Genomic DNA, 67720 nt, shown 5'->3' with positions numbered 1-67720 from the left:
AAGAACTTTTCAAAGTTTTATTTATTTGAGAGAGTGAGTGCTCAGGGGAAAGGGGCAGAGGGAGAGGGAGAGAAAAACCCAGGCAAACTCCACACTGAGCGCAGAGCCCGATGCGGGGCTCAGTCTCACGAACCTGAGATCACGACCCGAGCCAAAACCAAGAGTCCAACACTGATCCAACTGTGCCAGGTGCCCCAAGAACTTTTCCTTTGCATTCATAACTTAGATAACTGTTTGGTGCAAGAGGCCTAGCTTTTGACCTGTCTCAGCTTTTCACGTCTCAGCTTTTTACATGCATTCCTCACTAAGCTGAATCATTTCTAGCTTTTGGTTTAAAGTGAGGGAAGTATGACTCTTCCTTTCACTTGAACACTTAAAGGCCATTGGCCTAATTTCAATATTGTGTCTGAAGGAATAGGGAATCAGAGGAAAGGGAGAGAGACGGGGGTATAGCCAATTGGTGGCGCAATCAGAACACACATATTTATTAAGTTGGCCATCTTATATGGGCACAGTTTGTGGCACCCCAAGACAATTATAATAGCAACACCAAAGATCACTAATCACAGGTCATCATAACAAATATAACAATGAAAAAGCTTGAAATATTGAGAGAATTACCAAAATGTGATAGAGACAAAAAGTGAGCGAATGCTGTTTGAAAAACAGTGCTGACAGACTTGTTCGATGCAGGGTTGCCACGAATCTTCAATTTGTAAAAAACAAAATCTGTGAATTGCAATAAAGCTAAGTGCAATAAAATGAAGTATAACTGTAAATGAGTTCAGCAAGGTTATAGGCTACAAAATCAATATACAAAAAGCATTATATTTATATACATTGGCAATAAATAACCTGAAAATAAAATTAGGAATCATAAAAAATAGGATATTTAGGAATAAACCTAACAGAAGTATGAGACTTATATTTTGAAAACTACAAAACACTGCTGAAAAAATTAAAGAGGATCTAAATAAATGGAAACATACATCATGTTCTAGATTTAGAAAACTTAATATTGTGAAGATGGCCATATTTCCCAAATTAACCTACAAATTCAACAAAATCCTTATCAAAATCCTAGCTGCCTTTTCTGTAGAAATTGACAAGCTGATTCTAAAATTCATATGGAAATGCAAGAGACTCAGAATAGCCAAAATAATCATGGAAGAGAACACAGTTGGTAGTCCTACACTTCCTGATTTCAAAACTTATTACAAACTAAAATAATCAAGATAGTGTGTTGCTGACATAAAAATAGGCATAGAGATCAATGAAATAGAATTGAGAGTTCATAAACAAACCCTAACATTTATGATTAATTTAATTTTTACAAAGGGACCAAGATAGGGGTGCCTGGGTGGCTCAGGTAGTTAAGCAGCCAGCTCTTGATTTCAGCTCAGGTCATGATCTCAGGGTCCTGGGATTCAGCCCTGTGCTTGTGGGGGTAGGGGGCCTCTGTGCTCAGCCAGGAATCCGCTTGAGGATTCTCTCCCTCTACCCCTCCCCCCACTCTCACTCTCTCTCAAATAAAAAAATAAATCTTAAAAAACAAAAAACAAAGGGACCGAAATAATTCAAAGTGGACAATGAGGGGCGCCTGGGTGGCTCAGTTGGTTAAGCGTCTGCTTTCAGGGGCGCCTGGGTGGCTCAGTCGTTAAGCGTCTGTCCTGGGATTGAGCCCCGCTTCGGGCTCCCTGCTCAGCAGGAAGCCTGCTTCTCCCTCTCCCACTCCCCCTGCTTGTGTTCCCTCTCTCGCTGTGTCTCTCTCTGTCAGATAAATAAATAAAAATCTTTAAAAAAAAAAAAAAGCGTCTGCCTTCAGCTCAGGTCATGATCTCAGGGTCTTGGGATGGAGCCTCCCCCCCACCCCTCCCCGGCCGTATCGCAGGGAGCCTGCTTCTCCCTCTCCCTCTGCTGCTTACCCTGCTTATGCACTCTCCCTCTCAAATAAATAAATAAAATCTTTAAAAAAAAAAAAAAAACCAAAGTGGACAAACAATAATTTTTCCAGCAAATGGTGGTGGAACAACTAGATTTCAATATGCAAAAGAATGACTTTGGATCCCCAACTCACACCATACACAAAAATTAACTCAGGGGTGCCTGGGAGGTTCAGTCAGTTAAGCCGTTAAGCATCTGCCTTCGGCTCAAGTCATGATCCCAGAGTCCTGGACTCAACAAGCCCCTGGTCCAGCTCCCTGCTCAGCAGGGAATCTGCTTCTCCCTCTTCCACTGACCCTCCCCACTGCTCCTGCTCTTGCTCACGCTCTCTCTCTTTCTCTCGAATGAATAAAAAAAACCCCAAACTTTAAAAATATTAACTCAGGGGCGCCTGGGTGGCTCAGTGGGTTAAGCATCTGCCTTTGGCTCAGGTCTTGATCCCAGGGTCCAGGGATTGAGCCCGGAGTTAGTTCCCTGCTCAGCGGGGAGTCTGTTTCTCCCTCTCCTTCCTGCTCGTGCTCTCTCTCGCTATCTCTGTGACTCTCTCTCAAATAAATAAAATCTTAAAAATAAAATTTTTTTTTAATTAACTCAAAGTATATCACAGACTAAAAGTAAAAACTAAAACTCTTAGAAAAACACATAGGGGGGCACCTGGGTGGTTCTGCCTTCAGCTCTGGTCATGATCCCAGGGTCCTGGGATCTAGCCCCATGTCCTTGGGCTCCCTGCTCAGCAGGGAGTCTGCTTCTCCCTCTCCCTTTGCCCCTCCCCCTGCTTGTGTTCTCTTGCTCACCTTCTCTCTCTCTCTCTCAAATAAAATCTTTAAAAAAAAAACTGCTTGTTTCTTTCCTTTTGCCTCCTTTCTGTTACAAATCCTCATCTCTTCTCAGGCAGATGCAGGCCTCAAACCAACTATGTTGATGTCATGTATTCAGAAAGATAGAGAAAAAAAGCACATTACTGGCTCTTAAAAATATTATCTACAATTAAACTAATATATGACACAAAGTTTGAGGCAGTGATTCTCAATTTTGGGGTTACAGATTCAGGGAACCAACCAGGGTTGACAAATACACAAAGATTGTCTGCAGATGGAATAAACAGTATCATATATATGTATATGATCATATGTCATAGGATATACACAGAATATATATATGTATGTATAACTATTTTCAGAGGTGTTTTTAATTTCCAAATATATGGAGTTTTCTTAATTATCTTCATGTTATTGATTTCTAACTTAATTACACTATGGTTAGAAACATGCTTTGTGTTGTTGTGAGTTCAAGCCCCACGTTAGGCTTAGAGTTCACATAAAAAAAAAAAAAAAAGGTTTTTCTATGGGGTGCCTGGCTGGCTGGGTTGGAAGAGCATGTGACTCTTAATCTTGGGGTTCTGAGTTTGAGCCCCACATTGGGTGTAAAGATTACTTAAATAAATAAAACTTAAAAAAAAAAAAACAAAAAGGAAAAAGAAAACTTGCTTTGTGTCAAATTTTAATGTACACATGAATCCTCCGGGGATCTTGTCAAAATGCAGATTTTGACCCAGGAGATTTGGAGGGAGGCCTGAATTTTTACAGTTGTTTTTTTTTTTTTAAGTAGGCTCCATGCCCAGTGTGGGCCTCAGACTCAGGACCTTGAGATCAAGAGTCACACGGTCTACCAACTGAGCCAGCCAGGTGCTGCTGAGTTTATACATTCCTTTTTTTTTCAGCTTATACATTCCTAACAGGCTTTCATGTGATACTGATGTTGCTCAAAGGACCAGAATTTTCATGGAAAGGGTCTGTATAACACCAATTCCTTGATATCTGTTGAGATTTGCTTTATGTGTGGTTAATGCTCACAAACATTCCACAGGCATCTGGAAATAATGTGTATTATTGGGGCGCCTGGGTGGCTCAGTCAGTTGAATGTCTGCCTTCAGCTCGGGTCATGATCCCAGGATCCTGGGATCGAGCCCTGCATTGGGGTCCCAGCTCAGTGGGGAGCCTGCTTCTCCCTCTCCCTCTGCCTGCCTCTCCCCCTGCTTGTGCTCTCTCCCTCTGTCAAAATAAATAAATATTTATTTAAAAATAATAATGTGTATTAGTTACTTATTGAAGGGTGATCTGTATATATCTATTAAATCAATATGGTTAATTGTGATATTCAAGTCTTCTGTATCCTTATTCATTTATCTTTTTGATCTACCAAATACTGAGAGCTTTATTTAAAATCTCTTACTACGATGGTGGATTTGTCAATTATTTCTTGTTGTTTTGTCAGTTTTTACTTCATATGCTTTGAAGCTTCATTTTTAGGTGCACAGAATTTGAAACATTTTATCTTCCTGGCAAATTAAAGCTTTATCATTACAAGGTGACCATTTTAATTTCTAGTAATATTTACTAACAGATTTGTTTTGAATAGTATTTGCCTGGTGTATCTTTTTTCATCTTTTTACTTTCAGCATTTCTGAGTCCTTATGTTTAGGTGTGTTGATTGTAAACAGCATATTGTTGAATTTTAGTTTTTGATCCAGTTTTTACATGAATAATAATAAGATCTTAGAATGTCTGAACTCTAATCATCACCTTCCTGACTTATATGTACAATTTAGCACTTTCTTTTTTTAACCCCCTCAATTTAGACATTAATATTATTTTATATCATCAATATTTGTTTAGATTTACTTACACATTTACAATTTTTTTTACTAGATCTTCCACTCTGCATCTCAGACCTTTGTTCTGGAATTTTCTCCTTCTGCTTGAGGTATATCTTTTAACAGTGCTATTCAATATGCTGTTCCAAATGGTGGAAATAATCAATATCTGCATTGTCCAATATACAAGCTGCCGGCCACATATGATTATTGATCACTTGAAATGTGGCAAATGTGACTCATTACTGAATTTTTTATAATTTTAATTTAAATAGCCATATGTAGCTAGTGGCTATTGCCCTGGACAGTAGAACTTAAGAAGTTCCATTAAAGGGGCGCCTGGGTGGCTCAGTCGTTAAGCGTCTGCCTTCGGCTCAGGTCATGATCCCGGGGTCCTGGAATCGAGCCCCGCATCGGGCTCCCTGCTCCGCGGGAAGCCTGCTTCTCCTTCTCCCACTCCCCCTGCTTGTGTTCCCTCTCTCACTGTGTCTCTCTCTCTAATAAATAAATAAAATCTTAAAAAAAAAAAAAAGAAGTTCCATTAAAAATGGTTTTTTGTTGATTAATGGTATGTTTTTGTTGATCTGAAAATGTATGTATTTCACCCTTGTTCCTGAAAGATAATTTCTCTGGGAAGGGAATTCTAGGTTGACAATATTTTCTCTTAACACTTTAAAGATGTTATGCTAGGGGGCGCCTGCATGGCTCAGTCGTTGAGCATCTACCTTCGGCTGGGGTCACGATCCCAGGGTCCTGGGATTGAGCCCCGCATCAGGCTCCCTGCCCCACATGCATCGGGCTCCCTGCCCTGCATGCGTCAGGCTCCCTGCTGGATGGGAGGCCTGCTTCTCCCTCTCCCACTGTCCCTGCTTGTGTTCCCTCTCTTGCTGTGTCTCTCTCTGTCAAATAAATAAATAAAATCTTTAAAAAAAAAAAAAAAGATGTTATGCTGGGGCACCTGGGTGGCTTAGTCAGTTAAATGTCTGCCTTCGGCTCAGGTCATGATCCTGGGGTCCTGGGATCGAGCCCTGCATAGGGCTCCCTGCTCCACGGGGAACCTGCTTCTCCTTCTCCCTTTGCCTGCCGCTCCCCCTGCTTGTGCTCGCTCTCTCTCTCTCTGTGTCAAATAAATAAATAAAATCTTCTAAAAAGTAGAATAAAATAAACTAAAGATGTTATGCTATTTTCTGGCTTCCATTTGTGCTCTAGTGAAGTCAATCTAATTTTTGTTCCCCTTTAGATAATATATATTTTCTCTCTGACTGCCTTTAATTTTTTTTTGTCTTTGGTGTTTTGCAGTTCTGCCACCAGTAAGTGCCACAGTGTTGCTAACATCCTCTGGCCCACCAGACTCAGGATCTCCTTCTTGTCCAGGTATTAGGGAACCTCTGGTTATTTCTCCAGGTAGGCTCTTAATTTTTCTTTTTTAAAGGTTTCATTTATTTATTTGACAGAAAGAGACACAATGGGAGAGGGAACACAAGCAGGGGGAGTGGGAGAAGGAGGAGCAGGCTTCCCGCTGAGCAGGGAGCCCGATGCGGGGCTCGATCCCAGGACCCTGGGATCATGACCTGAGCCGAAGGCAGAAGCTTAACGACTGAGCCACCCAGGTGCCCCTCCAGGTAGGCTCTTTAGGAGGGAGTTACCACAGCAGAACCACAGGCACCTAGTGACCTGCCTCTGTGGTAACCCAACATTTCAGTTTTCCAAGGACTGAGAGTTTCCTTGAGTCCAGGATGCAGGAATTTCAGTGCTAAAATTGGGATAGTCCTGGACAACAGGGACAGTTGGTCACCCTACCTGCTTCCTCTCCTTCACACCACAGCCCTCCACCTCCAGGAGCACACATGTCCCTTGGGGGGGCTGAATAAAGAGCATGTCAGGTATAGTGTCACACTGTTCCTACAATCCCTGCTCCACCAGGATTCAAGACTCTGATAATCAAGCTGATCTATTAACCATACTTTTTTTCTCTTGGCAATGCTGTCTCAGGAACCCTATTGGCTCTCTCCCCATCCACAAAGCTCAAGCCATCTTCAAGAAAACTGGTCTCAGGGGCGCCTGGGTGGCTCAGTAGGTTAGGCAGCTGCCTTCTGCTTGGGTCATGATCCCAGTGTCCGAGGATCGGGTCCCGCATGGGGCTCCCTGCTCAGCGGGGAACCCGCTTCTCCCTGCTTGTGCTCTCTCTCTCTCAAATAAATAAAATCTTAAAAAAAAAAGGTACCTGAATAAGTCTAAGGTAATTGCAGAATAGGTTCGTGCACAACACAGCAATGACCTCTAGGGGGTGGTGGTGCCCAACTCCGGCATCTTATCGAGGCCCAGCCCAAGTATTTTATGTCAATGACTTTATTTTCCCTTTTTTCCCCTCCCTTCTTCTCTACCCTTAAGTTTTTTTAAAGATTTATTTGTTTATTTGTTTGTTTTAGAGAGAGAGAGCCCGCGTGCACACGCAAGCAGGGGTGGGGGAGGGGCGGAGGGAGGGAGAGAGGGGGAGAGAGAGAGAGAGAAGCAGACTCCCGGCTGAGTGTGGAGCCCAACACAGGGCTCAATCTCACACCTAGAGACCACAACTTGAGCAGAAATCAAGAGCCAGATGCTTACCATTAAGCCACCCAGGCACTTCTTCCCTTAAATTTTTGAGTGAAGTTTCTTTTGAATAATCCCAGTCTGTTTTGTCTGAACTATAGAAGGTTTAGAGGATATTTTTTCCTCAACTCTCAGCCTGGAAGACAAAGAGGATTGTTATACCTATAGAAACTAGTTTTATCACTGAAAGTGATAGTGAAGATTCCAGGGAGGGAAAAAAAAAAAAAAAGAATGGGAGAGAACTCAGACCTTTAGTTATTCTGTCATTTCCTAACAAGCTAGGACATGAACGTAAAAACCTCAGCTATAACATATTTAGAACCCTCAACTTTCAGAACAACGACTCCAGATCCAAAAGTAACTAGAAAAATAAACAACACTTGTGGCAGTGAACACTCGGCTCTAATTACTAAGCCACAAGTAAGCCCAGCTGAGAAGAACAAAAGGCTCTAAGATTTACTGTCAAAGTATTCTAATCCACCAGCTTGAAGCATGCAATCACCAGAGTCCTGACTCTTTTTTTTTTTTTAAGATTTTATTTATTTATTTGACAGAGAGAGACAGGGAGAGAGGGAACACAAGCAGGGGGAGTGGGAGAGGGAGAAGCAGGCTTCCCACTGAGCAGGGAGCCTGATGCGGGACTTGATCCCAGGACCCTGGGATCATGACCTGAGCCGAAGGCAGACGCTTAACAACCAAGCCACCCAGGTGCCCCTAGAGTCCTGACTCTTTAGTAATGCCTAGAAATGGCCAGCTCTTGTGCATGTATCAGGGGTACCCTGCAGGGGACATATTCTACCATTATTTTGATATCTCTGTAGTAGAACCTACGGAGGGAAAAAAAAAGTGCCATTTAGAAGTTAAAAGAAAACAGGAGAAAAAAACCTCATGACATTGGATTTGGCAATGATTTCTTAGATATGACACCAAAAGTACAGGTAACAACAACAACAACAAAAAGATAAGTTGGACTTCACCAAAGTAAAAACTTCTGTGCATCAAAGGACATTATCAACAGAGTGAAAAGGCAACCCATGGAAATGGAGAAAATATTTGCAAATAATATATCTGATAAGAGATTGATATCCAGAATATATAAAGAACTCCTACAACTTAAAAAAAAATTAAAAATGGTCAAATAGACCATTTCTCCAAAGATACACAATAGACTTTAATAGACCAGAATGCTGGTTGCCAGAGCTGAGGGAATGCGGAGCTATTGTTTAATGAGTACAGAGCTTTAGTTCTGCAACTCAAGAAAAGAGTTCCATGGATGGGTGGTGGTGACAGTAGCACAACAATGAGAATGTCCTTAACACTACTGAACTGTGTACTTAAAAATGGTTAAGACCGGAAATTTTGTGTTGTATTTTACCACAATTAAAAAACAAAACAAAAAACCCTGCAAGCCTCAGCTTGGGGAGACTGAAATTACTTTTATTTATTTGCTCAAAGTTGTCTCATCAGACTCTCACTTACTGAGTAGCAACAACCCATCATTCATTCAGCAAATATTTATTGAGCATGTGCCATGTGCCAAGTATCCTTCTAGACACCTGGGATACAGTAGTGAATAAAACAGATGGAAAGCCCTGATTTTCACAGAACTTACATTCTAAACTGATTGATATTCAAGACCCATTTTGAAACTTTAACGCTGATATATTAATTTACAAAAAGAACCAGAACTGATAGAAACTCCAAATTGTTGACAACGTACTCTGTTGGTGAGGCTGTAGGGAAACGTACTCCCATATATTGCTGTTGTAAGGACAAAAAGACACATTTTCCATGGATAGCAATTACGTAATAATTAAACATCTAAGCCTCAGCAGGCTTCCCAGTGAGTTCAACAGCGTTATCATTTGCCATGGGAATTGTATCCAATTTGAACCAGTCACTCTCCTTTAAGAATGAATTCTAAGAAATGAATGCAATTTATAAAGATATCAATATCAAGGATGCTTGTTGCAGCATTACCTGTAATAGCAAACCTGCACACACACAAAAAAAGTCTGAACATTTATCAACACATACTCTTTCAAATAAATAAATAAAATCTTTGGAAAAGAAAACAAAAGAAAAATTTTTTAAAAACAATAACTCCCCATTTTCTTGTCCCAGTCAGCCCCTAGCAAACACAATTCTACTATCTGTTATGACTCTTCTAGGTACCTCATATAAATGGAATTATACAGTATTTGTCTTTTTGTGACTGGCTTATTTCATTTAGCATAATGTCCTCAAGGTTCATCCATGCTATAGCTTATGTCAGAATTTCCTTCCTTTTTAAGGCTGAATAACATTCCGTCTTTTTTTTTGTTTGTTTATTTGTTTGTTTGTTTTGAAGGGCTGAATAACATTGTCATATGTATATCTCACATTTTGCTTATCCACTTACTCGTCAATGGATACTTGGTTTGCTTTCCATTTTTTAGCTATGGTGAATAATGATGCTATGAACATGAGTGTATAAATATCTGAGTCCCCGTTTTCACTTTTTTGCGGTATATATCCAGAAGTAGAATTGCTGAATCATATGGTAATTCTATGTTTAATCTTTTGAAGAACCACTGTCCTGTTTTCCACAGTGGCTATTCTGTTTTACATTCTCACCAACAGTGCACAAGGATTCCAATTTCTCCACATCCTCACTAACGCTTGTTATTTTCTGTTTTGTTTTGTTTTTTTTATAGTGGCCATCCCTAAGTATGTGAGGTGACATCTCATTGTACTTCTGATTTGTGATTCCCTAATGTTTAGTGACGTTGAGCATCTTTTCATGTACTTTATTGGCCATTTGTACATCTTTTTTTGAGAAATGTTTACTCAAGAACTTGACTCATTTTTGTTTGGATTTTTGTTGTTGTTGAGTCGATTAATTTTGAAACAAACATTCTCTCTGAGACCCATCTGAATCCCATTAAAAACCTCATCTATCCAGTTGCCTGTCTACAAAATTAGAAGGACTGGATTTATCACTCACCACCTTCCTGGGTCACAAGAGTCATTTAAAAATGTCTAAAACTGGACCTATTTTCTATATGCTTCACCACCACCACTATCACCATCACCCCACCTCTGTGTGTACACGCACCCGCAAATCACTAGTCCAATTTAGTCATCCTTTTTTCTCTTTCTGCCTATGGATTTGTAGGACAGTAGAACAGCATTCTCTTCAATGTACATAAATTCAATTGAAAACTTTCACTGAGTTGCCTTCTCTTTCCTTCTCCAGGCTAAATTTTCCAAAATCCTTAGGAAATGGTTTTTGCCCAGCGCTCTCATTCACTAGTATGGAGAAGAAATGAAAGATCTCCCTGGTCCCACGTGGAAACAACAAATCTAAGCCTTCTGAACCTCAAATCCCAACAAGCAAGGCGGGCATGGGTGGAAACAACGTTTGCAGAAACTCTGCAGGATAAGCGGATCGTGGAATTCGGACAGTTGTGGGCAGAAAGGGCGCGGTGCCTTGCTGGAAAGCTCCTGACCTACAAATGCCGCCCGAGCTGCGTTGCCTCGCTTCCACCGAGTCCCCACCGAGTCTGGCTCCTCAGCAGGCCTGGTTTTCTCCCCGCAGCCACCGCCTTCTTCCCCAATCCTCCCGCATCTCCCGAGCCTACGGCTTTGCGCCTCTATGCGCCTCTGTGCTCGCAGTTCCTTCCGCCTCCAAGGCTTAACTCCAGTCCCACTCAACTCTCTGGTCACCCCAACTCCACTCTAAGACAGAGTAGGGTTTCAATAAATGCTGATAGGCCGCATGAACGAAGAAATGAAGAAATCATAAAACAGTAACTTTTATCCCCACTTAACTTGGCAGAAAGACTGGAACTATGAAGTGGGACAGATTCGGTTCCAATACCAGTGCTTCCACTTAGTAGCTGGGGGAAGTTCACCCCTCTGAGAGTTCAAGAAACCAACGAATGAATAAGATGAACGAATGAATAAGATGTTCTCGCAGAAATGTGTGAAGAATTAAATGACTTAATGTTTGTATCGTCCCCTGGCCACCATCAGCGCTCAACAGAATTACTACTCTCCCTACTGTATCACGTTCTGTATTTAGGTAGACTGTGAGTCCCCTGAGGGAAGGGGATGTCTGAATGGGTTCCGAGCTCCCCAAGGTGCCGGGTCACATTTACGTGACTAGAATGTAGATGGAGGACTACAGTTGTTAACATGCTCCGGGCAAAGGAAGATTACATATTCCGAATGGATCTGGCTCCCTCGCAGAGACCCCAAGTCCTACCATCCCTCAAGAATCTCGGCTTGCTCGCGTACAAATGAAGGCCTACTGTACCTGCAATTCGAGTCTGTGGTCCATTGGACTCCACCCCACCCCGCGCCTCAACCCGCCGAGCCAGCCCACGGTTTGCTCCTCCCAGCTCACACCTCAGCCGGGGCCCGCGCCTAGGGGACACGCCTGCGCACTGCTCTCTCCCCGTCTCCTCCCTCCTTCCCCTTTAGTCCATCGCGTTTCGAGCGCTGGGTCCTTTTTGTCCCCTACTGCGAGCGGTGTCAGTTTCCGTGCGGAAGTGGTGGCCGTGAGGGAAGAAGATGGCGGCGACTGCACCTGGTGCGGTAGCTAATCGGGCCAACAAGCGAAGCGGCCCTGGGCCGGGAGGCGGCGGCGGCGGCGGGGGAGCCAAAGGGACCGAGGAGGAACCGCCGCCACCCCTGCAAGCAGTTCTGGTGGCAGATAGCTTCAATCGCCGCTTCTTCCCTATCACCAAGGACCAGCCTCGGGTGAGGGCCGCGCGCGGGAGCAGCCAGAGGGCCCGAAGGTGGCCGGGCTGGGGCAGGTTATCCTTTCGGCTGCCTAAGTGAGGAGTGCTCTGGCAGATGGGCACTCGTAGTCCTGGCCACCTGAGGTTTGGAAGGCGTGCAGAGGGTTAAATGTAGAAGCAGTGCTTGTGAGAAGCCTTTACATGGGGATTCAGTGCTTCAGACGGAGGCTGTAATGCCTTTAACTGTGCAGTAGAAAAAGATCCTTGGGTGAATGGGAATAACACTTCCTTTTGCCTGCAAAAGGGTGGTCATATACCTAAAAAAAAAAGCAGACTGTTAACAGTCTAATCCCATAGTAACAGCCTTCTTGAATCTTGGAGGGTGTGCTTTTTTTCTTTCCAGGTTTTAATGACAGCTGGTGCCATCTGTCAAAAGGAGGACAGAGCAGGTTTAGTGGCTCGTTGCCAGCAGACCCAGTATTGTCTAGATACTGGGGAATTGGACCGAGTTAGTTTTAGGGATTGCTGGGTCACTCAGCAGTCCCCAGTTAAGTCAAAGACAGGGAGCTGCATTCAGTTCAGGAAAAATCCTAACTCCCACTCCTCCCAAAAAACCTAAAGGTTGTTCATTTGGGACAAGTGATTGGGGTGGTCAGTCTCTGACTCCCCTTAGAAAGGTATCAAGGAAGGAAATTTTATGGGGGAAATGGACTTATCATTACTTAAGTTTCTGGAGATATGATTGATTTTTAGTATTTTCCTTTGCCAAGGTGGCCTGCTGTTCTGTAGCAGCTATGTCCGGTGCTAAGCAAGTAGATTCCATGCTTACTATTAGATTCTCACCGTAGATTCTTATGCTTAGAGGATGCCGTGAACATCAAAGGCAGGGGCCTGATTACTTTTCACTTGAGAAGATAAAGTAAAACGATGGTGTTTGGAAACACTGGTAGGGAAGTGAAAATTGTGCTTAAGTGGAGGAAAGAATAGTACCTAGAGGCCTTTCGTGGATTCAAGACTTCAGACTTTTTTCATCTTCTGCCTTCCAGGTCCTCTTGCCCCTGGCCAATGTGGCACTAATTGACTACACTCTGGAATTTCTGACTGCCACAGGTGTACAGGAAACCTTTGTCTTTTGTTGCTGGAAGGCTGCCCAAATCAAGGAACATTTACTGTAAGGCTCTGCAACTTTTCTTTCCATGTTTCACCATTTTTTCCACTTTCCTTAGGATGGTTATAACTAAATAAGGGGAAATTGTGAGGGGAAAAATATGTCTATTTGGATTCCATCATAAGAACTAAGGGCTTTCTCTTCACTTATCAGGAGGTGAGCAGCTAAAGTTGTAACGAAGATTAAAGAATAGCATTTGGATTTTTTCTGAATCTCACTTATAAAGTTTTGTCCCGTAGGTTTTGTTTTTATTTAATGGCTCCAGTATGCAAGTTGCAAGACTAACATCTTTGTTTTTCCACTGAGCTTCTAAATATTGAGCTCTTTCTCATCTTTGTATTCCCAGTGCCTCGCTTCGTACAAAGTACATAGTAAACACTGTTAATTAACAAATGTTTGATGAAATCTTCTTGAAAAAGAGTGAATCTCAGGATTTATGGAAGTTCAGGGAATAAAGACTAGGATGTTAGCATGGTGTCCTTTAGACAGTTCCTAAGTTTGGTTTGGACTTTGATGGAGAGAAGTGGCATGGAAAGTGTGTTCCCAGGATATTTTGTATGCTCTAAATCTCAGCAGGATTTTGAATTCAAATCCGTGTTGGGGGACAGGTGTCAGGGTATGGAGAAGAAATAACCATGTTTCTCTAACCCATAAAACAAGACTGGTGACACAGGATGCTGAAAACATTAATTACAGTTCATAAATCTCTTTGAAGTAGAGGATGCTGGCAGGAACCCCAAAAAGCCATAGAGAAGGGGTGTGAATGTTGAATGGGTGAGAAAAATAGGGAAGCTCTACATGATCTTTATGCTTGATTTGCTCATTCCCCTCATCCCCTTCCTTTAGGAAATCCAAGTGGTGCCGCCCTACATCCCTCAATGTGGTTCGAATAATTACATCAGAATTATATCGATCACTGGGGGATGTTCTCCGTGATGTTGATGCCAAGGCCTTGGTGCGCTCTGACTTCCTTCTGGTGTATGGGGACGTCATCTCAAACATCAATATTACCAGAGCCCTGGAAGAACACAGGTCAGGATGGGAAGATGGTAGGGACAAAGGGTGTGTGACCAGCAGAGCCCTAAGACTGCTGTTTTGCTGCTCTCTCCCTCCTATACTTTATAGATTGAGGCGGAAGCTAGAAAAAAATGTATCTGTGATGACAATGATCTTCAAAGAGTCGTCCCCTAGCCACCCAACTCGTTGCCATGAGGACAATGTGGTAGTGGCTGTGGATAGTGCCACAAACCGGGTTCTCCATTTCCAGAAGACCCAAGGCCTTCGACGGTTTTCTTTTCCGCTGGTGTGTGGGTATCTGGGGTCCTTGAGGTGGGAGAGTGACAGGCTTCAGCAGGAGACAGGTTAAAGTCCTTATACCAGGCGCCTGGGTGGCTCAGTCAGTTAAGCGTCTGCCTTCAGCTCAGGTCATGATCTCAGGGTCCTGGGATCAAGCACCACATCAGGCTCCCTGCTCGGCGGGGAGCCTACTTCTCCCTCTGCTCCTCCCCCTGGGTGCTCTCTCTCTCTCTCAAATAAATAAATAAATAAAATCTTTTTTTTTTTTTTTTTTTTAAATAAAGTCCTTATACCTTCTCCCCACAGAGTTTGTTCCAGGGCAGTGGAGATGGAGTAGAGATTCGCTATGATTTACTGGACTGTCATATCAGCATCTGCTCTCCTCAGGTGAGCTTTTCAGGGCCAGGGCTGCACATCCAAAGAGTAGAACTCTGAGTTCCACAGTAAATAGGTGTTGTCATCCTGACTCCAATATCCCATTGGGAACCTTTTTGGGATTCTGGCCCTTGTCCAGCTATCATAGGGTCTGATAGGTCTGTAGGGACTTATTTTTGTTTCCAGAGAATAGCACTCACCTTGGCCCCACCCACCTTCCCCCCCACAGGTGCCTCAACTCTTTACAGACAACTTTGACTACCAAACTCGAGATGACTTTGTGCGAGGCCTGTTAGTGAATGAGGAGGTAAGAAGGCTCCCGGGCCTCTTTAGAAGAGGACTATGATATTATCCCATGCTGATGATAACTTTTGGTCCCCTTTTGTGTTTTATGGAGCCTTAGGATGAAGGAAAAGAGCTGCAGGAGAGAGGGAATCAGACACAAAAAAAAATTTTGGCTATTTGGCTATGACATCGAGGGGCAGAGGGGAACTTAAGGTTAAAAAGAGTTGTACCGGGCGCCTGGGTGGCTCAGTTGGTTAAGCAACTGCCTTCAGCTCAGGTCATGATCCTGGAGTCCCGGGATCGAGTCCCACATCGGGCTCCCTGCTCAGCTGGGGGTCTGCTTCTCCCTCTGACCCTCTTCCCTTTCATGCTCTCTGTCTCTCATTCTCTCTCTCTCAAATAAATAAATAAAATCTTTAAAAAAAAAAAAAAAAAAAGAGTTGTACCTGGGTGTGTTCTTCCACTCTTACTTGCTTGGGCTACCTCCCTTTCCTTCTTCCCATTCAGATCCTAGGAAACCAGATCCACATGCACGTGACAACTAGGGAATATGGTGCCCGGGTCTCCAACCTGCACATGTATGCGGCAGTCTGTGCTGATGTCATCCGCCGATGGGTCTACCCTCTCACCCCAGAGGCGAACTTCACTGACAACACAACCCAGAGCTGCACTCATTCCCGGCATAACATTTACCGAGGGCCTGAGGTCAGCCTGGGCCATGGCAGCATCCTGGAGGAAAATGTGCTTCTGGGTTCTGGCACTGTCATTGGCAGCAATTGCTTTATCACCAACAGTGTCATTGGCCCTGGCTGCCACATTGGTGAGCACAGTGGGGAAGTCAGGATGGTCATTCTAGGAGCAGGAACCTGGGGTGGGGGGGTGTGTAGAGAAGGATACAGAGGGATAAGTCCCTGAGAATAAGGAACTAGAGTGGCTACCTTAATAAAGGAGGGAATGGGGATGTGAAATTTGTGGCCTTTAATATGTGGCCTGTGAGCCTCTTACTGGGTGACTCTTCACATTCCAGAGTACCCTATTCACATTCAGGACCAAGTGGATAATTAACATGCAATAATAACATCTGTTTGGTGCATTGCAGTTTACAAAGGGCTTTGGCATACATTGTTTCATTTATCCTCACAAAAACCTTGGGAAGTAGGTATTATTTATCTCCAGTTTATAGTCAAGCAAACAGGCTCAAAGAGGTTGTCTCCCTCAGGGTCATAGGTAATGAGAGGTAGTGCTAGGACTTGAATCTAAGTATTCTAAGTCCAGTGTTCTTTTTACTCAACCATAACTGCCTGGTTGGCCTCTTGGTAACTCACTTTGGTTGTAGGAATGGGATGCTTCTAATGGAACTGTCCTTTAAAAGAACAATAAGATTCTAATTCTAAAATGTACAAGAAGAGGGGTGCCTGGCTGGCTTGGTTGGTAGAGCATGCAACTCTTGATGTTGGGGTTGTGCGTTTGAGCCCATGTTGGCTGTAGAGATTACTTAAAAATAAAGTCTTTAAAAAAATTAATTAAAGTGTACAAGAAGAGATGGGAAATTTTAGTTCTGCTTCTAGATGTGGATATGATTCTAATAAGGTTCTTGAGTTCAAAGGGGTCCCCAGATATCTTGAAGGTTCTCAGGTTCTTAAGTCCGGTATATAGTCTGTGATTGTTGTAAACCTGGTGGAGGATGGTCATGCTAAGCACTGTTCTATCCTCGGGCTGGAGTGTAGAGGGGGAGAGGGTGATTCTGGTGAATTGGGGGTGGAGTATCAGAGCTGGATGGGAGCCATGCTGGTATCAGTCAGCCCTATCCTCCAGGAATGGCCCTGGTCTGGAACCCTGAGTGACCAGGAGTACTTCCTGTTCTGAGCCAGGTGATAACGTGGTGCTGGACCAGGCCTACCTGTGGCGGGGTGTCCGAGTGGCTGCTGGAGCACAGATCCATCAGTCTCTGCTCTGTGACAATGCTGAAGTCAAGGAACAAGTTACACTGAAGCCACGCTGTGTCCTCACTTCCCAGGTGAGACCTGCTCCATACTGCACAAAGACCCCAAACTGAGTGGTGGTCATGCTGAGCCAGAGGGGCCTTATGTCCACCCATGATCCAGCCTGAATTGAGAGTCCAAATCCAGTGGATTCATTTGTCTTCTAGTTAGCTTAGTAAAAATCGCTCTCGTTGTCAGGATGTACCTTTCCCCAACACACTAATGAAGCTGTGTCACCCACTCTTTTTGTGTCCCCTAGGTGGTGGTGGGCCCAAACATCACGCTGCCTGAGGGCTCGGTGATCTCTTTGCACCCTCCAGATGCAGAGGAAGATGAGGATGATGGCCAGTTCAGTGACGATTCTGGGGCTAACCAAGAAAAGGAGAAAGTGAAGCTGAAAGGTGTGAGGCTAATTAGGTGTGGGGCATCTGTGTGTCTCTCTGCCCCATGGGAAAACCAGTGTTTCTTCCTGGAGGGATTGTGCTTCTCCTATGCGTTCACTAAAGATCACTGCCTTTTCCAGGTTACAATCCAGCAGAAGTCGGAGTTGCTGGCCAGGGCTACCTCTGGAGAGCTGCAGACATAAATGTGGAGGACGAAGAGGAACTACGGCAGAATCTGTGGGGTGAGCGAGGCCTTATTCCTGTCACCCCCCCTTCCCAGGTCAGAATATTCTGATGAAGAGTGAACACTTCAGAATCCGCCTACTCGTTCATTACTTTATACATTCAGACAGGGCAGATATATTCCTCTCTGTCAACAGCTCTTTCCTTACTTTTCTTTTTTCTCACCCTTATGGGTTCTCAGGACTCACGATCAACGTGGAAGAAGAGAGTGAAACTGAAAGTGAGCAGAGTATGGATTCCGAGGAGCTAGATAGCCGAGCAGGCTCCCCACAGATGGATGACATCAAAGGTGATTGGCCAGGGGAGCAGTGTGCTGGGACAAAAGAAGAAAACCGCCGAGTTTGTTCTTTGTCTGTATCAACTAGCCAAAGACTTGTGTTTCTCCCAGAAGGGTTTGGTATAAAGTCGGGACTAGAGAACTTAAAGCATTCTGGAGTGTTACTGGTTCATGAACTTACTCGTGCTCTTATTTCAGTGTTCCAGAATGAAGTCCTGGGAACACTACAGCGGGGCAAGGAAGAGAACATTTCTTGTGACAATCTAGTCCTAGAGATCAACTCTCTCAAGTAAGACCAGCCCTCCCTCTTTCTTCTCTCCTCCGGGTAATCCCAGGCAGGTAGAGGTTCTCTCCTATTCCTTTCCCAAATAGGAACTGATTCCCTCAGCATCCCAAATGGACAAGGCCAGTAGCATTAGGAGCAAGGAGAGCATTAGGTTCCAGCCTCAGCACAGACTTTCCCCTGCCAAAGCCCTCCTCTTGCATGTGGTTCCAGCCGACTTTTCCCCCAGTGTCCTGCCAAAGTCATAATCCTACAGCAGGCTAAAAGGGCCAGTGAAGGCCCTCGTGTCACCTCCGTCTCCCCACAGGTATGCCTACAACATAAGCCTAAAAGAGGTGATGCAGGTACTGAGCCACGTGGTCCTGGAGTTCCCCCTGCAACAAACGGATTCCCTGCTGGACCCAAACCGTTACTGTGCCCTGCTGCTTCCCGTGAGCAAAGATCGGGGCTGGGTACAAGGGACTGGGTGGAGGCATATCCACGTCCTTGCCATGTTTCACTTTAAAGGAAATAGGGAGTAGAGGGTCTTATTGTGGAATATGTGTTACTTGTGGTTCCTTTCTCCTTGCCTTTGGATGCAGATTGGGTACTAGAGCAAACTTGGCTGGTCCAGAGAAGTCAAGTTAGGTTCAATACTGAGTGCTCTTTGAGACTCCAGGATTCAGACCATACTAGACCCCAAAGGTATGCCCAGAATAGACCTGGACTTTTATATTCTCCGACTGAAATGATTTGACCCAGAATGAGATCCTTTAGGCTGGTAATAGGTATTTTGAGGCAGCCTATAGCATCTGACCCCCTTTCACTTTCCTGGGAAATCTTTTCTTTTTTGCCAGCCCTGACTGCCAGGGTTGACATGATTCCTCAGGCCTGTATCATCTCCCTCTTGTTTTCTCATATCCTGAAAGTCCCATGTTTTCAGTATTGACTTTCTTTGCTATCTGGGTATAGGTGCATGCTCAGGAATATATTGCAGCTCCTTGCTCCCTTCTCCTTTCTTCCATAGCTGCTCAAGTCCTGGAGCCCTGTTTTTAGGAACTACATAAAGCGTGCAGCTGATCATTTGGAAGCATTGGCAGCCATTGAGGACTTCTTCCTGGAGCATGAAGCTCTTAGTACTTCCATGGCCAAGGTGAATACCACCTCAAGCCCCAGAGTCCTGGATTTGCTTGGAAACAGGTCTTGGCTACCTCCATGGAGACACAAAACAGGCCGACACGAATCCAGTATAGGATTTGATTAATAGCACCGTTCCACCCCTATTATTGTGCTGATTGCTGGGATAGTACAGCTGGGAGCCAGGCTAGTAAGGCAACCATTTGGGGATTATCCTGGCGACCCAGCACTAGTTCCAGAAATTATACCTGTCCCAGTAGCAGAGTGAAAAGCTCATTTTTGTCTCTTTTAAAAGCAACTGCTTGGTGTTTTAAAGGAAGCTGACAGTCTGGTAGAGAGAGGTGCTAAGATCTTGCCTCCTCTTCCTTTGTTATCTATTATATCTTGCTGGATTCTGCAAGGTCCCTGAGATCTCTTCTTTTGGCCTTGTGCAGGTACTCATGGCTTTCTACCAGCTGGAGATCCTGGCTGAGGAAACAATCCTGAGCTGGTTCAGCCAAAAGGATATGACTGACAAGGGCCGGCAATTGCGCAAGAACCAACAGGTGAGTCAGGCCGCCCTCCTGTCACCACGGTGGTTGTCTGGTCCCCTGGCTCTTGGCCACAGACTCCAGAGTGATTGGTCCCTGGGACTCTGTGGCTGTTAAAGATGTTTATATGCCCCTCCCTCAGTAGCTCTCCACTCTGCTTCCTTACAGCTGCAGAGGTTCATCCAGTGGCTAAAAGAGGCAGAAGAGGAGTCATCAGAAGATGACTGAAAAGCTGCACTGCCTGCTTCTGTGGGTGTGGTTGATATCCCTCCTGGCTTCTGGGCCAGAGCAAATGAGAAGCTAGTTGCAGAAGGATGAGTGACTGCGATCCAAGCGGAGACTTAAAGGAGCAGACGCTGGAACTACAGTATTCTTCCCACCGCCAGCAACCACGTGCCTCCCATCCTGACCGCAGAGTTGGGAAAAGGGAAGTGGGGCTGGAACAGAGCTCTGCCCAAGGAGGAGCAAAGCAGGCCCTGCAGTTAGAGGAAGCCCAGGGGAACACTTTTGTGCTCTGGCTTTCTCAGGGAACAGCAGAGAGCAGCTGGCCCTTTCTGCTGCTTGTATTTGTTAATATTAAAAAAGAGAGAGAGGGGTGTATTTGGTTTCTCTCCAATTCTGACTGATCAGCTCTTGATGTAGGTGACCAAAGAGTTCTGAACCTGGCAGCTTTTCCCTAACACCTAGGGGAGAGGGAGAAGTGGCGTGTTAACAGCCACTAGGTGGTACTGTGGTGCCTTGCTAATTGACCATTGCTCATGGGTAGTCAGAGGCTTAGATTCTTTTCCAGCCTCTGTGGACCAATTTGTGGTCCTGGAGTGGTGTGCCTGAGCCTGTTTCCATAGAGCCCTAGTCCAAACACTTTCCTGCCAGGGGTGATGATCCAAGCTATGTAAAGTCCATTAACCAACTGCCAGTCCCTCATATGCTTTGTCCAGTTGACCCAGTACTACTACCAGGGAAGCTGGGATATTCAACATCTTCAAGATAAGGAAGTTTGCTTAAGGTCTCAAGACTCTTAAGAGGGGTAGAGCTAAGGACTTGAATCTCATAATCAAGAATTCTTTCTGTTTCAGCATATTCAGTGTCTCAGTGAAGGGAAATTGCCTCCAGAGGCAAATATAACCCCAAGGCAGCAATGGGTATCCTAAGAACAGAGGAAGATCCTATGAAATGGGCTTTCCCCTAATATTGAGAGAGTGTTTACTGTATGATAAGCATTTTGCTAAATACTTTTCATGTGTTTAGCTAACCTTCACAGTAGATGATGTAGGTCTTATCCCCATTTTCAGATGAGGAGCCTAACGTTCAGAGATGTCCCATAACTGGTCATTGATAGAGCCATGCTGGAGTTTGCCATTTTGCTATATAGTCTCCTTTAACCTCAACTATGAGACATGCCCTTCTGTCTCATCTTTTTTAGCTCTTTGTTGTCGTCCTAAAACCTTTACCCTATTGACACTTAAACCATGGCAAATGTTACTGGTAACGAGTGGCCCTCCTGAACATCACAGATAAAATGGTTGCCAATGTTCATTTTATTTGGGTAGAAAGGAGTAAGCTAAGGAAAATGATACTGATTTGTACTCAGATGTGAGGGGCATTACTGAGTATTTCTAAAGAGGAAAACACAGGAGCTTAATTTACTTTTCTTATTCAGTAAATCTCAGTTTTTGCTTTTCAGATACAGGACCTAGTGCCTATAGGGCATATAAAGGTTATGGCATGGACTACTAGGAGCAGTTAAATACAAATAACTTATAGGGCACCTCTGATTTATACCTAATGGGTGGCAGGGATCAGAGGGTGGCCTATAGAACTTTATAGAAGGAAGAGATTCCTTCCAGTGGAGTAATTAGGGAAGGCTTACAGGATTGTGACACCTGAGTGGCCTAAAAGTAGAAAGGGGTAGAAGGGGACTTTAAAAGCAAAGCAAAGGGTGGGGAACGCGGAACGACGGGAAGGCTGGACCTTTGAGAGGAGCACTGCGGGCTGGACCACGAAGGGGCGCGCGCCCGAAAGCAGTGGGTCGGGTCGACTGCCAGAGGGGCCATGGCCTTCGCGGCGCTGGTAGTTTCTGCTCACGCTCTGCGCTCTCGGAGTTGGCTTCTGGGAACATGGCAGACACAGATTAGAGACACCCACCAGCGAGCTTCATTTTTGTCCTTCTGGGGGCTCATTCCCATGAGAGCAGAACCTCTGTGAAAGAAGAAAAAGGTAGGTCCTAAAAAAGACCAAGCAGTAAAGGACCGTTTGAAAAAGAGGATCAGATGACTGGAGAAAGCTAGCCAGGAGCTAATTCCCATCGAAGATTTTATTACACCTGTGAGGCTCTTGGATAAAGCAAGACAGCAGCCTCACATGGAGCTTTCCTTTGAGGAGAGTGAGCAGAGAGCTCTGCTCCTGAAGAAGTGGTCTCTGTACAAGCATCAAAAGCATGAGAAGGAGAGGGATGCCATCAGGTCCATGCTTGAGTCCCAGCAGGAAGCTCTGCAGGAGCTGCAACTCCTGTCCCCAGAGCTACATGTGGAGGCCACCAAGCGGGACCCCAATCTGTTCCCCTTTGAAAGCGAAGGGCCAGATTACACGCCACCAATCTCCAACTACCAGCCCCCTGAAGGCAGATACCATGATATCACCAAGGTATACACACAGGTGGAGTTTAAGAGGTAGAGTGGCAGGCACCTGTCCGCAGAACACACTGCCCTTTAGAGCCAGAATGACCAGGGCTCAAGCCTGCTTGTCACAGAGTCAGGCATGCTGTGAATAAATATGTTTAATCAAGAAAAAAAGAAAAAAAGCAAAGCAAAGGGTTTCCATTTAAATATGGCACATTAAACACGTGGGTTTTTTACTTTTTCCCAAACCCTATTTAAATGCTAAAGGAATTCTTCAAAAAAGGCCCATAACTCAATAAGGAAAACCTGAGGTGATCACAATGCATGAGAGACACATTTTGAAAAATGAAAAATAAATGAAAGACTGAAAGTTGACTGAACAGAGCAGAATGAGATGGGTTCTGTCTGCTGAGGTGGTTTTTAACAAAAAGCAAACCCAATGTGCCCTTTTAGACCCAGAAAAGGCACAGCAGAGGGGATAAGGATTCGTTGCTAACAGGGTGGGGTGGAGAGGAATCAAAGGTCTATATAAGAAAAGGCCTCCCAGGTCTCTACCTCATCCAATTTAGCCAGGTGATTAGCCCTGCTAATCTTGCGAGAAGTGGGAGATTTAGTCTCTGGAGAAATGGTGGGAGGAAATTATCAAAGAAATATTTATGAAGTTTTCCTAAATCCAAAGGTCTTGAGTTTTCAGACTGACAGAGCTCATGAGTGCCCAGTAGAATGAATGAAATTTCAGAACCTTAGGGAAGAGGTACTGGAGCCTCTGGACTCAAGAGCAGACATGGGGACGGGGGGGAGGGGCTAGATTGGAAATGAGGGATTAAGTGAAAGTATATGAGGGCTCTGAATATCAGCACATACCAGGCAAAAACAAACTGAAAAACAGGGGAAAAAAAGAAAGCCTTTAAATACTTATATTTTTTGTTTCCTCAAAACAAAAGCCATCATCACCCCCACTTGATCACCCTGCAGTGAAACCTGTTAGTTAATAAGCCCTATATGTGGGGGCTGGCTCAGTCGGTGGAATGTGCAGCCGTTGATCTCAGGGTTGTGGGTTCAGGCCCCACTTTGGGTATAGAGATTATTTTAACAAATAAAATCTTAAAACAAAAAACAAAAAAAGCCCTGGACATGGACAGCTTCCAATCAGCTTTTTAGTATCTTGCTCTTAAATGTGAATAGACCGCCAATGGCCATCGAACACTTGAGGAAACTTCCAATGTGACAGGTGGGGACCAAAACAAAACTGAAATGAAGGAAACAATGAGAAAGTAGGGAGATTTTTGAAAACCTCAAGGCAGCGTGGAGCTATAATTATTCTTAAAATTCAAAGAGGGAAGATACTGTGTCTATGAAGAAAGTACTATGAAAAGGGAGAACTGGATAACAAGGTTTTTAGAAATTAAAAATAAGTGAATTATTTCCTACTGAGAATTGGAGGACTGCATACCTGAATAGGATGGAGACTACATCCATCCTTAAGTAGTTGAATTTTGAATTGTGAACATTTTACCTATCCAATTGGATAGGGGAAAGGTTGGAAATGTCAAGAAAAGCTCCCAAAAAAGGTGCAGTCATTTAAAAATAAAAGGGAATGTATGATAAAGGAGGGAAAAAAATAAAGGATCAATCTAGAAGGTCCAACATCTAACAGGAGTTATAAAAAACAGGGAAAATGGTAGTGATGTTATTAAATAATTCAAGGAAATATTGTTGAATTTCTAGATGGAAAGGGCTCACCAAGTGCCTAGCACAGTAAATTAGCACCAAGACATATCACCATGAAATTTTAGAACCCCGGGAAGCCTAGGTGGCTCAGTCAGTGGTTAAGCGTCTGCCTTTGGCTCAGGTTGTGATCCCAGGGTCCTGGGATGGAGTCCGAGTCCTGCATCGAGTCCTGCATCGGGCTCCTTGCTTGGCGGGGAGCCTGCTGCTCTCCCTGCTTGTGCTCTCTCTCTCTGTCTGACAAATAAATAAAATCTTAAAAATAAATAATAAATAAATAAATAAATAAAATCTTTGAAAATTTTTTCAGAACCCCAGGAATAAAGAGAACTTCCTAAAGACTTCCAGAGAGAGTAAAAACAAGTAATGTGCAAAGCCTTAGGAAAAACAGAGCTCAAACTGACTGCTTAATAGCAACACTGGATGCTGGAAGACAATGTAGTGATACCTTCAAAATTCTGAAGGAAAGTTACTTTCAATCATATTTTCAGATTTGCAAGTTCTTGAAAAGGGTTTTATTTCCCATGCTTTCAAAGTCCACCAACGGGTGTGCTTTACCAAAGCAAAGGAGTAAAATATCCAGGAAATGGGGACCCAACAGGGAGGAGAGGTAAAGGGAATTCTGAGGATGATGCAGAGAAGTTCCAGGATGACAGCCGTGCATAGGCTGAGACAGCCAACAGTGCAGACCAGAGCAAGAGAATGGAAGGCTCCAAGGGGAAAAAAATGGTTGGATTATCTAATATATTTGACAGTGTAAACAAAATATGCATTGAGAAACTATTAGAATATATGGTAAGACTTAATGGTAGATATACTATTTTAAAAAGCAAATGCAAAAGTAAAGGAATGATTAATGCCAGGAGAAACGAAAAGTTGTAAAAAGGAAGCATTTACTCATAGGCAAAATGTCAATACTAAAAACTATATTGACTTAACCAAAGAGTATGATTTCACTATTTTAAGAGGTTAGGGGGAGGTGGAAGAAAGGTAAATCCATCAATCAAATTTGGAAATAAATAAGCAATGTCCAGAATGCATAAATCGATAACTAGTATGAGGTTTAAAAATATGTATGTACTGGGTTGGGGTGGAAAATGGGACAGAGAACTGCTGTTAAGAGCTTTCTTAATACGCACATATATTTAATTTAAAAAGTGAAGAGAAGGGTATGAAATGAAAGTACACAAGGTATGTGCAGGGGCTAGCAAATAGGTTGATTTGCTGAAGTAAAAAATTTAGCCAGGATATCATGAAAAAATAGCTGTAGAGGTAGGTAATTTCGATTATGGAGAGTTTTGAATATTGTGCTAAGAATATTTGGAAAGCCCTGGGGAATGTGGAGAGATTTCTGAGCAGAAGAGTCGTGTGGAAGAGGTACTTTGAAAATGCTAATTTGAGGAGCGCCTGGGTGGCTCAGCCGTTAAGCGACTGCCTTCAGCTCAGGTCATGATCCCAGGGTCCTGGGATTGAGCCCCGCATCAGGCTCCCTGCTCAGCAGGAAGCCTGCTTCTCCCTCTCCCACTCCCCCTGCTTGTGTTCCCTCTCTTGCTGTGTCTCTCTCTGTCAAATAAATAAATAAAAGAAGTCTTAAAAAAAAAAAAAAAAGAAAGGAAATGCTAATTTGGCAACAGTGTACAAAATGGAGTGGGTGGAGCCCATACTTGTTCCTGTGGCCTTAAAGGACCTATATCTACCTCTCCAGCCTCATTCTACCACTATCACTATAGTCACAATGGCCTTCTTGTTCCTCAAATTGGGAGAGTTTATTCCTGCCTTGAGCCTTTACACCTGGCTGTGCCCTTTGCCTGGAATGCTTTTCCCCCCACATTGGACCTTCTAGCCGCTGCTTTTTCCATTCTATGTCTTTGCTCGAATGGAAGAGGCTTTCTCTAACCACCCATGGCTCTCTTCTCCCTTTTACTACCACATCACTCCATTTTATCTTTTTCTGAGCATTTGTCCCTCTGAAGTTATTTATTACAAGCTGGTGTGCCGCCTTTCAGATGAATGAAAGTCCTGACTGAGGGCAGCCTTAACTGTCTTGTTTTCACTTTATCCCCTGCAGTGTGCCTTGCACCTTGGTGGGCACCCATTTATTAAATGAATTAAAAGCTAAGGGGTGAAGAGATTTGTCAGGGACCTATTATACCTAGTTCTGGTTTGAGACTTACTGGCCCAGTCATGCACTCATTTTCATCTCATTCTGCATCATTCCATTTATTAAGCCACAGCTTCGCACCTAGGTATTGTACTGAGGTGTTTTTTTTTTTTTTTAAGATTTTATTTATTTATTTAGAGAGAGCGCGCGCACGCGCGCAGGAACAGAGGGGAGGGGCAGAGGGAGAGGGAGAAGCAGACTCCCGCTGAGCAGTGAGCCTGATGGGACTCCATCCCAGGACCCTGAGACCATGACCTGAGCCGAAGGCAGGCATTTAACCTACTAAGCCACCCAGGTGCCCTGTACTGAGGTTAGAAGAAGGAATCAACTCGATTCCATTCTGTCCTCAAGGAACTCAGTTTGGTAGACTCAGTGACAGCAACTATGCTTTCCAACAGACCCTAAAAGGGCCACATGAAGGTCACTTTCCTCCATCGATACCTGGTCAGAACCGCCCGCCCCCCGGGCCGCCCCACCCACCTCTGGGGACCAAAGTGACCCCAGGCTGCTGAGGAACAGCCGATCCCCCTGGGGTCCAGAGCCAGGGCCTTGATGAGTCCGCGAACGCGGCCATCCTGGTGAGATCTGCCCTTCCCTGTCTGGGGAGCCTAGGCGACCGCCACCAAGCTCCCCGCAGGCCAGGGAGCGGAGCGCAGGCGGCCGAGCTCACCGCGGGGTGTCCGCGGGGTGTCCGCGGGGCCGGGTAGAGGGCCCGGCCATCTGCCGTGAGGCCAGCGAGGCGCGGAGGCGGCCAGGGGCGGAGCTCGCGCCGGGGCGGGGCCGCGCCGGGGTCGGGGGAGGGGAGCCGGCCGAGCCGCAGCGCAGAGCCGGGTAGGGCCGCGGCCACCGGAAGAGTCGCAGTCTCCAGCGGAGCCGGGAGAGTGGGGAGCGGAAGCGGCGGCCGCGGTGGCGGCAGGCGGCGCTGGGACCCGGGAGCGGCCGGAGAACAAGGGAGCTGGCGGCGCGGCCGGCCGCCGAGCTAGGCTGAGCCGCTGGGCCGCGCCGAGGGCCGTCGCCGCCCGAGAGGCCCGGCCCGGCCGCCGGAGCAGGCCGCGCGCGGGCCGCCGGGCCCGAGGCCGGAGCCATGGGCGAGACCAAGATCATCTACCACCTGGACGGGCAGGAGACGCCGTACCTGGTGAAACTGCCCCTGCCCGCCGAGCGCGTCACCTTGGCGGACTTTAAGGGCGTTCTGCAGCGACCCAGCTATAAGTTCTTCTTCAAGTCTATGGACGACGATTTCGGGTGAGGATGGCCCCCGCCTCACCTCCGGGGGACCCCGGCCCCTCCGGCTTCTCGGGGCCCACTCGGCCAGTTTGGACTCCCCTTGCTACACTGGCTTCTGGCCCTACTCTGGATTCCAGGGGGCGACTTGGGCATTTGGGGCCCCCCTGGCTTTTTCAGAGGCTGGAGTTCTAGCCCCTTTAGGGACTCTCCTTTTACCTCTTGTGGGGGACGTAGGCCCCCCTAGTTTTAGGGGGACGTCCAATTCCCCAAGAGCAACCAGAGTTCCAAGTCCCCTTCACCTCCTCAGAGACCAGTGGCCTACATAGACAGACACACACCCCCTCCACCCGATTCCAGAGCCAGAGTCCCCAACCTTCCGCCCGCCAAGGGAGCCACCTTTTTAGCAGAGACTTGGGGTGTTTGGCACTCGGCCTTTGCCCTCTCCATCTTTTCAGCTCCCAACTCAAAGCCGTATTTGGAGTAGTGCATCCAGGGGCTATGCTGTGGGACTTTGAACTGGGGGGAGGGGGAGTTGGGGTGGCGGTTCAGGGGCCAGGCTGCAGGCTAAGGCCAGCAAGCCTAATGTTTATTTAGCTGTCTCCCCTTCCTTGTGGGGTGTTAAGGATGTTGTCAAAGAATTGGAGTGCCTGACCCCTGAGAAGTCCCCACTGGCCTAGGTGCTGATTTCCCTTCAGAATTGCGGCCTTTTTCCTCCAGATGGTGGCCAAGGGGGAGACCTTGGAAAGGGCCTCAGAGCCTGGATGGGAGGGCCAGGAAGAGTCTCTTGGTGTTCTTCATGTTCCTCTGCCTGGCGGGGTCTTCTCCACCCAGCTGCAGGGCTTTGGGCAGGCGGAGTTTGGAAGCAGGGACTTCCCCTTTAAGAGGGGATGGAATGTTGGAGCCGGAAGGTTCTGTAGCAGCTGGCCTGGGAGGGGGAGCCTGGCCCATCCCCTCACACCCCCCCCCATCTCCCAGGGGACTGGGGGAGGGGGAGGCCCCCAGACTTGCCTGCCCCACACTAACTGGGCACTGGGCCTGGAGGCCTGTGGGGAAGGCCTTCCCGGGCCCTGAAGGCCTAAAGGCTGTCTCTCCAGCCCCAGCCTGAGGCCTGCACTGCTCTTTGGAGCTGAGGCCCCAGAGCTGAATGAGGGGAGACAGTCTCCTCCCTGGTGTTGATGAGTCTGGCTTCTCTTCCAGGACCCCTGCCCTCTTGGCCTGGGAAGCAAGCACCTTCTCTGTCTTCTGCCTAACATGTTTTGCTGTCATCTTTCCCCACGGAACTCAGGGTTTGATGAGCCCATGAGAGCCTGTGTGTGAGAGTGCTTTGAATGTGGGACGTGGGTCATGCTATGCAGCTTCTGACCATTCTTGCTTCTTTTGTTGTTCCTACACTGGGGTGGGGTACTCCTGGTGTAGTAATGATTGTCTGGCTTCAGTCCAGAGACAGACACCCCTGATTGGAAGATTCTGAAGAGGGATCGATCTGCAAGGGGTGAGAGTGAGGGGGCAGAGGCCTTGGCCTGGTAAGAGAAAAACAGAGTTGGAAGAGACTAAGATGCCGCCTCAGGGTATGGGATAGGGGAAATCAGCTAGAGTGCAGTGTGCTGGAGCCACCCTGGGACTGGATGCCTTGAGGGACTAGGATAGGCCTGTGTCTCTACCCTCAACTCACCCCTGAACCCAGTGGGCTTAGCCCCCACCTCCTAAACTTATACCTCTCTGGGCTACCTCCCACTCCCCCCAGACTGCTGTCAAACCAGGCCTAACCATAGTCATAGGAGGGTTCCCATTACATCTGCTCACGGTTGACTTAATATTGTTCTTTAAATCCAGTTCACTCTCTCTTTCTTAGCTTGACCCAATCAGTAATACGAAATCACAGGTCTGATTTTCTACTTGTATTTCTTTCTAAAATATGTTAAAAATAAATACTTAATTATTGAATTAAACATTCATTCAGGTGCACCTGAAGCAATCTTGCATACATTAGTGGTACTTGAACCATCCTTTGCAAAATATTATAGTAGACTGTTTTAACAGGATTGAGAACAAAGCTAAAGGAGGAGATTGATTTTGTTTTTATCCCCAGAAGGATTATTGAGCAGGAGAGGGCTAGAGCTGTCTTGTCACAGAGAACTGGTAGTTGAGAAGTATATATATTTCATTTATTTAACAAACTCTTTTTATGGTACTTCAGTGTGCATGCACTGATCTGAATGCTTTTCAAATCTTTACTCATTCAGTCATCTTAACAGCCTTATGAAATAAGTAGTAATATCCCCAGTTTATAGATGAAGAAAGGTTAAGTAACTTACCCAAGGCCACACAGCTAGTAAGTGGCGGAGCTTGATTCTGCATCAGAAATCTGGCTCCAAAGTCTAAGACCTTAATCACACAATGGTAGGTGTTATTATTATCATCACCATTGAACAGCTACATCCTCTCTGAGGGAGATGCTGAGCCTTGGCAAACTGTAGAGGTGATAGGGCTGCCACTTATCCTAGCCCCATGAGACCAGGGTCGGGCAGAGGCCAGCGACCTCTGCTGACAGATGGGAGAGGGTCAGAGGAGAAAGGCTGCTCTCCAAGCTTACCCTCTGAGGTTCTGGTTTGTGAGGACTGAGGACTCCCCAACTCCCATCTGGTCTCCAGAAGTATTTGTCAAGTTAAGGTAGGCCAGACCCTCTTAAATTACTTGGGAAATGAAGGAAGAATAAACATTTTCACCACTGATGGATGCTAGAGTGGCCTTGAGCTGTGGGCGGGAGCAACATGGGAAGTTGGACTACCAACCATGTTGCTCCCCGCTCCATGTCACATACTGCCCTGCCTCTGGGCCTTCTACCCTGAGCACACTGCTCTTCCCTTTTCTTCCCCAGGTCCAAATTGCCCCATCTGCATTTAGCTTTTAAAGTTATGGCACTTTATCCCATTTATCCTTACACCTACCCAGCTCCTAGCCAGGACCTGACACCTAAGTAATACTCAACAGATGTCTGTCCAGTGAACACATCGGCTGTTCTTATGGTTCTGACCACTTCCCACTTGCCGTATACTTGTATGAACTATCCATTGGGCCATAACCTCCAAGGACAAGGCAGGCTCCTGGTCTGGTGCTTCTTGAGGTTTATACAATGGCAAGCACAGGATTTAAAACCCACTGGGCTCTTAGCAAAGGCTTTTTAATTGAATGAACGATGATGGACGATGAGTGATGCGTAGATTTGTTTGGTCCCCGCCCTTAGAAACTTACACTTAGTTGGAAAGAGTATGGAACCTGCAAAAAATTGACACAGCTAATAACTAGCTTTTATTGTAAGCCTACATCATGCCAACATTTACAAATCACACTTACCAGGATAAGACAAAGGTTTGGAAAAGTTAAGAAACTTCCCTAAGATAGGAGGGCTAATAAATAGCAGAATTAGAACCCAGATTTGTTCAGCTCTGCTTACGGCGTGTGTGTGTGTGTGTGTGTGCTGTGCAACCCTGAGCCATTCATCTCCATGGTGGGAGGGGGAGGTCTCTCTGAGGTCCCCAAGGCTGTTGCTGAAGATCAGCTGATCGTTATGAGTCAGCAGAGCCTTGGCGACCTGTCGGTGACCCCTAGAAAGAGAGGAAACATCTGTAGCATTGGAGCTATGTGGTGGGGCCTGCTGGGGGAGGGAGTGGTGGGGACTCAGCAGCAGTTTCCCACCACAGGGAGACCCCCTCCAGAGCAGATCAGTCTCTGCCCTAAGACCCACATACCCCATTTTCCTTTGAGCCCCAGTTCCCATATTGGACTGCAAGCTTAGGGTAACCCTGCGGCCAGCCTGGCTCATGACTCTGAGCTACCTCCATGTCCCTTCTTTTCAGCATGTTCTATCCCTAGGCTTTCTGCCATCGTGGGCTTGACCAGGATGATTAGAGCTGCTTTCCCAGGGTCTTTGTGGGGTTGGAAATGGTGGAGGAACCAGAGCTGGATGGGAGGGAGAAGGGCAGGCTCGGTCTTCGAACTTGGCTGTGAGTCCAAGAATGTGAGCATCACAAGGAGCCAAGCATGTTCCCGGCTCTGGGCAGAAGCTGCTCCAAGAACAAGGAAGGACTAGGCTTCCCAGCCTCCCTCTCTGCTCACAACCCCAGGCATGTGTCTTTCTCTTGCCCCTGATCACATCTTTCCAGCTCTGTACTCCTGGGGTGTTTGAAACAGTCTGGGGCCCTCAAACTTTTTCATTCCTTTCCCTGGCCCCAAACTGTAATCATGGTCTGACTTCTTGCCTTGATGCATCCCCGAGCCAAACTGCATGCCTATACACATCCCACCCCCTTCATGCCCCACATCACTGTCTCCCCCCACAACACCACACACACACATCCACATCACCTGTCACGGTATGAGAAGAAAATGTGAAATACCATGGAAAGACCATAGGTTTTGCAGTCAGGCAAGCTTGGGGCTGAATTCCAACTCTGACATCTTCCAGCTCTGTGACCTGGGACAAGTTACTGAATGTTTCTCCATTTCTTTACTTGTAAAATGAGAATCTTGTCCATACAATGAAGGTGGTGTGAAGATTATACATTCTAACTCTAGGGAGATAAGATTGTATAATAGGTAAGAATAAAGGCTAAAGAATCACGCTGACCAGGATTCAAATTCCAGCTTTTATTAGTGGTGTGACCATAAGTGAATTTCTGAACTTACTAAGCCTTAGTTTCCCCATCTGTATCTGTCTTAGCATTGCTGTGAGTATTAAATGAAATGACACAAGCAAAGTGTTGGCCCATGATACATGCTTAATAAATGAGAGCAGTTGGTACTATTATCATAAAGGTAGTGGAGGATGTTTGGTAAATACCTTTTCTCCTTCTCTTTCCTAATTTCCTTAAACTCCTCATCCAAACCTCCCAGAAGAATGTCAGGATTCCCAAGAAGGGAAAGACAGAAATAAGGATGTACTTTTTCCTAGTTTAGGGTCAGAGGGAAAGAATAAGTCTAGTCCAGAAGAGATATATTGGGACTGGGTAAAGCACTCTCATGATTCTAGGGAGTAGCCACATTCATGAGGGACAGCAATTTGTCAGGTGTAATTTGCAGTCACCTGATAACTGAGAGGACACCCCAGGATGGCATCTGGCCTGGGCAGGGCTGATGTCTTCCTGGTGGTGCTAAAGAGCTGTGCCTAGGTGACTCCCACTTCTGCTCCCATCTGAATAGGCTTAGGCTGGTGGCATGATTCCCAGTTTAGGGTGGAGGAGCCCCTGAGTTAGGATTGTGAGGACCCTTCCATTTCCACCCCAGAAAGCTCACTTGGACACCCCCACCCTTTCCCTGCAGAGTGGTGAAGGAGGAGATCTCCGACGACAATGCCAAGCTGCCCTGCTTCAATGGCCGGGTGGTGTCTTGGGTAAGAAGCCCTCCTCAACCCTTCCTCCTCCTGCGTTCCTGCGGTGGGCTAGACAGAGGAAAAGCATTGCTAAGATTATAGCTGGTGGTTTTATACTTCAATATTGGACTCTCCCCTGAGTTTTCTACCTGAACTCTTTCTCACCCCAGATTCTGTAGCCTTGGTGAAAGATGGGGGGCTGGGGGGAGGTGGAATATGGAGAGAGGGAGGGACAGAAACACTCATCAGAGACACAAATGTCTCCGACGCCCTTTGAGGCACTTTGCCTCAGGTTCCAGCCAACCTCTGCCTTAGACCACTGACCCTTGTTCTCTGCCTCCATGCCACTTCAATAGCTCATGCCTCCCATCCTCCCCATCCACCAGCAGTGAGTCCATTCCTCATCTCAGCTGACCTTGCATAGTCCTGTCTCTTCTACCTCCATGTCCCCTGCTTCATTTTCCCCAAGTCTACATGCCCTGCCAGAAGCCAACCATCTGCTATTTCCCTGGTGCCCCCCGTACCACACTACCCACCCATTCTTTCCCCATCAGTTGGTGTCTGCTGAGGGCTCACACCCAGAGCCAGCTCCCTTCTGTGCTGACAACCCATCAGAACTGCCACCGCCCATGGAGCGCACGGGAGGCATTGGGGACTCCCGGCCCCCATCCTTCCAGTGAGTGGGGCCTGAGGGTGGAGCAGGCCCATGGGGGAGGGATGCATCAGCTCAGCCCAGGGCTGGGGGGAGGGAGCCCCCAGCCTGCCCCCTCTCCCACCAAGTCCTCTCTTCCCTGCAGCCCTCATGCTGGTGGAGGCAGCCAGGAGAACCTGGACAATGACACAGAGACAGACTCCTTGGTGTCTGCCCAGCGCGAGAGGCCACGCAGGAGGGATGGCCCAGAGCACAGTGCGTCTTCCCTGAACAGACACCTTCCCTCCCCACCCCCACCCACGCCTACCCCCACCGCTTCCATTCAGCTACCCGCTTCTCTGCCCTTTCCTGAGCTCTGGGTATGCCTGGCCCCAGTGCAGCCCCTAGCCCAGCCCTGTGTCCTCCCTTCCCTCCTGCATCGGCACTGTGAACCCAGCTGCCTCTGTTCCCTGCAGCAACCCGGCTAAATGGAACTGCAAAGGGGGAACGGCGGCGAGAGCCAGGGGGTTATGATAGCTCATCCACCCTTATGAGCAGCGAGTTAGAGACCACCAGCTTCTTTGATTCGGATGAGGATGACTCCACCAGCAGGTGGGGCTTTGGTTTCATTGGTACTATGGGGCAGGTGACCCCCGAGCAGCCCTGACCCCATCTCCCCCCAGGATGGTGGGACCCTGGGAGGGCTGTGGGCTTTGCATGGGGGACTTGGGCCCTGTGGTGCCTCTTGTGGGGCAGGGCTGGGCCAGCCTGGTGGGGAACGACTGTGGGCCCCCCAGGTTCAGCAGCTCCACAGAGCAGAGCAGCGCCTCACGCCTGATGAGAAGACATAAGCGGCGGCGGAGGAAGCAGAAGGTTTCGCGGATTGAGCGGGTACGGGGCCTGAGATGCCAGGGTTGGGTGGGGGCAGACTGTGCCCTGTCCAGGCAGATCCAGGGTGTGTGCTTCCTTAGACCTCCTCCTATGGGGCCAGCATTTGAGCCTTAGAGGGAAGGGGTTGCCGAGGGCTCGCCTGGAGGAGGACCTAGGTGGGAGCAGTGAGTTCTTGCCAGCCCTACATGCTGCTCAGGGCCTCTGTCTATTCCAGTCCTCGTCCTTCAGCAGCATCACGGACTCCACCATGTCACTCAACATCATCACAGTCACTCTCAACATGGGTGAGTCTGGTGAAACAACACTCTTGAGGGCCTACTATATGCCAGACACTGGGCAGACTTGAAGAGTTCAAAGAGGCACAAGATATGTTCCCTGACCCCGAGGAGGTTTCTCTCATAAACATAAACCAGTACATAAATTGATCATTTCAGTAGCTCGTGATCAGGGCTATGACAGAGACAAGCACAGAGAGCTGTGGAAGCAGAGGGATGGCATCGGGGAAGGCTTCCTGGAGGAAGTAATTTCTGATTCCTATCCCGTTTCCCTTTTTCAGCCGATGCTTGTTGCTCTCTGATTTCTGCCCTAGGTACTGTCTCTAGGAGATAGCTGGATGTAGTAAAAAGAGCCCCAACCTTAGAATTTAAGTCTGTGTTTGAATCCTGGCTTTGCCACTTAATGGCTTAGAAAAGTCACTGAAGCTTTTCGAACCTCAGTGGCCTGCTTTGTGAAATGGGACGAAGAGTCCCTGTGGCAGAGCTAGCAAGGCCTGAATGGAAGCATGCTTGACCATGCTGAACACAGGGCCTGATTCAGGTTCGATGAATGTTAGTTCCTCCCATCCCTTTCCACCCTTTTCTAATACGGAGCTCAGAATTTGGGTGGGAACCTTGTTCCTCTCTTAAGGTTGTATTACTCTCTGTAGAAAAGTACAACTTTCTGGGCATCTCCATTGTGGGCCAAAGCAATGAGCGTGGTGATGGAGGCATCTACATCGGCTCTATCATGAAGGGGGGTGCTGTGGCTGCAGATGGACGCATCGAGCCAGGAGATATGCTGTTACAGGTACCACTGCCCACCGGAGATGGTGGTGTGGATGGGGAGTAGGGAGATAATCCCTGCTCATTTAGAGGCCACTTCTTGGTAGGGGGAAGACCTGATCACCAACCTCAGCTTCCCTATCTACCTTCCCAACCCAGCTACTTATCCCACTTCTGGCCCTCTCTCCCAGGTAAACGAGATCAACTTTGAGAACATGAGTAATGACGATGCAGTCCGGGTACTGCGGGAGATTGTGCACAAACCGGGGTATGGATGGGATGGGACATTGGGAAGGAGGGGGCAGGCATTTCTGGCTGTTAGGCAAGGGGGTTGGTCTGGACTCCGTGCATCCTGCCCTCACTAGGGACACCCTTGCTTTCAGGCCCATCACCCTGACTGTAGCCAAGTGCTGGGACCCAAGTCCACGTGGTTGCTTCACACTGCCCAGGAGTAAGTGGCTGGGGGACTCAGCCCTAAAGCTGGTGCTTGGCACACGTGAACCCTGTCTCTCCTTCCTTCTGTGTTGCCCTGAACCCTCATACCTACCCTGTGGGGCCTGCCAGTGGGCAGCGTGGGCAGCCCCTGACTCTCATCCTCCCTGCAGGCGAGCCCATCCGGCCCATTGACCCTGCAGCCTGGGTCTCCCACACTGCAGCCATGACCGGCACCTTCCCTGCCTATGGCATGAGCCCCTCCCTGAGCACCATCACCTCCACCAGCTCCTCCATCACCAGCTCCATCCCTGACACAGAGCGTGAGTGTCCAAGCCTGCACCCGAGGCCCAGCAGACGAGGCCAGGTGGGAGGGACTGATGAAGGCCCACATGGAGACTCTTGCTTAAAAGTCAGAGGGGGCTGGAGAGGGGGCTGAGTTTATTCCAGCTACCTCACACTGCAGCTACCCAGAGTGGACACCCAACCCTCACAAAACAATGTTTGTCTCTGAACCTGTATTGAGCACCCCGCGAGCCTCAGTTTCCTCTAGTAAAATGGGACTAATGATACGCCCTCTACCAGGTTCCAGGGCGAGGGAGGGGGTTTTAACAAGAGGGTATAAGTGAAGCCTCGATCCCAATATGTGGCATAAAGTAAGCACTCAGCAAATGACTGCCATTTTTATTATAACACACATATTATACACTTTGCTAAGTACCTTCATTTATATTATTTAATTCTCTCTTCAAATACCCTTGCAAAATATGGGGCGCCTGGGTGGCTCAGTTGGTTAAGCGTTGGACTCTTGATCTCTGCTCAGGTCTTGATCTCAGGGTTGTGAGTTCAAGCCCTGTGTTGGGCTCCACATTGGGCATGGAGCCTACTTTAAAAAACAAACAAATCCTTGCAACATAAATATTAAAGTCCCTATTTTTACAGAGGAGGAAACTAAGTGTCCTATAAGTCAATAATGTGCCCACCATTGGTCCTTAGTTATTAGGTGATAGAGCTGCAGTGCAAACTCCTCTCCACCTAACTCTGTAGCCCCTTTCTGCCTCACCATTCTGCCTCCCACCCCCAGGCCTAGACGACTTCCACCTGTCCATCCACAGTGACATGGCCGCCATTGTCAAAGCCATGGCCTCCCCTGAATCTGGGCTGGAGGTCCGAGACCGCATGTGGCTCAAGATTACCATCCCCAACGCTTTCATCGGTGAGAGGGCCCCATGGTGGGATGAAGGGCGGGGTGGGGAGAGGTAGGGCAGGGCAGACTGGGGGCTGAAGATCTCCCTTAGGCCACTCCTTGGAGCGGGCACCAGCCCCAGCCTTGTGGCTTCTGTGAGGTCAGATGAGCCCAAGTCAGGTGGGCCTCCCAATCAAGTGGTGGCCTTGCCCCCAGGCTCGGATGTGGTGGACTGGCTATACCACAACGTGGAAGGCTTCACTGACCGGAGAGAGGCCCGCAAGTATGCCAGCAACCTGCTGAAAGCCGGCTTCATCCGCCACACTGTCAACAAGATCACCTTCTCTGAGCAGTGCTACTACATCTTCGGTGACCTCTGTGGCAGTATGTGCCTCCCCCACCTCCTTGCTCTGTCTCCTGGCTGGGAGTGGGGAGGGGCCCAGGGATGTGGCAGCAGACCCCAGGGAGCCCACATGAGGCGTGAGCAAGGCAGCCAAGGTGGGGGCCCAGCTTGAGGCCTGACACGGGCCTCCCTCTCTAGTAGAAGCAGATCCCAGTCGGGCCTTTTCACCTGCTCTGCGTCCCTGTCTTGGGGCTGGCATTTTCCAAGTGCCTCCTCTGTTTCTGGCACCGTGCTGGTTGTTTCTTTCTTTTTTTTTTTTTTTAAGATTTTGTTTATTTGACAGAGAGAGACACAGCGAGAGAAGGAACACAAGCAGGGGGAGTGGGACAGGGAGAAGCAGGCTTCCTGCGGAGCAGGGAGCCCAATGCGGGGCTCGATCCCAGGACCCTGGGATCATGACCTGAGCTGAAGGCAGATGCCCAGCGACTGAACCACCCAGGCGCCCTGTGCTGGTTGTTTCTAAGCATCATCTCACTCTCACTCAGTCCTCACAACCCCGCCTCCTCACCTTTGGGGAGATGGATCACTATCCCTATTTCAGCTGAGGAAACAGACTTAGAGAAGCTAAATAGTCCACTCATTCTCACAGTCAGACACAGAGGAGTTAGGCCTTGGGTCCAGGTCTTTCTGGCTCCAGAGTCCTTTTTCTTACTACCATTTGGAGCTGCCTAGGTGTGTGGTGTTGCAGAAACATTATCTTAGCAAGGTCAAAGATCCTACCGTTGGCCCCTGATCGCCCTCCCAGCACCAAGCAGGTTCCACCAAGGCAGGACCTGGGGCTGGCTTGAGGCCCCAAGTCCCCAGCCTCCTCAGACCCTTGAGGGTGGGCTGGGCCTTGGGATGAAACTGAAAAAAACTGTCAGGGCTGAAACTGAAAAAAACTGTCAGGGCCAGCTTGTAGAGGAGTCTGCAAGCTGCCCCAAGCTTGACTTGATCCAGAGAGAGTACAAAGTCAATGAGGCTTTTTAAGGAGGAAAGGTCTGCAGGGAACCCTCCCTTCTCCTCCTGAGCATGTAGACAGCCCTTGGGAAGAAAGGGGAGTCCTCAAAACAGGACAGCATTGCTCAGCCTGGGAGCAGAAGCCCACTCCCAGCAGCCGCCTCTGCCTCAGGGAGCCTTTTGTCATCCCAGTGGCACTTGCTGGCTGAAGTCCAAAAACTGACTTAAAATGCTTCAGGTTAGGTTCTAGGACTAGAAAGGCTGTTGTTGCAGAGCACAAGGTCGTGATGGAGGGTGCATAGGGCTTTGGAGTTGGACAGTTCTAAGTTCAAATCCTAGCTATGCCCTCACTGTGTGAACATGAGTTAAGTGACAGCCTCTCGTTGCCTCAACTTCTTGATCTGTAAGTTAGAGGTAATAGTAGAACCTATCTCAGAGCCTTTTAGAGGTTAAGACAGTGTGTATAATGCTTTTAGCACCATGTTTGGCCCACAGTACGTGCTTTAAAAAATTCTCCATTATTCATAAATTTAATTGATTCTAAGGTGAACATTTCTTTCACATTTTGATATCTCTGAAATTGGGGTGCATCTTATAATTAATGGCTTCTTAGACTCAATCCTGTGTGGTTATTATCATCATTAGAAGAAGTCAGTCCTGGCCCTGAACCTCCAGGGACCCCTAAAGCTTCTCAAGACAGCTGTGGTTTTTGCTCAAGACCTATTGTTCTATCTGTGGGGCCTCCTGGGTCTTCTACCCATTGGCCAAGACCCCCCAGAGGCCCAGCTCAGGGATATGCTGACAGACAGGTCTTTTTCTTCTCACTGGCCAAGATCTCAGCCTCAGCAGGCTCAAAGGAAAGAATTGGGAACCCCAATTCTTTGGGGGATCCCCAGGAGCCCACAGTCACTCCCCTCAGGACAACAGCTCGGAGGCTGAAATAGTCACCAGCTCTTGGGGCATGAGCCAAGGCAGCCCCCTGTTCCTCACCACCACCACCCCCATGCTAGCTGCAGGCCTTGACAGGTTGATGGCTTAGCTGGTAGACTCCACAGACAGCCTCCGCCCTCTCAGATCCCCCTTTCCTGACCTCTTCTTCCCTGGAAGGTTGGGCTGGCTTACTTAAGGAATTGGAACAAAGGGCTCCATCTGTATCTAACATGGCCCGTAGGGCAATTCCAGCTCTGTCAGAGCTCTGGGACCTGGTATGATGAGGTGTGAGCAAGGGGTGTCCCAGGCAGGTAACACTTCTGGTGGCCCCGTTCAAGTAGTTCCAACAGTGGTGGGGGCAGGCTTGCCCTTAAGGAGTGAACAATTTACTGTGGGAGCCAGAGTCATGAAACAAGTAATGTTAATACTGTGAAGAATGAGGCCTGGCTGGGAATGGGGTGGAGGGCACAGAGGAGGCATCTAAGTTGTTCTCTTTCTGAGCCCTTTCCACCTTCCCCAGCAGCACCAGGAAATCCATCTGGACCAAGAGCCTTCTGTATGGGGAGGCTCTGAAAGGCCTATGTTCGTTCTGGCCTATAATGGGTATTTTTTTTAGTCCTAGATGAAGGGAGAGGGCAAAATTTCACCTAAATTTCCCCAAACTGCTCCCTACTCTTTATTAATGACTCACCTGGAAAGATAAGAAGAAAGTAAGCAACTCCTAGCTTCTGCTCTGGCTACAATTTGGATTGACCTCAGGTGGGTCATTTAACCTCTCTGGACTTCACTTTCCTCATCTGGAAAAAATGTGACTAATGCCCTCTTCATAGGATGGTGGTAACATTTGCATGAGGTGAAGAGCTTTGTAGCGTGCCTAATGACTTGCAGGTTTGCAATACCTGTCTGCTATTTCAGCTTCCCACACTCCCCCCAAGTGAACAGAGGAGAACATTGCCCATTTAAGATTTGTGCTCCTTCTGCCAGTTTACTGAGGAAGGAGGAGAAACTGTCAAACCCTTGGAAGGGGGCCTCCCTGGGCCTGGGAGTTGGGTGTCAGGATTGGGCATTGAGCATCTGAAGTGGGGGCTTAGGGCCTTCCTGAGGAGGGTTTTCCTTGTGTGGTTTGTGTCTGCAGGGTCTCCCTCTCCATCATCTCAGGTAGGTGGCAGAGGGGGTCAGAAGAAGTGAGAGATCTCTGACCTGTGCCTCTGCCCATTTGGGGGATAAACTACCACTGCTGTTAGGTGTCCTCACAGATGTACCCACCTCACCTAGACCGGGGACCTCTCTCTCCTGACCTAGGGGTGTGGGGGCATGGGATAGACCCAGCTCATCTGGCTCTCCCCTCCACAGACATGGCCAACTTGTCCCTCCATGATCACGACGGTTCCAGTGGCGCCTCTGACCAGGACACGCTGGCCCCTTTGCCGCACCCAGGGGCTGCCCCTTGGCCCATGGCTTTCCCTTACCAGTACCCGCCGCCCCCACATCCCTACAACCCGCACCCAGGCTTCCCAGAGCTGGGGTACAGCTATGGTGGGGGCAGCGCCAGCAGTCAGCACAGTGAAGGTAAGGTGGAGGGGGGCGGTGGTGGGGGCACAGGCGAACCCCAAGCTGCTTCTGCAAGCCCTGAGCGTCACCCGCCCTGGGCCTGCCTGTCCCCTACAGGCAGCCGGAGCAGTGGCTCCAACCGTAGCGGCAGTGACCGGCGGAAGGAGAAGGACCCGAAGGCGGGGGACTCCAAGTCGGGCGGCAGCGGCAGCGAGTCGGACCACACAACCCGCAGCAGCCTGCGGGGGCCGCGGGAAAGGGCGCCCAGCGAGCGCTCGGGGCCTGCCGCCAGCGAGCATAGCCATCGCAGCCACCACTCCATGGCCGGCAGCCTGCGCAGCCACCACACGCACCCGAGCTACGGCCCCCCTGGCGTGCCCCCTCTCTACGGTCCCCCCATGCTGATGATGCCCCCGCCGCCCGCGGCCATGGGGCCCCCGGGAGCCCCCCCGGGCCGCGACCTGGCCTCTGTGCCCCCCGAACTGACAGCCAGCAGACAGTCCTTCCGCATGGCCATGGGAAACCCCAGTGAGTTCTTTGTGGATGTGATGTGAACAGGGCCCCTCCCCCACTACTTGCATCCCACTCCCGCACCCGGGCGGCTGCGTCCCTCTCTCCATCCGTCCGTCTTTTTTACTTTGTCTGGTACCTGAAAGGGAAATAAATTGAACTAAATTCAGGCGCGCTAACTGCTCGCTGGGCGCAGCGAGGGCGGGGTGCACCCACCGATCGCCACTGCGGCCCCTAACCTGCCACCGGCCCCAGCTTGCCCCTCTGTCCACTAACCGCTGAGGGCCTTCCCAGGATCCTTCATGTTACTGGGACCCGACTTGCTGGTGCTGCTCCTTATTCCCCACACACACTTCAGGAGTTGAACCCAGCGGTGCCTTTGAGGGCCTGCTCACCCCTTTATCCCCACCTTCCCCGCCCCCCACGGCACCCCCGCAGCAACCTTGCACCGTTCATTCCAGCTACATCAGCCCTCCATTAACTGCATCCCCTTGAGCATGTGTGCCAATCTCTTAACTTTTCCCCCACAGTACTGACACCAAAAAATACTTGCTTCAGCTGCCCCTCTTCCTAACTGCCCCTGCCCCGCGGTGGTGGGGGGGCTGCCTCAGTCCTGCACCCTAGAGCTGTAGTCACTTCCAATAACCATCCAAGCTATCTCAGCCTGTGCCTGCCTTTACTAGAAGCCCGAAGGGCCCCCTCAGTTGCCTGAGCTGCTAGTGGCTTCCAGGAAGCATATCTGCTCTACCCCTATATCTATATTCCCATGCCTGCCCTGTGTGCTGGTTCCTTCAGACCTCTAACCCTACTAACCACCAGGCTCATCTCACCTCGGCCTGAAACATTTCTTTTCTTTCTTTTTTCTTCCCTCAATTTTTCCTGGGCCTGGAGCAGCCAAGAATTACGGGCTGTTTGACTTTCTGTGAGCCCCCAGCAAGGGGAGGCCCAGCCTCCGAGGAGACCAGGAACTCTGCTTCAGCAGCCCCTCAGGGCTTCCCAAGGATGTTCAGCTCCCACACCCCCACTTCAACATGTTGAGTCACTAGGCTTTTGTGGAGGGCTCCAGCCTCTCAGCCATGTATGAGACTCTGTTCCCCTTTCCAGAGAGTGCCCCATCCCTATGTCTCCTCTCTCTCTCTGTTTCTCTCTCTCTCTCTCTCACACACATACACATACACACACGCACACATATACACACATGTACCTATGCAAGTTCACTTAAGCCTCAGGGCTGGTCCCTACCCAGAGGGCTGGATCTTCTCTCCCAGGTTGTAGGGCTGGTTCCCTGACTTCCCTCTCCCCTTCCTTATAGCCTCAAGCCTCCCACACATGTCCCTGTCGTCTTCCTACTGGATAAAGCTCATAAGCTGGGTCTCAGTTTAGGCTCAGCAGAGGACTCCCCAAGCAACTGGCAGGTTGTTCTCACCCTGCCTCTTACCCCACATGCCCTTCCCTGATTTCATAATTACCATGATGCCCCAGAGAAAGGTTGGGCAGGGGGACTTCTGGGACTCCTACTAAAGTGCCAGGTTTTATTTTTTTACCTTATTCTCCAGTTTAAGCAAATCATGACGTTCTCTTTAAACCTCTTCTATAAATTCTCCTGGCTTACCTAGGTGTCCATATTTTTAGGACTGGGGTGTCAAGATTAAGGATTAAGTCTTAAGCTCCAGGCTTTGGGGCAAACCAGGGTAGGGACATTTTGGCGTTCATTCATTTAACCAAGACTTCCTGGGGTTTTTGGTGACCAAGGGCTGTGTTGGAAGCATGACTCAGTCTTGCCTGCCTTCTAGGAGCTCTAGGTTTGCTCCCAACCCAGGCCATGGCTTTCTCTAGCCACCACTACAGAGCTGCCTCCTACACTTTTCCTTTCCTGACTCTGCCATGTTCAACTCTCTTGAGAATTCCTCCACTATTGCTCTTGCCTTCAGTGTTGGTGCTCCCAGTGTTCCATCTTTGGTTCACTTCTCTTTCCTCTATGTTTACTCCTCAAATGATGTCATCTATCCTGATGTCCTCAATTGACACTGATATGCTGGTGATTCTAAAACACATATCTCCAGCCACAATTTCCCTCCAAATTTTAGATCTGTATTACCACCCACTGGACATCACCATGGACATACCCATATGGACTCAACTCATTTCCCGCATCAAGTGTGTTCCTCCTGAATTCCAATTGTGGTTATTTTTATCACACTCTACATAGGCACACCAGCTAGTAACATTTATGGGCTTAAATTCCTCCCCATATCTTACTAGTCATTATATCATATCCATTCCACTCCAACGATCTTTCTTGAATATGGTCCTTTCTCTCCTCCCTGCCTCTACTCTAACTCACAGGAGCCTGGGATTTGGAGTCAGGTTGTTCTGGGTTTGAATCCCAGCTCTACTACTTTTTGGTTTCGTGATAAGAGAGTTATTTAATCTCTCTGAGCCTCAGTTCCCTTATATGTAAAATGACGATAATAATACCTACCTCACAGGGTTGTTGTGAGGATTTAAATTAGATAATGTACGAAAAGTGCCTAGCACAGTGCCTGGCACACAGTAGAATAGGTGCTCAATAAATGGTAGCTATTATTATTATTATTATTATTATTATTATTTACTCTAAATGGTAGGATATTACTGAAGATAAAGCTTTTGCAAAGGTAGCAGTGAAGCCTTGAGTGCTGGTTCAGGAATTAGAAATGCCTATATTCGGTCACTTAATGGATTCACACTGTGACCACCGTTTGAGGGAGACCAGATCTTCATCCTGCCATGTCCTGGCTTGTAGCAGGAGGATGCTGGGACAGTAGGGTTTGCAACCAGGTTTGCCCCTTTTTGTCCTTCCTCCCATGATGGGCTCAGCAGCAGTGAAGGCAGCAGGGCATCTCTCCCTACAGAAAGAGAAGAGCTAACAGATTTTCTTTAGGTCCTGCAAGAGGAAGTAGGCCTTTCATGTCTGAGGGTTTGCTGTCTCTTCTCAGCTTGGATGTGAAGATTAACTCTGTTCATCAGAGAGGGGATTTCAAATTCCATGTCCAGTTAAATTAAACTTGCCAACGGTTTTTTAAGCAACATATATGCTGTCACTAGAAGGGACACAGGTCCTGGGCTTGAGAGGTCACATACGTATGTATAGCTGGGATAGAACAGACATTGTTGAAAAGCTTTGGCTAGTTTCTTACAAGTATTTGCCTCCTTGCTCCCTGCCCTTTTACTTGGGTCTTGAACCCTGGGAAAAGGCTCATGTCTGAAACAAATATTTGATAAAAACTCTTGGGAGAATCAGAGGTGGTGTTAGAAAGCAGGAATTTCAGTACAAACACTTCTGCCAAGTCGTGTGTGTGTAAAGTGAGCACAGCCAGTCCTCGGACTCCGGAGACAGAAAAGGCCTACAGCAATCTCAGGCTTGACAGATGGGCTTCAACAAATGGCATTAATTCTCTGAGGCTCTCCTAAACACTGAAATAGGAACAGGATGGATTGCAGACTACAATTCCCAGAATGCTCAGTGGGGAAAGTGAAGTGAGTGGAGTGGCGTATGATGGGATGTGTATTTCGTGAAAGGGTGGATAAGGCCACGCCTATCCCTCCCCCAAGGCACGCCTTCCCAGCCGAAGGCATTCGGGTAGTTGTAGTTTTGCTAAACCTAGAAAGCTTAAAATTGTAAGCGAGAAGGTCGAGGGGCCTGACGGGATATGTAGTCGGCGCGATCGCTGGACGCGCACGCGCAACTGTGTTCGGGGCGGGGCCGCGGCACTGCAGTGAAAGCCGAGGCAGCGGACAAGCGAGCAGGGGGTGGGCGGACATCTTGGGATCTGGAGAGTGGCCGGGCGGGCCGAGCAGGGGGTCGCGGACACCAGGTAAGCTCGGGATCTGGCCAGGGGTGAGGGAGGACGCCTACCACGCTGCCCAGCTTTGCCCTTCCCTGCACTGCGCTACGCGGAAAGCTGCCCACACCCGGGACTGGCCTCAGCCTTCAGATCTGGAGGGAGCTGACGGCGGGGCGGGGGCGCCCGGGGCGCGGTTGCAGGACGGGCCAGGAGCGGCGCCCTCCACCTGACCCGTCCAGCGCCTCCCGTGAGAGGGAGACTTACTGGAATCCTCCCAGAGCGGGGACGCCGCGCGGCGCCCCCCTACCCGGGCCCCCGCCCGCCCCCCCCCCCCCCCGGCGCGCCCCCCCCCCCCCCCCCCCCGCTCCTTGGCGCCTCCTCTCAGCGCAAGGACAATTCCCCCATCTCCTAGGACAGTGACACCCCCTTGTGCCGCCTCCTTGGACTGTGACAAGCCTCCCACCCTGCGGTACCCCCTCCTCCCAGTTGAGTGACACCCCGCGGCTCTTCTTCCTCAGGCCTGTGACAGCCCCCGCACCCCCGTGGAGCCATATTTTTCCCGCGATGTCTTCCTCCCCAGGGCGAAAAGCCCACCACCCGCTCATGCCTCTACGCTTGAACCTCAAAGCAAGTTACGCAGCCCCAGCTTTCCCTTATTCACCACTGTCAGTCTCTCCCTACTGTTTTTTCCTCTTCAAAGCCTTACCTTTGCCACACTGGAAACTCCTTCCTCCAGATGTTCCCCCCAGCCCTGTTGCTGCTGCAGGCTCACCTGAAGTAGACCGCCTGGCTGTTTCTACCAGTCTTTCCCCTTAACTCAGTATTCCCTTCCTGCCCTGGGCCGCACCTTTGCTCATTGGTGCTCTGAGGTCCCTACCACTTGATACCTGTGAACTTGCTTCTTTGCTCAGGGCTCTATCTCCATTTTGCATTTCTTCTCCCAGCCTCTTTGGGACTGAAGGGTGAAATGTGTTCACCACCACCTTGAGAGACCTCTCACTGAGTTTGGGAGACCCTGATGGCCACAGTAATAGGCTCTATTTTCCAGTTTAGAAAAGTCTACTAAACTCCCTCTGCCCTGTGAAATTAATACCAGAGCTAATTCAGGAAATCTAGAACTAAATTAACCCTTTTTCTCCTTGCAAACAGTCTAAATTAATTTGACCCAAATAATTTGGATAATTCACATATTCCGCCCCTTGCTTGTAGGTACTCAGGCCAGAAATGAGTTATGTCATGGGTCTGGAATCATAGAATTTCAGCTGGATTGATCTCTTCATTTTATGAACTGTACCCTCACCCGCCACCCCCCACCCCCTTATTTTTATTGCCTTTGGGAGCTGAGAGGGATCCTCCCTTTTTGAAAGGGAGGTGGTTAAAAATAACTCATAAGCAGCTTGGGTCATTGAAGTGTAGTCTGCCAGGGCTGGGGCCTTTCTACTCTGCTCTTTTGCCTGCTTATCTGACTGCCTGGGATTGGTTGGAGCCACACTCCTGGGTTGGTGTCAGGGCCTAAGGCCTCCCTTCTCTCCTCCCCACGCCCTGCACACCCTTTCCTGGAATGTTTAGACTTCTGTGAATTAGAGAGCAGCAGGTTCAGGCCCTGCAGTCTTCTCAGAAGGGTAGTGGAGCCTGAGAGACTGGGTGCTCCTAAAGCTGTGCCTGGGGGCCCCAGACCTGAACAAAGTGGAGTAATTCCTACCGCCATTCCTGCAGCCGCAGGCAGGCCTTCACAGTGACTCACCGGCTACAGTCTGAGTGAGAGTCTGCACAGGAAGGGGCCAAAAAGGATCCGTGCTGAGCTCAGCACTGTGAAGAGGGGGAGGGGGCTACTCTCTGGGCTCAGCCCCAGAAAAGGGAGGGTCAAAATGGCCTTAGAATCCTGGGCCCAAGTCCCTCTCCATTTCTTTCTCCTTTCCAGTGTGGGATAAACAGGAACTGGAGCCTGGCTAAGGGGAGGGGCATGCCTGGGGAGGGCTTCAGGGTCACTTACTGGAGGGTTGAGTCAGGAAAAAAAGCCCAGCCAGTGACCTGCACAGCCCCACAGAGGATGTTGGCAGAGGTTCTCAGGCCTTCCCTTACCCTGCCTCCGCCTGTCCTAGGTCTGTTCTCAGAGCGATGGGCCTTGGAGACTGAGCTGCCGCCATGATTGGAGGCTTATTCATCTATAATCACAAGGGGGAGGTGCTCATCTCCCGGGTCTACCGAGATGACATCGGGTGAGTCCCCTGGCTGAGCCAGCTGTGCCCCCACCCTTCATCCCTCCTCCCCAGCATGTAGGACCAGGTCCGTTCCTACCAGAGACTTGACTTGGGCCACCCCCATCCCTTGCTGCATCCTAGAAGCTCAGCTAATACAGCCTGGTTCCCATTAGGTCTGTGCTATTGGCCTGGCAATAGGCGGGACCTGTGGAATGGTATGGCCCCCACAGTCTTAGGAACTCTTGCCCTTCCTGCCGTCTGCTTCCCTTAGTGACAGACCTACTTGCTGGAAATGAGTGCTTTTGCCCTGGCAGATTAATTCCTCCTCCTCTGAGGAGGGAGATCTTTCTCCAGGGGCTGAAGTTAGTGGCCAGGCTAGTGGTACTAGTCTGTCTAAGTCTTGCTCTCAGAAGCCCTTCTCATGGTGAGAGCCTTCACTGGATTCTCTTGAAAGCCTCTCCAGGCTGCCAAATCCTCTCCCACTCCCTTTCTCAGGAGGAGGCAGGCTGCTGACTCAGCTGTTTTCAGTTCCTTGGGGCCACTCCTAGAAGAGAGGTTGTGAGCAAGCCTGAGGCACTCTCCGGGTCACTGAGGGAAGGGCAGGGAGCCATGTGGCCCTTTCTGGCCTATCAGAGTAGACCTGGAAGAGCTCCTTGTTCTGGGTCCCTCAGACCTTAACAAGGAGGCACAGCCTGCCTTCTCATTCTGCCCCACCCTGCATGCCGCTGTTCTTTCCTGAGTGAGGAGACACATCCTAGCCTCAGCAGCTCTAATGAGATTAGGCTCCTCTGGTTCATGCTGCCCTGTTTTTCTTCCTTTAAGAGCTTAGGATAGATAGTTATAGAATGGGCCTGCTGCAGTGCCCTAGCTCCTTGGCTCCCAGCTCCCTGGCTAGTGGGCTGGCCTGGCCTTTGTGGCTGTTTGTCCATTGGCTGGTGGTGGGCATGCACTAGAGTTGTGGGAGTGCCTGGCTTGCCTGAACCTGGCTGGCTACACCCATCCGCACTCCCTCCTGCCCTGGATGGACCTGCTTAAGCCAGGGCACATACTGTCTTGCGTGCCTTGCTGTGCTTTCCCACCCCTTGCCTGTTGCTCGTCAGCTTCCACCTCATGGTGTCTGCTGCCCACCCCAGTGTGTTGTGTGTCTAATCCTCTCTCTCGTTGCTGTCACTCTCCTCTTCTTGCTGGCGTCATTTCTCTCATCCCATCTCATTGGCTGCCGTAGCAATAGGTAAGCAGCCTATCAAGCTGCCGCCCAGGCACAGGTGGGTGGGGGGCCCTGCCCCCCATCATTGTTTTCTTCATCTGTTTTCATTCCCTGAACTCGTCCTGGAATTGGATCCTGGACAGGAATGAATGGCCCAGCTCCATGGCCCCTTGGTGCATCTTCCTCAGTAGATTAGAGCCTTCTCCAAAGTCACGGTGGCTTTGTCTCAGTTCCAGAAGAGCCACGCCTCCCCACTGGTAGGATCACAAGTGGGAGAACTGAAGAAGAAGTAGGGTATCTTTCTCATTTGGACCTGGAGCTTAATGAGAAGTTAGAGAGGTGGCAGCTGGGAAATTGGGGCCAGGCCTGGGAGTCGGGAACATACCTCCTTAAGCCTGATGGACTTTACTTTATTAACACCACACCTGTCCTCCTGTCATTCCCACCTGACTTCCCTGTCTCTGGTGGCCTTCAGACACCAGCTCAGCTCCGGCCCTACTCCCATGCCTCTGCTGGGAGCCACAAGGGAACTGCCCCAGTGGTTTAGGCATTGGCTTCAGAGTACATGTCAGACTTAAGCAGTGAAAGGGGGAAAGGTTGTTAGCAGCTGTGGTTGATCCCCATGGAGTGAGGTTTGATGGGGTGCTGAGCAGCCCCTATGTACCTTTTCCCTCAGGAGGAATGCAGTGGATGCCTTTCGGGTCAATGTTATCCACGCCCGGCAGCAGGTTCGCAGCCCCGTCACCAACATCGCTCGCACCAGTTTCTTCCATGTTAAGCGGTCCAACATCTGGTTGGCAGCTGTCACCAAGCAGAATGTCAATGCTGCCATGGTCTTCGAATTCCTCTATAAGATGTGTGACGTAATGGCTGCCTACTTTGGCAAGATCAGCGAGGAGAACATCAAGAACAATTTTGTGCTCATATATGAGCTGCTGGATGGTGAGGCTGGCAGGGCAGTGGGCCCAGGGTGGGGATGGACCTGATGGGGCCTAGCCTGCAGGTAGGGGCACATGTGAGGTTCCCTCCAGTGTCCTGTGAACTTTCTTTCCTGACTGTCTGGTCTTTTGAGCCCTGAAAAGGCCAGTCTAAATTCAGCCCTAAAGGCTGCTCTGAAGTAGAACACAGAAATAGGCTAGCGAGTGGAGGTATGGGGAGATGGGGCGGAGGACCAAAAGATCTTTCAGGGGGCTAGGAACCTAACTGTGGGGCTTGGTAGCTGGGCCTCCTGCAGTTAAGCACATTTCCCTCTTACCTTTGTGGTTTGGGCCTTAGTTCACTGACTGTCCTTCCAGCTTTCTATCTCAACAGCTGCCTCAGAGCCTGAAGGAGGGTGAGATATTACCGACTGCTGGGGTTGCATTATCTCTGTTCCTCTGTAGGGTATGATTTAAGGGAACAGAGTCTTTCTCCCTTCCCAGTGTCTGTGTTCTAAGGACTCAGTGCTTCTTGATCTCTTACCCACTATCCATGAGATTCTTCTGATTTTCTCTGTGAAAAAAATCTGACATTTTAATTATGTTTTCTTATGAAGCACAAATCCCAGAGTAAATGCTACAGAGCTAGAGGACATTGCTGCAGATGATCCCATACTCTTCTAGGGCTGTGCTGGCCAGATAGGTCCAGACCAGGGGAGGGATTGGACTGAAGGAGCCTTCAGTTTTTTCCAGGGGCTGATGGTTCCCTTCCTTTTGCAGAGATCCTGGACTTTGGCTATCCACAGAATTCAGAGACAGGAGCACTGAAAACCTTCATCACTCAGCAGGGTATCAAGAGCCAGGTACTCAGTGGGCCAGCCACAGCAAGGGTGGGGCCCATCCTCATTGAGCCCCCCGGAGCCTTGTCCCAGCTGACTCAAGAGCCCGCCTTTGACAGGAAGTGCTGGCCTGAGCCCTCTACCATGATTGCGGGCCTATTTTGCTGTATGTGGCCCTCCACCCTAGGAGCAGCTGACTCAGCATCTCTGTTACTGGGAATACAGTTCAAGCAGTTTCCTTCTGCACTGGGGGAAGGAAGGGTGTGGGCTGCCCTGGAGGCCTGGTGTTCCTCAGGAGGAGAGAGCATGGGCCCTCCTCTAGGATCCAGGCCTTATAGCTGCCTTCTTCTTTTCTGCCTGCTGCTTCCCGTCTGTGCTCCCCTCCTGCTTCCTGTGGGCATCACATTGGCCCTTTGGCCTCCAGCATCAGGTAAGCTGTTCCCTCAGCTTCCACCTTTACAGCTTTGCTCCAGTTTTCTTCGGGCCCTGCCGCATGGAGCTCATGGGGAGGATGAATTACAGGGTGGGGACTAAAAGGGAGGGGGAATGAGTGGAGTGGGGATAGAGACAGGATCATTGAAGGTGAAGAGGAATGAGGCCATTAGTATTTTTCTCTGTCCCCCCATGTAGACAAAAGAAGAGCAATCCCAGATCACCAGCCAGGTGACCGGGCAGATTGGCTGGCGGCGGGAGGGCATCAAGTATCGCCGGAATGAGCTCTTCTTGGATGTGCTGGAGAGTGTGAACCTCCTCATGTCCCCCCAGGGTGAGAGCCCTCTCGTGATGAAGCTAGAGAGGCAGGATCAGGGCAGGATTCTCGTCCTAACTCCAATGTTCCCATGTATCTGTCTATCACCAGGGCAGGTGCTGAGCGCCCATGTGTCAGGCCGGGTGGTGATGAAGAGCTACCTGAGTGGCATGCCTGAGTGCAAGTTTGGGATGAATGACAAGATTGTCATTGAGAAGCAAGGCAAAGGCACAGCTGATGAAACAAGCAAGAGGTGCCTGAGCAGGGTTGCTGGTGGGAGAGGGTGGACCTTGGAGGGCTGAGCAGGGCTTGGGCTATCACAGGTTCCTTCAAGATACCATTTCTGCAGTAATGCAGACTTCCTCTTCCCGAGGGTGTGCTTGCCTGGTTGCCAGCTTTCTCCATTCTGGTAGCTTTCCATAGTCTGTAGCACAGGCCTTACCCAGGATGTGGCAGCCTTTGGGGGTGGGACAGCGTCCCAGCCAACTCTCTCCTGCCACACTCCTGTACCAACGAGGAGACCTTCTGCCCCTGCTCGCAGTGGGAAGCAATCAATTGCCATCGATGACTGCACCTTCCACCAGTGTGTGCGACTCAGCAAGTTTGACTCTGAACGCAGCATCAGCTTCATCCCACCAGATGGAGAGTTTGAGCTAATGAGGTGCCATTGGGGTGTGAGGAGGCAGGGGGTGCTGCTGGCCAAGAGAGATGGGGGAGAGGGAGGAGGACAGGCTCTCCTATGCCAACCTTGCTCCCCACCCCTAAAGGTATCGTACCACCAAGGACATCATCCTTCCTTTCCGGGTGATCCCACTAGTGCGAGAAGTGGGACGCACCAAGCTGGAGGTTAAGGTTGTCATCAAGTCCAATTTCAAGCCCTCATTACTGGCTCAGAAGATTGAGGTGAGAACAGGGAACTTGGGGAGGAGGAAGCACTGTCTCCAGGTATAAAGGCAGCTGATGTCAGGGCTTCACAGAGCGCCCTGACAGTTGTATCGCTTCTAGGTGAGGATCCCAACCCCACTGAATACAAGCGGGGTACAGGTGATCTGCATGAAGGGGAAGGCCAAGTACAAGGCCAGCGAGAACGCCATTGTGTGGAAGTGAGTCTCCTTCACGAGGCCACCGCAGGGCTCAAAATGCTTTGGTGTACCCTCTTTTTAAGTTTTACCTTCATTGTCTTGAGAGATAGAGAGTGTGTGTGTTGTGGGTGGGGGGAGGGTACCTGTCTTTTTCTCCAGGAACCTCTGCTTGTGCTCTCACTCCTGTACCTCTGTGTGAGTGTGCACATGCCTGCACTTGGGTGCATGCATGCATTTATTTATCAAAATGTTTCCATGTTTTCCCTGTTTGCCCTTGTAATATTTCTGTGAAATAGAAAGCAGGGGATAGCATGCCTGTGTATCTAAGCTGAAACTGCAGCCAACAGTGCTAAAGGAATAGCATACCCAAAGTTCCCTAGCAAGTGGTTCTCAGGTTCTTCCCCATACTTTTTGTCCTAGCACCTCCCACAAGCTCTTCAGTTCCCTTCCCCCGACCCCTCCAAAAAGGCACCCTCCACCTTGAAACTCCTCCAGGCTATCAGGGGCACTTCCTGCTTATTGCCCCTCTCTTCCCAGGATCAAGCGCATGGCAGGCATGAAGGAATCGCAAATCAGCGCAGAGATTGAACTTCTGCCCACCAATGACAAGAAGAAATGGGCTCGACCCCCCATTTCCATGAACTTTGAGGTACGGCAAAGGAGGGGCCTAGAGCCATGGCAGGGTGTGCTAAGAAAGATCTTAGGATTGTTCAGGTCAATTTCTGTACCTTGCTACCTGCATATGAGACCTAGAGAGGGGAAATGACTTTTAATTCATAGACCCATTCCTTCCCCCTTCAGGCCTCTTACTAGAAATTGCTATTCACACTGACAAATATCTTTGACTTCTAAAGCTGTCATAAAACAATTTTTTGGAAAAATTTAGATTGCTTGAATGCCAAGTAAGACACAAAGTTTATTTACAGACAGGAGAATGGGCTGACTTTGCTTTGTGCATGTTAGACATATAATTTTCTCCACCTTATTTTTTAAGCCCATAATATTGAGCAGGATAAGTGTGTTCTACAGTGGGTCTTTGGTTGTTGCCTCCTGCTGATTAAAGGAATTGATTCAGGTTATCACAGGCAAGGCCTGACTTCAAACCCAAGTGATTATATTAGTTACTCTTGGATATGCTCTCTTCTTTAGTAACCTCTTAAGAAGACTCTTCTTAAGCTTCCCCCAGCTTCTTTCAGGACCCCAAGCATTCAAACACCTGTAGTAGAGAGAGATGAAGTAGGTCAGGGCTACAGAACTTCCCAGAGGAGAGCAGCTGTGAGAGGAAGACCACATTCCTAACTGGAGCTGTCCTTTGCCCAGGTGCCATTCGCACCCTCTGGCCTCAAGGTGCGCTACTTGAAGGTGTTTGAACCGAAGCTGAACTACAGCGACCACGATGTCATCAAATGGGTGCGCTACATTGGCCGCAGCGGCATTTATGAGACCCGCTGCTAGCTGCCTAGTAGCAGCTAGCCTGTCTCCCCACCCGCCCTTTTCCACAGGTCTGGGTGCCCTGGGCCACCACACTTCAGTGTCTCCTCCCTCCTGCTTTGCTGCCTTCCCTTTGCACCAGCCCCTGAGTCTAGGTCTGGACCAACCACATTGCGAGCGGGACAGGTGGAGCAGTCCCCGGGCTCCCTGGGCAGGGTGGTTTCTGGGGCTCCTACTTCACCATCCATCTGTCTGCCCTGGCCCAATGCCAGGCTCTGTGTTCTGTGACCAAAGCCAGGTGGGCTCCCTCTCCTCCCCTCCCCTGTGGCCACATCTCTCTGGAGTGGGAGGGTTGGCTGCCCCTCACCTCGGAGCTCCCCCAAAGGCCAGTAACGGATCCCCAGCCCTCAATCCCTACTCTGCTTTGGGATAGTGTGAGCTTCATTTTGTACACGTGTGACTTTGTCCAGTTATAAACCCAATAAACTCTGTAGAGCGGAGTTGCTAAGTGTTAATGCGGGAGCTCGATGGGGAGGGGGACTGTTGGAATTGCTCTTCCCAAATCTCACGCTGCCTGCTATGAGTAGAATTTTACATTCTGAACTCTCTTAAGACTCTTATCTTGTGTCGATTGTTAGGCCCTTCATGGTTATCCAAGCCCTTATCCTGACTGGTGTTACCCCAGGTCTCCTGTCTCCCCAAAACACAACCTCAAGGGCAAGCAGCTCCACCTGGTCCCAGTCCCCTGAGGGTAGAGATTCTTTCCCTAATTCACTTTCAGCTTTAGGCAGGTATTCTGTAATTAGCAGAGATTAAGCAAGTTTTACATTTGGATTTTCCCACCATCCTGAGAAACTGACATCTCAATTCTGTCCTCTTCCCAATTACCCAGGCTTCCCAAACATTGGTGAGTGGGTGATAAAAGGGATTCTCTTTTCTGTAACTTCCTCTCTCCAAAGAATCTTGTGATGAGCTTGTCCTTGAGGGGAGTATTCCATACCCTGCTGGTGTATTGGAGCAGATAAAAGCAAATTTGCCCTCACCATCTTTCCCTTGTTTGGCTTCAGCCGTTTTAAACCTAGAAAATCTATTAGAGAAAATTTCAAATATAAACAGAAGTATCGAGATATAATGAACCTTCGTGTCCTATCATTCAACTTTAACAATTATCAGCTTATAGCCAGTTCCTTAGTATCTCATGATTTGTGTTCACACGTAATCCAAGAGTCCTGTGGAATTTTTTACAACTTGTGTCTGGATCTAAACAAGGTCCACTGTGGTCAATGAATGCTATTTATTTATCTATTTATTTATTTATTTATTTGAGAGGGGCCAGGGGAGGGGGAAAGGGGCAGAAGGAGAGGGAGAGAATCGTAATCAGGCTCCTCACCCAGCATAGAGCGCAATGCAGGACTCAATCTCATGACCCTGAGATCACCACCTGAGATGAAATCAAGAGTCCAGTACTTAACCAACTGAGCCACCCAGGTGCCCCTCACTTTTTAAATCCTATAAACCATAGGTTCTCTCTCAGCTCTTGCAATGTTGTTGAAGAAGCCATCGTTTGTAGTTTCCCCATCAATTCCTCTTCCAGGGGCACTTAACCAGGACGCTTAACGAAGCGTCTGCCTTTGGCCCAGGTCATGATCCCAGGGTCCTGAGATGGAGCCCCACATCGCATCCGGCTCCCTGGTCGTCGGGAAGCCTGCTTCTCCCTCTCCTACTCGCCCTGCTTGTGTTCCCTCTCTCTATCAAATAAATATTTTTAAAAATTCCTCTTCCATCTATTGCCTATAAAGTGGTTGTTAGATCTAGTAGCTTAGCTTTTTAAACTTTTTTTTAAAGTTTTATTTAAGTAATTTCTACACCCAAGGAGGGGCCAAACTCGGGACCCTGAGATCAAGAGTTGCATGCTCCTCTGAGCCAGTCAGGTGCCCCAAGCTTTTTAAACTTTAAATAGTTGGATTGATCTTTCTAGATGGCAAAAGGATAATGGATCTTAGGTGAAAATCTTAAGGTTGGAAGAATATTCATGTTAAATGTAAAGCAGTAGCATCATTTGGGGGGAAAATTCCTAACTTCTAGAGGGAATCAGTGAAAGTAGCTTTATACACTCATTTACTGAGCTTCCTGGTGCAGAGAAGCCTGTTTTGGGTGTGTAGGTGGGGAATAAATACTGATGAATTTGCACTGGCCGATCTCGTTTTCTTGCTCTTTGGCGGTTAAGTGAGCTTGTGCCTTGGGGTGATGTTTGGACTGAGTGAGCACAATTTGCACAGGTCCGCTGACCTGTCAGAGGCGAGAGAACTGAGGCTGGCCGCCCGGCTAATACAAGCCCGTAGGCCCTGGGGACCAGAACAAAACCCGTGGGCCGCCCAGAACTGTGCAGGAGGCTTCTGAGAGGCCAGGGACCAACCATGAGTCAGCAGAGCTCTCGGTGGCCTCCAAAATGGACCCCGCTGGGCGCGCTGAGATAGGCGCGCCTCAAGGGAACGCAGAGATCTAGCGAGGCCCGTGTGCTTTATCAACCCCCTGTCTCTTGGGAGGTTCCCCCCCGCGGGACCACGGCCGTCTCGCGCCCTGATGAACCGCGAGCTCCCATGCACCCCGCCGCCGCCGCCGCCTTTCGGAGCGCCACCTCCCAGAAGGCAGCGAGAATCGCACATGTGGCTAGTTTTTCAGCGGAAACGGCGTTGCGCAAGCGCAGAGACAGCAGCTCGAGCGTAGGCTCTGAGCGGCGCTTGCGCACGGTTCCTCCAGCCCCGTTCACCCGGTCCACCGGGTTCCGGGCACTCCGCGCCTTTCTTACATCACCACTACGCATGCGCCTTGGAAGGAGGGGCGAGCTTTTGGGAGACCGGCAGGAGGCGCGTCTTGGCTGCCGCCTAACGGCGCCTGCGCGGACGGGAGCCCGACTGGAACATGGCGACTTGCGCTGAGATCCTGCGGAGCGAGTTCCCCGAAATTGACGGACAGGTCTTCGACTACGTGACGGGTGAGCCGAACCGAATCTGCGCGCTGGGGAGGCCAAAATGGAAGTCATTGGGAGAAAGACTAAGGGAGGGCAGTGCCGGGACCGCTGCTAGGCCTCTCCTCTGCGTGACCTCTTGTCCCGAGGGCAGGTTAGGTCTGGAGCCCGGAGTGGGGCCGTGTTTCGGGGACTAAAACGGCTTGTGTGTCTACCCTGCCCGGTATCTTCCTCGACCTGCCACGCCCGGCCCAGGCGTCTTGCACAGCGGCAGCGCGGACTTCGAGTCTGTGGATGACCTGGTGGAAGCGGTGGGGGAACTGTTGCAGGAGGTGTCCGGGGACAGCAAGGATGACGCGGGCATCAGGGCTGTGTGCCAGCGCATGTACAACACTCTGCGCCTGTACGTGCCAGGGTAGGGGGATTCGTGGGGGCGATGGGAGGGCGGACGGTAAGGAGACAAGACGTAAGGGAAGAAGGTCTGATGGCTGTAGAGCTTTTTATTCAATTCTTAACTCTGCGCTTTCTGTTCCTACCCTAAAGGGATGAGCCACAGACCCAGGGAAACAGCCAGGTGCTGCTAGACGCCCCCATCCAGTTGTCAAAGATAACAGAAAACTACGGTGAGAGTGAGGGAAGATTGAACTAGCTGCCCTCTGCCCTTGTCTCAGCCTCCCCCCCCCCCCCCCCCAGCCAGCCTTCCCCTGGAGCCCAGGACTCCTGGTACCCCTTTCCAACAGAACAAGGATGTAGAAGCTAGTTGATGTCTTTACTGAGGGCAAAAGAAGCCATTGATGAAGGGAGTAGGGTTGGAGAGTTTTCCAAGCTCTTAGGTAGGGTAGGAAGCTTATGGGCCTTGGGGCTGGACACTTAGGTTTACTTACCAATTTTGTGACTTTCTAATCAACTGCATGAGCTTGTAGGAGTTGCTTATCTGCCTCAGTCTCTATTCTTAATCTGGGAAGTGGTTTTTTTTGTTTGTTTTTGGTTCAAATATGGGGAGGATGATAGCTATTTCTGGGATTGTAAGGCTTTCCTTTAAATGTCTATGTCTGTGTCTGGTTCATACTAGTTACTCAAAATGTTAGTTTCCCTTCCCTCAGGGAGAAGGTGACTGCTTTTCTTATCGCTTACAGACTGTGGCACCAAACTTCCAGGACTGCTAAAGAGGGAACAGTCCTCGGTGAGGAGGAGGAAGAAAGGGAGGGGTCTGTGTCTGTGGTTGGGGTGGAAGTTGACTATCTTTAAATATTGGAGGATTTTTCCGGGGGTTTCTGATTATGTCTTTTGCTGAAAGCAGGGTAACTTAAGATGTTCTTTCTGGGGCTCCTTTCTGAGCCTGCAACCTAGGCTGAAATGGTTGTGTTTGGACCTTTAGACAGTGAATGCAAAGAAGCTAGAGAAGGCTGAGGCTCGACTGAAGGCAAAGCAGGAGAAGCGCTCAGAGAAGGACACACTCAAGACCAGCACTCCTCTGTGAGTTTAGCAAGAAGGGCTGAGAAGAGAATAGAGCAGTCTCTATTGGGATGGAAGGGTGGCTGGGAATGCTAAAAACCATTCATTTCTCCCTTTGAAAGGGTCTTGGAAGAGGCATCAGCCAGCCAGGCAGGCAGCAGAAAGGAGAGTCGGTTGGAATCATCTGGCAAGAACAAATCATATGATGTGCGAATTGAGAACTTTGATGTGTCTTTTGGCGATAGGTGAGGTAGTGGCAGTCTGGAGGGGTTACGTTTTTCTTTTTCCAATTAAAGGAGAATTTGGATAGATGAAATGGGGCTTAAAATAACATTAGGTTTTTTGAGGTTCAATTCGCTGTATACCTGTCTCTGGAGCAGCACCCTTTGTCTTCTTCCTACTACCCCTGCAGGGTACTACTGGCTGGAGCAGATGTGAACCTGGCATGGGGCCGCCGCTATGGGCTGGTGGGTCGAAATGGGCTGGGGAAGACGACACTCCTGAAGATGTTGGCCACTCGGAGCCTGCGAGTTCCAGCCCACATTTCCCTGCTGCACGTGGAGCAGGAGGTTGCTGGAGATGACACCCCTGCCCTGCAGAGTGTGCTAGAGAGTGACACCATGAGAGAGGACCTTCTGCAGAGGGAGCGGAAGCTCAGTGCCCAGATTGCCAGTGGCAGGTAAGGGCTCTAGGTGGGGAATAACCAGCAGCCGCGGTTCTTCAGAGAGTGCCTGTCGTACTGCCACAATCCACAACTTGCACGCTCATCCTAGTGAGCAGCAGAGCTTAGATCCTGGCGCTGTGGAGCTGTAAAGCCCTGTTCCTTCCACAGTGCCCACTGGCCTCCCTGACTTGAGCAGGTGCTTCCTGTAGTTCATTCCTGTCCTGACAACAAGGCAGTCAGTGGCCTGCTCTCCAACTGCGTAGAGTCCAGGGCATTCTCCCTAGACTGCCCCCAGTCAGGCTGAGCGCTCTTCCTCCATTCCCACTCCAGGGCTGAGGGCTCAGAAGCTGCACAGTTGGCGGAAATATATGCCAAACTGGAGGAGATTGAGGCTGACAAGGCACCTGCCAGGTATTTAAAATTCCCCTTCCCTCCTTCAGATTTCACCTTTCCCTTCTGTTATCTGTTTCAACCAAGTTCTTCCATTTCTTCATTTCTAGGGCATCAGTCATTCTTGCTGGGCTTGGTTTTACCCCTAAAATGCAGCAGCAGCCCACCCGGTGAGTGGCCCTTGCCATTCTTGGCTGTGAACACTGTTGGCTTTGCCTCTGCCTATTCTGGTGAACACCTACCCCTGATGTGATCTCCGTTTCTTTAGGGAGTTCTCAGGTGGCTGGAGGATGAGGCTGGCCCTGGCCCGGGCTCTGTTTGCTAGGTGAGTCTCCTGGGTCTGTGTATGGATACTGTGGAGGATGGGCCTTGGTTTGTGGGAAGTCATGAGCTGCTGACCTAAAACCTCAAGGCTTACATTCTTCTTTTCTATAGGCCAGATCTTCTGCTGCTAGATGGTGAGTTTGAAAGGGGGCACCCTGACTTTGGGGTGGGGAAGGATAGCAACATCCAGGTTCTATAGCACTTTAATCCCAAATGTATCCTCCCCCACTTTTCCAGAACCCACAAACATGCTGGATGTAAGGGCCATCCTGTGGCTGGAGAATTACCTGCAAGTGAGTGCCTATAGGTGTTAGAGTAGGTCTGGGGAAGGTCTGCCTCTAAGACACCTGGGGGGCTGGAAGCTGACTGCTCTCCCAAACTGGGCCTGCCATCCTGTGACCCCTCAGACATGGCCCTCTACAATCCTGGTCGTCTCCCACGACCGCAACTTCCTGAATGCCATAGCCACAGACATCATCCACCTGCACAGCCAGCGACTAGACGGCTACCGGGGGGACTTCGAGACCTTCATCAAGAGCAAGCAGGAGCGGCTGCTCAACCAGCAGCGGGAGTATGAGGCACAGCAGCAGTACCGCCAGCATATCCAGGTGTGGGGCAGGCTGGGGGCCCGTCCCGTGGGCATCGGAGGTGGCCAGGGTGAGGGAGCCTGACCAGTGCCGACGCCGTCTGCCCGCAGGTTTTCATTGACCGATTCCGCTACAATGCCAACAGAGCCTCTCAAGTGCAGAGTAAACTTAAGATGCTGGAGAAGCTGTGAGTACAGTGCCCTTGACCGGGCCCTGACTCCCAGTCTCTTAATTTCTTCCCTCACTTTGCGGACCACCCCTTACCTTCCCATGCTAGATCTCCCCTTTTCTAGAAACCAGCTTTAGTTTCCTCTCCAACAGGAAAGCAGAGCATTTTACACTGCTGTTAGTCTTGCTGCCCACAGGCCTACGCAACCACTAATTTACTTTCTCTAATCTATTTGCTTATTCTGGACGTTTCATATAAATGGAACCCTATAACATGTGATGTTTTGGGCCTGGCTTATTTCACCTAGCATAACGTTTTCGAGGTTCTTTCATGCCGTAGCACGTATCAGTACTTCCTTTTTATGGTCAGATAGTATTTCATTGTAAGGATATACAGCATTTTGTCCATTGCTTCGTCAGTCAAGAGATATTGGAAGTTCCTTTTTTTTTGGCTTTTATGAATAACAGTGCTATGAACATTTATGTACAAGTTTTCATATGGACATATGTTTTCTATTCTCTGGGGTATATACCTCGGAGTGGAATTGCTGGGTTACAAGATAATTAATTCTATGTTTAACATTTTGAGGAACTGCCAAACTGTTCTCTAGAGCAGCCATACCGTTTTATATTTCTACCAGCAATATACGAGGGTTCCAATTTCTCTGCATTCTTGCCAACACTTATTATCTGTCTTTTTAATTTTAGCCAGCCTAGTGGGCGTGAGTGATATTTCACGGTGGTTTTGATTTGCGTTTCTTTAATGACTAATGATGTTGAACATTGGGGGCTTAATCTTAAAGCAACCTTCCTAGAGGTGCTGGTTGGAGGAGGGCAGGGAGGCGAGCCTAAAATCAAAGGCTTAGGTTTTTGTGACATTGAAATATTTATCACGGTATCTTAACTGGTAGGCCGAAAACCTACAAAAAGGATAACCCTATTTTTTCAGCATACAGTGAACTAGAAGAAGGTATTCTAAAATAAGAATGTAGTTTGGATGGTGGGAGTACAAGCCTTCTCTAAGTTTTCTCTGAATGTATACTACTTGTATAATAAGAACAAACAAAGTTAGTTTTAAAGCCATAAATTTAGGGGCGCCTGGGTGGCTCATTCGTTAAGCATCTGCCTTCGGCTCAGGTCATGGTCCCAGGGTCCTGGGATTGAGCCCCACATCCGGCTCCCTGCTCGGTGGGAAGCCTGCTTCTCCCTCTCCCTCTGCTGCTCCCCCTGCTTGTGTTCCCTCTCTCGTTGTCTCTCTCTCTATCAAATAAATAAATAAAATCTTTAAAAATAATAAAATAAATAAAGCCATAAATTTAGTCTGCCCCCTCTCTCCTCAGGCCAGAGCTGAAACCTGTGGACAAGGAGTTGGAGGTGGTGATGAAGTGAGTGCTGGGCCGAGAGGTTGGTGGGGAGCTCGTGTTTCTGGCTGCTCCCATGTTCCTCACCACCACCTCCTGCAGGTTCCCTGATGGATTTGAGAAGTTCTCACCGCCAATTCTGCAACTAGATGAGGTGGATTTCTACTATGATCCTAAGCACGTCATCTTCAGCCGTCTCTCCGTCTCTGCTGATCTCGAGTCCCGCATTTGTGTGGTATGGTTGCTGTTTCTCTGTTTCGTGAGCTGGGACTCTCCCATCCCAGCACGTGGTGTGGCTTGGCCCAGATCCTCAGCTGCAAAGGGAAGTGGTGTGCAGGAGCAGGAGTTGGCCTGGGCCAAGGACTTTGCTCTACTTCCCTGCAGAGATAGAAAACCTGTTTGGTGGTATTTTATGAATATGTAGGGCAAGACTTTATCTTCCGAGTCTCAGATCTGAGTTTTCTCAAACCACGGAATAGGGAGAAATCAGGGTCAGATTTCAGGTCTTGAGTCTGCCGATTGCTAGCTTGGTCACTAAGTGGAGATAGCAGCTACCACTCGGTTACTGGGAGGATTCAGTTCCCTGCACTTAGTAGGTATTTAGCTGTCAATTCCCTTTACATTTTTACTAGTTCCTTCATTTTTATGTCTAGTTTCTTAACATTTTTTTTAGTTGTTGAAGGAGTCATTGGTCAGAGCCAGTTCTTCCCTCCTTTGCTTCTGTGTTCTGCACATGTCCGCTCTTCAGCATTCTCATGGTTCTTTGGACAGGTTGGGGAGAACGGGGCTGGGAAGTCGACCATGCTGAAGCTGCTTATGGGGGACCTGGCACCTGTTCGGGGCATCAGACATGCTCACAGGTAAAGCCCCCGGTCCCCAACGACTGTGTAGCTACACTCCTCTATGGGCATCGCCTCCCACCCCATCTTTCCCCCTCTCTTTCTGCCTGTAGGAATCTGAAGATCGGCTACTTCAGCCAGCACCACGTGGAGCAGCTGGACCTGAGTGTCAGTGCTGTGGAACTGCTGGCCCGCAAGTTTCCCGGTACCGTAGGGATTTGGGTCGAGAAAAGAGGTGACCCCTACAGCTAGGCCTACCTTGGGGTGGGGTGCTGAGCAGCGAGCCCTGAGTCTAGGGATAAGGACATGGGCACTTGGAGGTAAGGCTGAGGGGAGGGTGAAGGGAGGGAGTCGGGTCAAGAAGCCACTTGATGGGGTGAGGCCTGTTCCAGGGCGGCCTGAGGAGGAGTACCGTCACCAGCTGGGCCGGTATGGCGTCTCTGGAGAACTGGCCGTGCGCCCTGTTGCCAGCTTGTCTGGAGGCCAGAAGAGCCGGGTAGCCTTTGCTCAGATGACCATGCCCTGGTGAGTTCTTGCCTTCTCCTCTCCCCATCTTGCCTAGTAGGAAATGTTTGTCTTGTCTTCGTATCAGGGGAGTTCATTTTCTCCCAACCCCCATAACTGCCTGCCTCCCTGGGTACTGCCTTCCAGCCCCAACTTCTACATTCTGGATGAACCCACAAACCACCTGGATATGGAGACGATTGAGGCTCTGGGCTGTGCTCTCAACAATTTCAGGGTGAGTGTGCCTTCAGGCTGCCCACTCCTCCCCAAGCCTCAGCACCCCTGAGGCCCCCCCCAACCTGAGTGCCTCCCGCTCTCCTCTCTTTCAGGGCGGTGTGATTTTGGTGTCCCACGATGAGCGCTTCATCCGGTTGGTGTGCCGGGAGTTGTGGGTGTGCGAAGGCGGCGGCGTCACCCGGGTCGAGGGCGGGTTTGACCAGTACCGCGCCCTTCTCCAGGACCAGTTCCGCCGTGAGGGCTTCCTCTAGGGCCACAGGCTGAGGACTGTGCCCAGGACGTGGACTGGTCTCTCAGACCCCTGGGCCACCATGTAGGCAACCATCTCCAGGCCACGGACTTCCCCCGACTTTGGGGACAGCCTTATCTCCAAATCTCCTTTTGACTGGAGCATCCTCTGCACAACCCAGGGAGCCGCATCTAAATGTCTGTGAGGACTGGTCTTCAAGGGAAGGGGTGGGAGGTGCCCTCTGGCTATAGATCCCCCCACTGCCCTGGCTCTGACTGGGCCCCAAGTGGCTGCTGTGTAAATTAAATCTCCCCCTGCATCTCCCTGGCCTCCTCTCTGCTGCTCCCTGGCAGGACTGCAGTACTTGTCCACTGTTAGGGGGTGTGGGCTCTGTGGTTTGGGGCTTTTGTTACACTGTTATCAGTCATACAGATGAAGCCGTGGCAGAAGGAGTCTCTGGAAGGAGACGTCATTAAAGCCGCTGGACCTCAGAGGTCACCTGCCTGACTTCAGGTGGGCCGAAGGGCAGCGTAGTACATCACTGGGGTGCTGTTCCCCATAGCCCAGGCTCAGCCTTAGCTGAAGGGGGCTTGGGTTCTGCTGCCTCAGCCCCACTGCTTGTGGGAGTGAACTAATGCTGTAAGCTGGTCTCCAACATGGTTTGTCAACTGCTTAGTCCAGTGGTCTCTGACTTAGGCTCACCCTGCTTCTCTGATCTAGACCCTCAGATGGAGCTGAAGAGAAACCAAGAAACTATCTTTGTCCCCATTTTGCTTGGGTGGTTTCATGTTCTTTATTTTCCCTCGAACCACATAGGTAGGGGCCTGGGAAGTAGGGAATTGAGAATGGGGTCGAGTGGGAAGAAACAGCACTTTGTTTTCAAATGAGGCGATCTCGGGGAGGAGATGTTTAACAGAGGTTGTATGGCTTATAAAATTGTTTCTTGAGGACTCAGCTGCTATATGTAATTGTAGGAGGCACTAAAATAGGAACCTTGCGTTTCTGAAAGATAACGGAGAAACCAGAGTCTGCAGAAGGAACTGGCTGGCCTCATGGAGAATTGTAGTCACAGAGCTCAACCTAGGATTCTTAGCCCCTGAGGCTATCGTGGTGTGTAGGTAGCTGGGGGAAAGAACCTGTTTTGGAGGAAAGGAGAATAAAGACAGGAAGGCTCTGTTAACTACAGAGCAGGTGCTGATGGACACAGGAAGCTGGCCAAAGGGCCACTCGTAGGCCAGCCTCCTCAACCTCCCTCCCTCTCCCATGTCTGTGGCCATGCGCACCCTCAAAATCCTGAGAGCCTTCTCACAGCCCCCACCAAACTCCCAACCTCAGGCCTGCAGGTGGGCCAGTCGGGGGCCATCTGGGGTGGGCTCCGTGCCTGCCTGTTTGCCAGGCTCTCAGCCCTTTCACCCCTCAGTAACTTGTGAGTCCCTGTAGGAGTCTTCAACTCCTCAGTCAGTAAAAATGCAGTGGAAGGGTTCTGTGACACAGAGTCTGCTTCTTTGGAGGTGGCTTTGTGTACAGAGAGCACAGGCATTGGAGCTGGGCCTGAGATCAAGTCCCAGCAACATCACTAGTCATAGAGGGAACCACGAGCATTAGCTGGGTAACCACAGCAAATTGCTGAACCTTTTTGAACACCTGCCTCCTTGGTTTTTCTTTATAGGATTGTTGTGAGGATTAGCTGGCAAGCACATAATCCATAAGCACTCAAAAAGTGATTCTTGGGCGACCAGTCTATGATTTGAAGACTATTATTTGAGAAAAGAGGTAAATTTTCTCTTGAGTGACTCCAGAGGTAGACCAGTTTGGGCTCAAAGGAAGGAAAACTTTTTAAATAGCTCAGGCTGCTTTCTGAGAGTGAGTCCCCATCTCAGACTGTTCAGCCTTGCCAGGCTCTGGAGAAGGGCTCTCCGGTAGGAGGAGCACTAGATAGCCTCCAGGTTGGCTTCCAATTTTATGATTCCATGAAAGAAACATGAAGAGCTTTTATATATGACAATATAAGCCTATGCTGCAGGACTTCAGAAAGGTAGGATGAATGAATTGCAGCAGCTGAGAAAGACCCTACAATAAGTATAAATTGAACTTCTGGAAATTAGGGAAGGGGAGTTGGCAGAAGATGGTTGTCTTGAGGGTTGGAAAATGTGGGCAAAGTCAAGCAGCTCCATCCTAGAGAGCACAGGGCAGGGAGGAGAGAGGCAGGTGACACAGAAGACTGCCCTTTATCATCCCAGGTAGCCCATCATGGCAGCCGCCCCTTTCATGCTGTGGAGAACCTATCTAACCCCAACCACTGGGAAGCTGATCCTTCCACAGCTGCTGGTGCTGGAGCTGCCCTGCCCACGTGAGGTCTTTAAACCAACCCCAAGCTGGCAGGGTTGAAAGGCCTCAGTCTGCAGGCTCTTCATTGAGATCCTGGCCTCCCTGCTTCTGCTGGCCTTCCCACACTCACCAATGCCTTCTCAGACAACCTGGCCGGTTCCCAGTGGACCGGGGTGCGATGGGTCTCTGTACCAATCTGCATGCCATTCAAAGATGCCAGTCACAGAATTATTTATTCCAGTGTGATCTTAACTGTCTTGAGATTTGCTCGATGTAGACATTCTACTAAGCTCTCACTTGTTTCCAGGTAAATTTTAGCACAGAATAGGAGAGAAGGTGCCTTTTACCCTGTCTGGCCATGCCCCAGCCAGATCTGTCATTTTGGAACAGAACATCCTGCTAGGAGCTCCTCCCCAGGCCTGGTCGGGTCCACCCACAGATAGAAACCAAACAACGCCCCGCTAGCGTCAGAGCACCGTGGCTGTGCATCAGCCTGAGCATGCAGACTGGATGACAGCCTCCAGGAGGTGCCAGGTGGGCTGGCAGGGTAGGTTCATCACCCGACTGCAGGGCTGGGAGGGTTTTTCAAACCTGGAGCGATGGACTCTGCTTCAACCCCACGCTCCTCCGGGTGGGTCTCCCAGCACTGTGTGCTGCCCCCATGACAAGCTGCATGCGGTTATTATTAAGATCGTAGTTTCCAGGTTGCCTTGATATCCCTGGATGGCTTGCTCATTTTTGCATCTTCTATGCATCTTCCAAGCTCAATTAAAATGCTTGGTAAGTGAATATTTGGGGAACACTGATGTGAGAAAAAGTAGACAACAGCATTGGAGGAGGAGAGAGCAGAGGCAAGGAGACCAGCAGGGAGGCCATGACCAAAGTCCAGCCCTAAAGACATGGGGTCAAGATGATGGAGGCGGAGGTGAGACCAGGGAGGGTGGTGTGCAGACTGAGCAAGAGGTTTTGAGTTCTGCCCAAATGAGGGAGGGCTCCTTTTTCTGGGCCTGAGTCTTGAAATAAGTGAAATGAAATGAAAGCTTTGTGACACTAAGGTTAAAAAGGGATCCTTTTGAACCTCCCCTTGTTCCTTTCCACACAATGCTAAGGAAATACTAACGGTTAATATTTATTGGGGTCTTCTGTAACAGGTACCATTGTAAGTGCTTTACTTGCCCTAAATCAGTCCTCACAACCCTACAAACTGGCAAAGTTATTATCCCCATTTTACAGATAAGGAACCAGAGTTGACAGTGGGTGTCAGAGCTGGGATTCAGGCCAGGCTGGCTCCAGACCTCAGCTCTTAAGCTGCCACTTAGCTCCTGCTGTGACAGGCTGAACGGTCCGGTTCGTAATTCCAACACTTAAAACCTCATCATTCATTGCAAGGGGCAGGAGAGAGGTGAGGTTTGAACAAGCTTCTCTCAGGAGCGCAAGCTGATGAGTGGGAGTACCTGGCACAGGGGCTGACATGCTAGGTGCTCAGTGAATCGTCAAGTGGTCTGAAAACACACAGTACAGCGAAGAGTCTCACGCGGGGTCCGTTAGCCCAGCTCTACCACTGAGGGCATCTTGGGCAAGTCAACCTCTCCGAGTAAATTCTCCTTATCCATGAAATGGGCATAATGCAGTTTGTCCTGCCTGCTTCTTTGGGTGGTTGGATGGATTAATTGAAACAAGGTCTTGTACAAACTGAATAAATTTTTTCATAAACTATAAAGTGCTATGGATCCAAAAGGGTATCATTTCATGGGAGAACTGATGTGGCAGCAGCCTAGAGTCTCCTCTGGAGATGAAGAATCAGACATGAGCACACACATGCTCAGGGCCATCATCAGGATGTCACCGCAGGAGGGCCACCCCACAGCCCCCCTTGTCTGCTGCGCCAGGCGTCAGCGTGTGCGTGGGAATGCGGCACGAGAGCGCCCAGCACCCGCTGACTTGCATG

The 67720-nt window shown here is 49.3% G+C and overlaps 4 protein-coding genes and 1 pseudogene across 7 annotated transcripts; all 5 read left to right on the top strand.

Annotated features, from left to right (window-relative positions):
- The first annotated feature begins 11669 nt into the window (after positions 1 to 11669).
- On the top strand, positions 11670 to 20451 carry EIF2B5 (eukaryotic translation initiation factor 2B subunit epsilon). The gene is made up of 16 exons (XM_032407057.1): positions 11670 to 11932; positions 12960 to 13084; positions 13928 to 14113; positions 14207 to 14384; positions 14684 to 14764; positions 14982 to 15059; positions 15545 to 15857; positions 16909 to 17054; positions 17279 to 17420; positions 17543 to 17644; positions 17827 to 17934; positions 18121 to 18211; positions 18513 to 18636; positions 19212 to 19337; positions 19756 to 19866; positions 20020 to 20451. Exons 1-16 carry the CDS (start codon positions 11744 to 11746, stop codon positions 20077 to 20079), a joined length of 2160 nt encoding a protein of 719 aa, XP_032262948.1. The 5' UTR covers positions 11670 to 11743; the 3' UTR covers positions 20080 to 20451.
- A 104-nt stretch (positions 20452 to 20555) lies between these two features.
- LOC116634006 lies at positions 20556 to 23127 on the top strand (annotated as a pseudogene).
- A 4250-nt stretch (positions 23128 to 27377) lies between these two features.
- On the top strand, positions 27378 to 44051 carry DVL3 (dishevelled segment polarity protein 3). 2 transcript variants are annotated; one of them, XM_032407055.1, is made up of 16 exons: positions 27378 to 27603; positions 32905 to 32974; positions 33508 to 33629; positions 33751 to 33860; positions 34061 to 34196; positions 34382 to 34475; positions 34690 to 34759; positions 35401 to 35540; positions 35707 to 35783; positions 35899 to 35966; positions 36121 to 36270; positions 37032 to 37163; positions 37350 to 37517; positions 40759 to 40974; positions 41074 to 41484; positions 42361 to 44051. In XM_032407055.1, exons 1-16 carry the CDS (start codon positions 27443 to 27445, stop codon positions 42390 to 42392), a joined length of 2157 nt encoding a protein of 718 aa, XP_032262946.1. In that variant the 5' UTR covers positions 27378 to 27442; the 3' UTR covers positions 42393 to 44051. The 2 variants fall into 2 exon arrangements, with proteins under 2 accessions (XP_032262946.1, XP_032262947.1); XM_032407056.1 differs by having other exon boundaries at positions 41074 to 44051.
- Positions 44052 to 45209: 1158 nt separating this feature from the next.
- AP2M1 (adaptor related protein complex 2 subunit mu 1) lies at positions 45210 to 54218 on the top strand. Its single transcript, XM_032407054.1, has 12 exons — positions 45210 to 45323; positions 47396 to 47512; positions 49378 to 49643; positions 50399 to 50481; positions 50882 to 50887; positions 51088 to 51223; positions 51317 to 51458; positions 51747 to 51866; positions 51973 to 52108; positions 52211 to 52308; positions 52825 to 52936; positions 53608 to 54218. Exons 2-12 carry the CDS (start codon positions 47439 to 47441, stop codon positions 53740 to 53742), a joined length of 1308 nt encoding a protein of 435 aa, XP_032262945.1. The 5' UTR covers positions 45210 to 45323; positions 47396 to 47438; the 3' UTR covers positions 53743 to 54218.
- Positions 54219 to 56542: 2324 nt separating this feature from the next.
- ABCF3 (ATP binding cassette subfamily F member 3) lies at positions 56543 to 63771 on the top strand. Of its 3 annotated transcripts, none has more exons than XM_032407051.1 (21): positions 56543 to 56713; positions 56942 to 57089; positions 57230 to 57309; positions 57823 to 57869; positions 58065 to 58162; positions 58264 to 58386; positions 58554 to 58820; positions 59136 to 59216; positions 59306 to 59365; positions 59464 to 59520; positions 59631 to 59653; positions 59757 to 59812; positions 59927 to 60127; positions 60217 to 60293; positions 61615 to 61659; positions 61738 to 61870; positions 62407 to 62495; positions 62588 to 62679; positions 62867 to 62999; positions 63126 to 63213; positions 63308 to 63771. In XM_032407051.1, the coding sequence occupies exons 1-21, from the start codon at positions 56641 to 56643 to the stop codon at positions 63464 to 63466; spliced, it is 2130 nt and encodes a 709-aa protein (XP_032262942.1). In that variant the 5' UTR covers positions 56543 to 56640; the 3' UTR covers positions 63467 to 63771. The 3 variants fall into 3 exon arrangements, with proteins under 3 accessions (XP_032262942.1, XP_032262944.1, XP_032262943.1); XM_032407052.1 differs by having other exon boundaries at positions 56643 to 56713; positions 57790 to 57869; XM_032407053.1 differs by lacking the exon at positions 56942 to 57089 and having other exon boundaries at positions 56630 to 56713; positions 57790 to 57869.
- Positions 63772 to 67720: the final 3949 nt, after the last annotated feature.

This window comes from Phoca vitulina, unplaced genomic scaffold (assembly GCF_004348235.1).
Source record: "Phoca vitulina isolate PV1807 unplaced genomic scaffold, GSC_HSeal_1.0 scaffold8, whole genome shotgun sequence".
Lineage (NCBI taxonomy): Eukaryota > Metazoa > Chordata > Mammalia > Carnivora > Phocidae > Phoca > Phoca vitulina.
This window is presented reverse-complemented; position numbering and strand designations above follow the sequence as displayed.

What these genes read in the sequence shown, in the direction of transcription:
- EIF2B5 (XM_032407057.1), top strand. Translation starts at nt 11,744, where the DNA reads ATGGCGGCGACTGCACCTGGTGCGGTAGCTAATCGGGCCAACAAGCGA. An exon ending in TCAGCATCTGCTCTCCTCAG is followed by an intron (nt 14,765 to 14,981) that starts GTGAGCTTTTCA and finishes TCCCCCCCACAG; the next exon opens with GTGCCTCAACTCTTTACAGA. An exon ending in CTAGAGATCAACTCTCTCAA is followed by an intron (nt 18,212 to 18,512) that starts GTAAGACCAGCC and finishes GTCTCCCCACAG; the next exon opens with GTATGCCTACAACATAAGCC.
- ABCF3 (XM_032407051.1), top strand. Translation starts at nt 56,641, where the DNA reads ATGGCGACTTGCGCTGAGATCCTGCGGAGCGAGTTCCCCGAAATTGAC. An exon ending in AGATCTTCTGCTGCTAGATG is followed by an intron (nt 59,654 to 59,756) that starts GTGAGTTTGAAA and finishes CCACTTTTCCAG; the next exon opens with AACCCACAAACATGCTGGAT. An exon ending in GGCATCAGACATGCTCACAG is followed by an intron (nt 62,496 to 62,587) that starts GTAAAGCCCCCG and finishes TTCTGCCTGTAG; the next exon opens with GAATCTGAAGATCGGCTACT.
- AP2M1 (XM_032407054.1), top strand. Translation starts at nt 47,439, where the DNA reads ATGATTGGAGGCTTATTCATCTATAATCACAAGGGGGAGGTGCTCATC. An exon ending in CCTCCTCATGTCCCCCCAGG is followed by an intron (nt 51,224 to 51,316) that starts GTGAGAGCCCTC and finishes GTCTATCACCAG; the next exon opens with GGCAGGTGCTGAGCGCCCAT. An exon ending in GAGAACGCCATTGTGTGGAA is followed by an intron (nt 52,309 to 52,824) that starts GTGAGTCTCCTT and finishes CTCTCTTCCCAG; the next exon opens with GATCAAGCGCATGGCAGGCA.
- DVL3 (XM_032407055.1), top strand. Translation starts at nt 27,443, where the DNA reads ATGGGCGAGACCAAGATCATCTACCACCTGGACGGGCAGGAGACGCCG. An exon ending in GAGGATGACTCCACCAGCAG is followed by an intron (nt 34,197 to 34,381) that starts GTGGGGCTTTGG and finishes TGGGCCCCCCAG; the next exon opens with GTTCAGCAGCTCCACAGAGC. An exon ending in TTGCTTCACACTGCCCAGGA is followed by an intron (nt 35,967 to 36,120) that starts GTAAGTGGCTGG and finishes TCCTCCCTGCAG; the next exon opens with GCGAGCCCATCCGGCCCATT.